The sequence below is a fragment of the Cygnus olor genome, chromosome 2, assembly GCF_009769625.2.
Source record: "Cygnus olor isolate bCygOlo1 chromosome 2, bCygOlo1.pri.v2, whole genome shotgun sequence".
In the NCBI taxonomy this organism is placed as follows: domain Eukaryota; kingdom Metazoa; phylum Chordata; class Aves; order Anseriformes; family Anatidae; genus Cygnus; species Cygnus olor.
The window spans coordinates 17578488-17645825 of record NC_049170.1 but is presented as its reverse complement, the minus strand read 5'-3'; the positions used below and the strand labels follow the sequence as shown (position 1 = coordinate 17645825).

Below are 67338 nucleotides of genomic sequence, written 5' to 3'. Positions count from 1 at the left end.
CTGCAGGACAGACGGGTATTTCTTTATCCAGGCTGCTTTTGGAAGTTTTTTGCCAATTGTGTGAGTTGCACTGGACCCTGGTATAAAAAAGGGACACCAGTAATTTATTTGTTTATTTATTTATTTATTTATTTTTTATCTCATTCCTTCTGCCATAAAGCAGTACCAGGTCTGCCTATGCCATCTTTGAAGGAAATTTGACTAGCATGCTTTTTACAGTGCCCACCATAGTACCCCACAAGGACAGGGAAGTTGCCTACAGCCTAGCCTAGCCTTTCCATCCGTCTGGATGAGGCAGGAGTGCTCTGTTGGCTGCATCTGTCTCTTCATGCATGACTGGCTGCAAAAACAGGTCCTTGCTTCCTTTGCTAGGCAGTGACAGCCCATGTCCCTAAACTTACATGACTACAGATGATGTGGAAAATCCAGTGCTTCACACCCATATATCCAAAGCAAGCAGTCTGGTTGTCAAGCTGTGGGTGTCTGCTGGGAGATGCCCTCACTAGCCAGTGTGCAAGAAAGAATTGCTGTACATAGACCTTCAGAAAAGTGCACACAAAGGAATGATGGGGAGGTGGCCTGGTGTTTAGGGCAGCCAGATGAGAGATGAATTCCTGGTTTCTTCCAGGGCAGCTTACCTGCTTAGATTATACAGTTCTGAAGAAAACCTTGAAGATATTTTGGCACCAGGACCTGGAAGTAACATGTTTATTCAGGTTGAAGAAACTGCTATTCAATTTTGGAGCAAGTGGTGTCAGGATGAGTGACTGTTGCTCTTCTGCTTGATGATGAGACTGGTATTTGCTGTGAATAAGGACAGCAAATGTGATTGAGCTGGATGCAAGAGGAGATGGTGTCAACACAGAGACAGTCGTGTTGTAAGAAAAGATGTGACTGCCTTATATGATATGTCAGAGTTGTCAACACGTGTTAGGTATGGTGTGGGGCTTTTTAGGAATTTCTATGTTTAGGTGAGTTTTCTTTTTCATTTTTAGGAAGAATGAAGTTGCATGAAGCATTTTAAACTGACTAGTCAACAAGCCATTAATATTGTACATCAGAATGATGGATGGAATTTCAGTTTGTTAATATAGGTTACCAGCAAGACAAGGTGAGCTGCCAGATTTTATTAATTAAGCTCCAGAAATATCTCTTTTTAATCTGACATACACAAAATTTCCCATCTCTACTGTGATTTCAGAATCATGAGGTTTTCCAGGAGGGCTGCTCTAAATTACACTTTTAAAACCCTGGAGTGTTATGAGTACTATGTGACATGAAGATAATGAAGAGCAATAATCAACTTTTGTACATGTACTGCCTTATTAAAGGGCTGTGGAATTTCACTTTTCTCAATATATATAAATTATTTAATTAATTCTCTGAGAACTGTGAAAAGTCTGCCTCCTTAATCAGTATATTGCCAATAACTTGGATGTTATCTTTACAGGCTGCTCTTTTTTTATGTTACAAGCTTCCTTGTAAAATTCCAGTAAGGTCAACAGCAATCTAACTAGAGCATTTGTTATGTTATCTATATAACCACTAACCTTACATATCTCTCCCCGTTTCATTTTCGAGAAAAGAATTTCATACTTCCCGTAGATGGAAACTTTCTGCTTAACCGTACAATCAATGTCATCATTGCTATTCTGTGCCATTTTTCCTGTCCCAACGGGACCTTAGCAAAGTTACCTCCTTCTTATAAGGTCAATCCAGGTTCTTCTGACATTTATCTTTTTTTTATGATGGGTGTGACAGTCAATATAATCTCCTGTTGCTTATACACACATGGAGTGCATGAAGTCTGCTTGCATGGATCTATCTGTGTCTGTGTATTTTCATTTACATGTGGATTTAAAATTTGGGGGGGGGGGGGGGGAACCAGAAGGTATGCTGAAATGTCAGTACCTCGATAACCTGCTTTCTATGCAGTATACTAGAAATCCATCAAAAATTTCAGCTTCTTGAGTTCCCATAAACTTGGAGCCTGCTTGAAAGTGCTTCTGAGCTGAACCTTTTTTTGAACTCGTCCTCTGGAGAATTTATTTTCAAACTTAGGTGACTGAAGATCCCTAGAGGGCATCTGATTTCAAACCTGAGGTCTTCCTGGGTCTCTTGTGCCCACTGCTCCTTTTTAGCCTCAATGAATATGCATAGTTTTAGTCTCTTGAAAATATTGTGGGGCAGCTCTCCCTCCTGTCACAATTTCTCATAGTAACTGGCTTATGTCTGTTGGCTGCAACGTGTAGGTGATGTGTTTGGTACAAGCATAGGATTTTCAGCACAGCTTGGTACGTCAGCAGGTAGAATGAGCACATCAAATACAAAGCCACTTTACAAATGTCATTTCTCGATCTTCCGTTTGCTTTCTCTGCCTTTTTCTCCATATTGTCTGCTTCCCACTTCTCCTAAACCCTTCTGCTAATTAAGTAGCAACAGATAATCATGTGCTTTAGATCTAGGATTTCAATATGATGTTCTGCGTGTTTTCTTTTCTTAGGTGTATTTCAGTATCAGCTTTGTTTTGTGTTTAGGAAGGATGTCGTACACCAAGGGGAGGTTTCCTAAGGTTTCTGTTAGTAGAATAACTGTCTCACAGGAACACTCTAAGTGTGAAACAGTTCATACTTTCAAATTAGCTAAAGTTCTTGTGAGGCAACATTCTTGTTCTACTCTTTACCTGACATGCACTGATAGTGAGAAAGAAGCGCTAAAGATCCAGAAGTAACCAAAATGTACTACGGAAACCTACTCTACCATCACCTGCTATGGGAAGTCATTTGAACAACTAAATAAAAGCTGACCAGGTGATTTGTACTCTGCCTGAAGCCTAAGTCCCACAGACAGCAAGACCGAGATCTTCCCGAAGCCTGTCCAGTCTGAAACCTTAGCCCTAGCACAGATTTGGGTGAGAGACAGGACGATGAGGAAGAGGCTGTGCAGGCCCTGAGTGCATTCCCCCGAGGGGTTTGGCTGGCAGGGCCCTGGGCACATGAAGCAATGACACAGCAGACAACAGCCCCATTCCCTGGGGAAGGTGGGCAGATGCTCCCAGCAGGACTGTGGGGAAGCCATGGCCAGGGCCCTCAGCTGACTGTGGAAACTGTGCCTGTGCCTGGCCATGGCCTTGATCTGGGTCCGGACTCCACCTGCGGGCCAACATCCCAGCCTGGCCTTAGCCCATCCCAGTCCCCATAGCGGTGCCCGAAGCCTGGGCCTGGGGCTGTCCCCCCTGTCCCCACAGCTCCTGCCCTGCCCTGCTCCCTCCCTGGCTTGGGCCATGGAGCTGCCAGGCCCTGCCCTGATGCCCCCAGGGAGTCCTTGCCCTCACTGGGCCCTGACAGAGGGGAGCATCAGAGCCAAGAGTTGCTGGGTTTAGAGATGACTGACGATCAGAAAGGTTCTGTTTTCTAGTGTGCTTTACTCATTGGATCTGAACTATCAGCTGGAAAACAGGCATAGAAATGCACTCCTGAGGGTGCTAAATTTGTAAATGAGGAACGGTTGCATGAAACCTAGTAAAAGAGCCTGAGATGACAAGCAGCATGGGAGAAATAAGAATTTACTGGAAAATGACCAGTTTTCACACATGCAAAATGCGTTAGAGCAAAATCTGGCATATTTTCTTCAGTTGCCACCTCCTTTGTAATGTGGCTCTAACTACTGAATTCCTAGCTGCCTGCCCTGAAGGCCACTGCCCTGTCATCTTGCTAGTGAAAAGGAACTTAACAAAGCACCTAGCAATCAAAATATCCCAGTTTCTGTTCTAAAATTTATTTTTTGTTGTCTTCCTGCTTTATAAAGGCCTTTAATGCTCAGCTTATGGCTGGATAAAGAGTCTCAAAAACCACTTGTTATGCAACAGGAATTCAATTTTTCAGTCAACTCAATCCCTGAACAGTTATTCCAGGTCTCACCCTGAAGTTTTCTGGACTTGGCCATGTCTCTTTGGTTTACTCCTCCAGAGAGAACAGAGAAGGTCTCACCTCAGGAAAAGCATTAGCAGTGTTTGTGATGTACCAAAGGTCAGAAAAGTGAAAAGCTGGAGGCAAATGATATGCGGTGCTTTTATCCTGATATGCAGCTAAATTCCTCCACAACCACTCCCTCACTCCCCTTCCTCAAGGAAAAAAGGAGAGAATATATGATGGAAAGTGCTCAAGGGTTGAGATAAGAACAGGGAGGTCACTCACCAATTATTGTCACGGGCAAAACAGACTCAGCATAGGGAGATTCACATAATTTATTACCTATTACTAGCTGGCTAAAGCAGTGAGAAACGAAAAGCAAACTGAAGACACCTTCCTGCCATCCACCCTCTTCTACCTCCTTCCCCCAGCTGTCACAGGGGAACAGGGCATGGGGGCTGCGGTCAGTCCCTGATGCTTCACCTCCGCTGCTCCCTCACAGTCCCTCTCTGCCACAGCTCCACGCGGGGTCCCTCCCACGGGATGCCGTCCTTCCCGAACTGAGCCTGCAGGAGCTGCCCACAGGCAGCAGCTCTTCAAGAACTGCTCCCACACAGCTCTGTACCACGGGGTCCATCCCCCAGGAGCAAACTTCTCCAGCACGGGTCCCCCACGGGTGGCAGCTCCCCCCAGGCTCCCTGCTCCTGCGGGGCTCTCCATGGGCCACAGCCTCCTCCAGGCCACATCCACCTGCTCCACCGGGGGCTCCTCCACGGGCTGCAGCGTGGAGATCTGCTCCATGTGGGACACATGGGCTGCAGGGGGACAGCCTGCTCCACCAGGGGCCTCTCCACAGGCTGTAGGGGAACTTCGGCTCTGGTGCCTGGAGCACCTCCTGCCCTCCTTCTGCAGCAACCTTGGTGTCTGTGGGGTTGGTTCTCACTCTGTGGCGCAGCAGGTTTTTTTTCCTTTCTTAAATCTACTCTCACAGAGGTGCCAACAACATCGCTTATTAGCTGAGTTCTGGCCAGCAGCAGGTCCCTTTTGGAGCCAGCTGAAAGTGCCCCTTATTTAACATGGGGCAGCTTCTGGATTATTCCCACAGAGTCCACCCATTGGAGCCCCCTGCTACCAAAACCTTGCCATGTAAACCCAATACACCATAGCATCTTGGCTGGCACAGTTAACACAGCTAATCCTCTCCTGAAACCTGAACAAGCACTTATGGCACAGCCAAGGAAGGTGTTGTGTCCTCCTCCAACCAACAGCACTCAGCACAGTCCGATGCAGGGCAAGCCCTCATCCTTATTCATGTCTTAGAAGAACAGCATTTTGCCTTCTTGCTTTAGTTTCAAACCAACATAATTACTTATAGAGAGATTAATACAGAATCTCTCATCTGAATTTCTCAATTTCCAAACACATACCTTACTGTTTTGAAAATACAGCAGCCCTCCCTGGGAGCTACAGCATTGGAAGTGTTCCTGGGAGACTTTTTGTGAATAGAGTTGCTCATTTTCTAACAGTGCTCTGCATCTTTGGAGTATGTCGGACCAGGCAATTCCAAAATATCAGAAGTCAAGCAGGCAGGGCAGAAGGCCGGCCTGGCTGACCGGGGATCTTCTGCTGGAGCTTAGGCAGAAAGTGTACAACTGCTGGAAGCAGAGTCAGGCAACGTGGAAGGAATACAGGGACGCTGTTCACGTTTGTAGGGAGAAAATCCGTGCGGCCAAAGCCCAATTAGATTTGAAGCTGGCTAGGTCTGTGGGAGACAATAAAAAGTTTTTTTTTTTTTTTTTTAAATATGTGAACAGAAGAAGGAAGACCAAAGAAACATCGGTCTGCTACTTGATTGGGAAGGTCACCTCACAGACAAGGACATAGGCAAAGCAGAGACATTTAATGCCTTCTTTGCCTCCATCTTCAATGCTTGATGATGGGCTTCGGGACCCTGGGTGCCCTGAGCTGGGGGACTGTGATGTGGAATGATAAACTCCCAACCAACCCTGAACGTGTGTGGGATTTGCTGCTCCACCTGGATCCATACAAGTCCATGGGTCCAGATGGGATTCATCCTAGGGTGCTTAGAGAGCTGGCTGACATCATCGCGGGACCTCTCTCAATTATTTTTCAATGGTCTGGGTAATCTGAAGAGGTCCCAGTAGACTGGAAGTTGGCAAATGTTGCAGCAATTTTCAAGGGCAAGAAAGAACACCCTGGCAATTACAGGCCTGTCAGTCTCACATCAGGGATCTGGGGGTTGTGGTTGACAGCAAGCTGAACATGAGCCAGCAGTGTGCCCTGGCAGCCAGGAGGGCCAACCGTATCCTGGGCTGCATCAGGCATGGCATTGCTAGACAGTCAAGGGGAGTGCTTGTCCCACTCCGCTCTGCGCTGGTGCAGCCTCACCTCAAGTACTGTGTGCAGTTCTGGGCACCACAGTACAAAAAGGACGTGAAACTGTTGGAGAGTGTCCAGAGGAAGGCTATGAAGATGGTGAAGGGCCTAGAGCGGAAGACGTATGAGGAGCAGCTGAGGTCACTTGGCCTGTTCAGCCTGGAAAGTGGAGGCTGAGGGGAGACCTCTTCGCGGCCTACTGCATCCTCACGAGGGGGAGTGGAGGGGCAGGCGCCGATCTATTCTCTTTAGTCACCAGTGATAGGACCCACGGTAACGGTGTCAAGCTGCAACAGGGGAGGTTCAGGCTGGCATCAGGAAGAGGTTCTTCACTGAGAGGGTGGTCACGCACTGGAACAGGCTTCCCAGGGACATAGTCACAGCACCAAGCCTGTCAGAGTTGAAGAAGCGTTTGGACTGTGCACTTAGTCACATGGTCTGAATTTTTGGTAGACCTGTGTGGTGCTAGGAGTTGGACTAAATGATCCTTATGGGTCCTTTCCAACTTGGGATATTCTATGATTCTATGTGAAATGGGTATTTCAACAGAAAAAAATAGTTTTGTTTTGCATCTGGCTGTTTATCATCACCACATTATCTTGATTGTTATGGGAAGCAATAGGGTTTTGTGTGTGTGTGTGTGTGTGAACCATAATGATCTACACATGCAGCTCTATTTGACTTAATCTCACATACGGACCATGAATCCTCATATAGATTATCACCACAAATTCTGCCTAAGCAATCATGTAAGCAATAAATTTTCGGAAATGAAACCATACTTTATCACAAACAGTTTCTCTTACTCTTACAAAGATAACCCTTGGATAATGTATGTTCCTGTAATTCCGACTATTTCTGACACTTATATATTGCCTTCAGTTTAAGTAACAAGGTTTTCTGGGGAGGGTGAAGGTTGGGGAGGAGTGGGGGGTGTGGGGAGAGGGGCTACAGGGGTGTCCTCTGTGAGCAGAGCCCAGAAGCTGCCCCATGTCAGAGCAGAGCTGACTCCAGCAGGCCCCAAAAGGGACCTGCTGCTGGCCAGAGCTGAGCCAGTGAGCAACATTGTTTGTGCCTCTGTGAGGGCAGATTCAAGAAAGGGGGGAAAAAAAACAACAACAACAACAAAAAGCCTGCTGCGCCACAGCAGGTGGGAGGGAGCAGTGAGAACCAACCCCACAGACACCAAGGTTGCTGCAGAAGGAGGGCAGGAGGTGCTCCAGGCACCAGAGCCGAAGTTCCCCTGCGGCCTGTGGAGAGGCCCGTGCTAGAGCAGGCTGTCCCCCTGCAGCCCATGTGTCCCACATGGAGCAGATCTCCACGCTGCAGCCTGTGGAGGAGCCCCCGGTGGAGCAGGTGGATGTGGCCTGGAGGAGGCTGCGGCCCATGGAGAGCCCCCGCAGGAGCAGGCCCCCGGCCAGAGCTGCAGCCCGTGGAGAGGAGCCCACGCAGGAGCAGGGGGCCTGGGGGAGCTGCCGCCCGTTGGGGACCCGTGCTGGAGAAGTTTGCTCCTGGGGGATGGACCCCGTGGTACGGAGCCATGTGGGAGCAGTTCTTGAAGAGCTGCTGCCTGTGGGCAGCTCCTGCAGGCTCAGTTCGGGAAGGACGGCATCCCGTGGGAGGGACCCCATGTGGAGCTGTGGCAGAGAGGGACTGTGAGGGAGCAGCGGAGGCAAAGCATCAGGGACTGACCGCAGCCCCATGCCCTGTTCCCCTGTGACAGCTGGGGGAAGGAGGTAGAAGAGGGTGGATGGCAGGAAGGTGTCTTCAGTTTGCTTTTCGTTTCTCACTGCTTTAGCCAGCTAGTAATAGGTAATAAATTATGTGAATCTCCCTATGCTGAGTCTGTTTTGCCCATGACAATAATTGGTGAGTGACCTCCCTGTTCTTATCTCAACCCTTGAGCACTTTCCATCATATATTCTCTCCTTTTTCCTTGAGGAAGGGGAGTGAGGGAGTGGTTGTGGAGGAATTTAGCTGCATATCAGGGTAAAAGCACCGCATATCATTTGCCTCCAGCTTTTCACTTTTTCTGACCCTTGGTACATCACAAACACTGCTAATGCTTTTCCTGAGGTGAGACCTTCTCTGTTCTCTCTGGAGGAGGTAACCAAAGAGACATGGCCAAGTCCAGAAAACTTCAGGTGGTGGAGTTCAGCTGCGTATCAGGGTTAAAATCACCACATACATCTACCTCAGATTCAAGTGTGTATCTCTGCTCAGTTGTGTACCTGGCCTCCCCAAAGTCTCGATAACTGCAAATATTCTTCAAAAGAATGGACTCTGTGTATCTACTGACAGACTTTTAAAACGTAGGCAGAAGAAGGAGGAAGTAATTTTCTACGTTGATCTAGAGGCTAATGCACGTATCTCACAAGTCTGTGATTACCATTACAGTCCTTTCACAAAAGGCCTGATTTCATGCAGATACCATATATATACCAGGTACAAATCTATTACAAATATATATATATAACATATATATACACACGTGTATATATACATATATACCAGATAAAAATCTATTGTGAGTGGGCACCCTCCCTGCCCTGTGTCAAATACAGGCATTGCTGCAAAAGGAATAAAACATCCATGGGGTCAGAACAAAGCAGGAGGACAAGACAGCACAGAATCACTAGGAAGGTTTTGTACCTTCTTCCCTGAACTACTTTGATTTTTAGGCAGTAACTTTTCCAAATGGAACCTAGAGCCTTGACTGGGAACCAGAATCAATCATTTCCAACTCCTAAACAAATGCCCTAACCTCTAGGCTGCATAGTCAAGCTCTTTCGCACTTTCCCTCTTGTTGTCCCTTTATTTCTTCTTATGCAGCCCATGCTAACATGACTCAAAGCCATGCTCTACCACTCCAGGATAAGGCTTTAACCAGTCAGATGCTTTGAAGAAGCTGGCACCTCTCCACATGATTGCTCTTCACTTCTTTTAATTCCAGATGCACGGAAGCATCCATCTGCAATCTAAAGATAGGTATGCAAAAGAGGAGATTATCAGTGCCACCCAAATGGTCATTACCTCTCATTTACTGGTAGGTAGGAGTTTCCCACTCCTTAACCTCTGCATTTGTTATTCAGATTTCTGAGTATCCTTTCCTCAGCCTACTGGGGAACTGTACCACCCAGCTTTAGATTCTGGATTCTGTGTTAAAGTCTGTAAAAAAACCCGAGAGTTAGATGAGTGTTCACCACTAAAATTTCAGGTGCATCTACCCACCAAATGGCAGTTTATACCTCTTTCTGGCTATAGTTTTGCCATAAATCAACAGTGCTCTTCAGCAAGCAATGCCAAAATGTGATGTGCCTTTTGCAAAAATGATGCAGCTCCCAAATGTTTTCATTTGCTTTTACCTTCTCCCAGCAGTGTTAGTGGGGGTCTGCCAACAGAATTCAGACAGTGCTCTGAATATCAGGAAACTTCTACTGAGCTGGAAACAAACAAACAAACAGACAAAAAAACAAACAAACCACAAAACACTAGAAAGGAGGATTGCAATATATCATGCTTCTAGAAAAGTGAATCATTCCCTTACTGACCATACACAAGCTAAGATGGCTAGTGGTCACCTGTTTCTTCTTGCAAGGTCTCTCACACCTGAAGCAGAAGGCATGTTTTCCTGCCCCATACACAAAGATGCTGAAGGCAAATAGATGGAGGATGCTGATCAGGTACACTTAGAGAACAATTCCTCCAAAAATTCCCAGTTCACCCAGGAGAGAAACCAAGTGGCTATGGGGATAAGATGTGGTAGTTTTACTCAGGTGGGCAGCCGAGCTCCACAACCGCTCTCTCCCCCTCCACAAAGGGGAAGGGCTCAATGCAAAGGGCTCAAGGGTTGAGATGAGGACGGGGATATCACTCAACAATTATCGTGACGGGCAAAACAGACAGAGTAGGGAGATGTAAGATTTATTGCCTATTACTAACAAGCTAGAGGAGTAAGAAACAAAGGAAAAAAAAAAAAAAAACAACAACATCTTTTCCCATCCACCCTCTTCTACCTCCTCCCCCCTGAGCAGCTCAGGGGAACGGGGGAATGGGGGTGTGTGTCTATAGCGCTTCTCCACCACTCCTTCTTGATCACTCTTCCCCAGCTCCAACGTAGGGTCCCTCCCATGGGATGCAGTCCTTCTCGAACTCATCCTGAGTGGGTTTCCCACAGGCAGCAGCAATTCAAGAACTGCTCCAGATACGGGTCTGTACCACGGGGTCCATCCATCAGAAGCACACTGCTCCTACCTGGACCCCCACAAGCGGCAGCTCCTGCCAGGTCACCTGCTCCTGCTTGGGCTCCTCTCCACGGGCTGCAGCTCTGGCCGGGGGCCTGCTCCTGCGGGGGTCCTCCACAGGCCACAGCCTTCTCTAGTGCAGATCCACCTTCTCCACCGTGGTCTCGTCCATGGGCTGCAGCATGGAGCCCTGCTCCACCATGGTACACCATGGGCTGCAGGGGGACAGCCTGCTCCACCAGAGGCCTCACCACAGGCCGCAGGGGAACTTCGGCTCCGGTGCCTGGAGCACCTTCTGCCCTCCTGCTGCAGCGAGCTTGGTGTCTGCAAGGCTGTTTTCTCACTCCTTTCTCTCAGCTGCTGTTCCCAAGCAGATTTTTTTTCCCTTTCTTAAATATGCTCTCACAGAGGTGCAAACAACATCACATATTGGCTCAGCTCTTGCCAACAGCAGTGCCCTTATCTAACATGGGGCAGCTTCTGGATTCTTCTCGCAGAAGCTACCCCTATGCCCCCCCACTACCAAAACCTTGCCATGTAAACCCACTACATAAGCATATCTGAAGCTTATTTGCATATACAGCACTATTTTCATCTGGAGTTAATCTCCATGTCGGAGAGGTTCATTTTGCCAGTAATTTATCAAGTGCCTGCATGACTTTTCTTTGGAAGTACTGGTAGGAGAGGAGACAGTTGCTTCCTTGAAGGAAGGGCAAGAAGAAGTGCCTGTTTGTGACATACAAGTTAATTGGCTGTACGCTTGTGCAGCAGTGTCACATCTGTGCTTAATTTTCTCCTCGGCCAGGGGGCACTCAAATCACCATCACTTAAGAGAGTGAAGAATAGCAGGCTGCAGGGTATTTCTTGGGCTTGGAAAGATGCTTTTTATCATTGTTACTGCACAAAGCTCCCGAGTACCGTAACACTGGGATTTTTGTGGCTTGCCCACTGCAATCACTAAACCTTGTTTCCAAGTCCTTTATTTCTTTGGTTCTCATTCCTGTTTTGTAAACTTGATTACCACAAGAGGAAGCGCAGTAAGAAGCACATCACCAGGTTATATGTTGTGCTCCCAGGCAGAATACTACTGCTGAAGGAACAAAGGCAGCAAACTGGGGGGAAAAAACGGCCAAGAGGAGGAAGTCTAAAGGATGAAGTCTAGATCGCACAATCGCTGATAGCGAGCGGGGGCTGCCTGCAGGCTCCTCTGTTGCCATGAGCTGAGCGGGCTTATCCTGCAGCCCAAGGGGTTGTGCAGCACAACGCAGCCTGAAGCTCAGGCTGAGCATGCAGTGTAGCACAGCCCAGCACAGCACGGCACAGCATGGCATGGCACAGCACAGCACAGCGCAGCATGGCACAACATGGCATTGCATGGCACGAAACAGCACAGCACAGGGCCATGCCTGCTCAGGTCACAGCTATGTGGATCACTGACTGCTTGATGTCCAGTGGTCTCCTGGTTAGAATCCCTACACCTCCTGCCCCACTCTTTAATTTTGCAGCTTCCTTCTCACAATCCAGAAGCTAGGTCTGGATTTAATCCAGTAACGTCAGCATGTTATATTACAATCACTTCTTATACACTGTGGAAGTCTCTTCCCTGGCTGGTTTGTTGTCCACACACCCAGGGCTCACATTAACCTGGCTTGCTACAGGGAATTCGAGGCACAAGATCCCAAACACCCCCCCACAGTGACCTGTAGCCTCAGCTCTGCACTAGTCGTAAGCTTTCCTGTGACAACTGTGCCAGCCCAACAGCTGCTTGTTGCTGGCTGGCATGGTCTTCTTCTGTTCCTCGTGTGACCTTTCCTCCTAACTCATCCCCTTGGGCATGCCGACACTCATCTACTCCCTCAGTGAGTTTGTTCGGCTTGTTAAACACAGGGGAAGCCACTCCCATCTGTGGGCCAGATGACAGTGGTCTGGTGAAGGAGCTCCTTGAGGTCTGGACATGTGGCTGAGCAAGAGGGAAGTGAGCTGTGCAAACACCTGCGTGCTGGCCTCCTCACCAGCACCAGCGGGTGGCTCCAACCATGGAGCTTCTCCTAGCAGAGTCAGTGGGGGTCTGCCAACAGAATTCAGACAGTGCTTGGAATATCTGGAAATTTCTGCTGTGCTGGGAAAAAGAATCAAAAAATCATAGAACCATAGAGTATCCCGAATTGGAAGGGACTCACAAGGATCATCGAGTCCAACTCCTAGGTTCCCAAAGGACCACCCAAAAAATCAGTCCATGTATCTGAGAGGATTATCCAAATGCTTCTTGAACTCTGGCAGGCTCAATGCTGTGACCACTTCCCTGGGGTGCCTGCTCCAGTGCCTGACCACCCTCTCAATGAAGAACCTTTTCCTGATATCCAGCCTGAACCACCCCCTGTCACAGCTTCAAGCCATTTGCTTGGGTCTTATTGTTGTCCCCAGAGAGCAGCGCTCAGTGCCTGCCCCTCCGCTCCCCTCGTGAGGGAGCTGCAGGCCACCATGAGGCCTCCCCTCAGCCTGCTCTGCTCTGGGCTGAACAAACCCAGGGTCCTCAGCCACTTCTCATATGTCTTGCCCTCCAGACCCTTCACCATCTTGGTAGCCCTCCTTTGGACACTCTCCAACAGTTTTATATCTTTCTTATAGTGTGGCACCCAAAGCTGCACACAGTACTTGAGGTGAGTCCACACCAACACAGGATAAAATGGGACAATCACTTCCCTTGACTGGCTAGCAATGCTGTGCTCGATGCACAAGAAAAAAAAACATTAAAAAAGGACTGTGATATATCATGATATCATTTTTCTAGAAAAGTGTATCATTCCCTTACTGACTCTACACACCAGCCTAAGGTGCCTGATGGTGCCCCTGATTCACCTGTTTCTTTCTGTGGGGTTTCCAAGTACCCGTCTCCCTCACTGAAGTTCAAGAAAATGCCAGTAATAGTAAATTCTGATTCCTTTAGAAATGGGATAGCACCATTCATTATACCTTGTGGGAGAAGAATGGACTACTGATCTCTCGAAGTCCCCCTGATGCTATGAAAATGGGGCAGATATCTGTACATCATAGAAGAAACTCAGCAATTCTTAGAAATGAACTACAAATTTATATAATCACAAATATATAATATTTTTATATGTGAAGTAGATTTTCAGGGTGGGCAGCAGACCAGAAGTGGCCTAACTGATCCTCTGTGGTGGTTTTACTTGGGTGGGCAGCCAAGCTCCACCACAGCCACTCTCTCACTCCCCCTCCTCAAAGGGAAGGGGGAGAAAATATGATGCAAAGGGCTCAAGGTTTGAGATAAGGATGATATAATTAAAGGGAAAGGAAGAGGAAAAAAAAAAAAAAGCAAAGGCGGCGCAGAAGCACAGAGAGAGAAAAGCAGTTACTCTGCTTCCCATCAATGAATGATGTTCAGCCACATCCTGGGAAGCGGGGCCTCAATACACGTAGCAGTTGTTTGGGAGGTTTGGGAGGACAGACGTCGAGAGCCCCCCCCCCCCCCCCCCCCCCTTCACACTTTTTATTGCTGAGTGTGATATGGCATGTCATATGGCATGGAATGAGGATTGGTGAGGCATGGGTGAGGATGAGGTGAAAAGTCTACCCAGGAGGATGCCTAGGGTGAGGAAGTCTTACGCACCTTAGGAAGGAAGTCTTACGCGCCTTAGGACTGCCTCCACTAAGAAAGAAAGAAGGGTGATCGTTGTAGGCAACTCCCTTCTCAGGGGAACAGAGGGCCCTATTTGTTGACCTGACCCTACCCGTAAGGAAATCTGCTGCCTCCCTGGGGCCAGGGTCAGGGACATTGCCTGAAAGCTTCCTAACCTGGTTCATCCCTCTGACTACTATCCTCTTTTGATAGTCCAGGCTGGCAGAGATGATATTGAAGACAGAAGCCTGAAGGCTATCAAACGGGACTTTAGGGGACTGGGACGATTAGTAGATGGAGTGGGAGTACAGGTCGATTAGTAGATGGAGTGGGAGTACAGGTCGTGCTTTCCTCCATCCCTACAATGGCAGGGAGGGGTACAGAGAGGACTCGGAAAGCCCACCTGATAAACAGATGGCTCAGAGGCTGGTGCCAACACAGAAATTTTTTTTTTTGACCACGGGGTGCTTTACTCGGCACCTGGCCTGCTAATTGCAGATGGGTCCCACCTGTCTCTAAGGGGAAAACGGACACTAGCACAGGAGCTGGCAGGGCTCATTGAGAGGGCTTTAAACTAGGTAGGAAGGGGGATGGGGATGAAATAAGACTCGTTAGAGGTGTGCCAGGGGGAACAACGTCAGGGTCTGGGGAGCAGGCAATGGCCCAGCTGAAGTGCATCTACACTAATGCAAGCAGCATGGGCAACAAACAGGAGGAGCTGGAAGCCATCGTGCAGCAGGCTAGCTATGATTTGGTTGCCATCACTGAAATGTGGTGGGACCACTCCTATGACTGGAGTGCTGCAATGTCTGGCTATAGGCTCTTCAGAAGGGACAGGCAGCACAGAAGGGGTGGTGGTGTGGCTGTCTATATTAGAGAGTGTTTTGATGGTGTAGAACTGGAGACTGAGACTGGGAATGATAAAGTTGAGTCTCTATGGGTTAGGATCGGTGGGAAGGCCAACAAGGCAAGCATACTGGTGGGGGTCTGTTACAGACTGCCAACCAGGATGAGGAGACGGATGAGGAATTCTTAGCAAAGTCATCAGGGGGACCAGTAAACTGTTGTCTTGGACTTCTGGAGGGCAGACTTGAGCTGTTCAGGACACTGGTTGGCAGAGTCCCTTGGGAGGCAGTTCTGAAGGGCAGAGGAGTCCAGGAAGGCTGGGAACTCCTCAGGAAGGAAATCTTAATGGCTCAGGAGCAGTCTGTCCCCACGTGCCCAAAGATGAGCCGGTGTGGAAGAAGACCGGCCTGGCTCAACAGAGAATTGTGGCTTGAGCTTAGGAAAAAAAAGAGGGTTTATGATCTTTGGAAAAGAGGGCAGGCCACTCAGAAGGATTATAAAGATGTTGTAAGGATATGTAGGGACAAAATTAGAAAGGCCAAAGCTCATCTGGAACTCAATCTGGCTACTGCTGTTAAAGACAACAGAAAATATTTTTATAAATACATTAACATGAAAAGGAGGACTAAGGAGAATCTCCATCCTTTACTGGATGCGGGGGGAAACTTAGTTACAAGGGATGAGGAAAAGGCTGAGGTGCTTAATGCCTTCTTTGCCTCAGTCTTTAGCAGCAAGACCAGTTGTTCTCTAGATACCCAGTACCCTGAGCTGGTGGAAGGGGATGGGGAGCAGATTGTGGCCCTCACAATCCACGAGGAAATGGTTGGCGACCTGCTACAGCACTTAGATGTATGCAAGTCAATGGGGCCGGATGGGATCCACCCGAGGGTACTGCGAGAACTGGCGGAAGAACTGGCCAAGCCGCTTTCCATCATTTATCGGCAGTCCTGGCTATCGGGGGAGGTCCCAGCCGACTGGCGGCTAGCAAACATGACACCCATCTACAAGAAGGGCCAGAAGGTAGACCGGGAAACTATAGGCCTGTTAGTTTGACGTCAGTGCCAGGGAAGCTCATGGAGCAGATTATCTTGAGTGTCATCACACGGTACTTGCAGGGCAACCAGGCGATCAGGCCCAGTCAGCATGGGTTTATGAAAGGCAGATCCTGCTTGACAAACCTGATCTCCTTCTATGACAAAGTGACACGCTTAGTGGATGAGGGAAAGGCTGTGGAATTAGTCTACCTTGACTTCAGTAGGCTTTTGACACCATTTCCCACAACATTCTCCTCAAGAAAATGGCTGCTCTTGGCTTGGACTGCTGTACGCTTTGTTGGGTTAGAAACTGGCTGGGTAGCCGGGCCCAAAGAGTCGTGGTGAATGGAGTTAAATCCAGTTGGAGGCTGGTCACTAGTGGAGTCCCCCAGGGCTCAGTGCTGGGGCCAGTCCTCTTTAATATCTTTATCGATGATCTGGATGAGGGGATCGAGTGCACCCTCAGTAAGTTTGCAGACAACACCAAGTTAGGTGTGTGTGTCGATCTGCTTGAGGGTAAGAAGGCTCTGCAGGACGATCTGGATAGGCTGGACCGATGGGCTGAGGCCAACTGTATGAAGTTCAACAAGGCCAAGTGCTGGGTCCTGCACCTGGGGCACAACAATCCTAAGCAGCGCTACAGGCTGGGAGATGAATGGTTAGAAAGCTGCCTGGCAGAGAAGGACCTGGGAGTATTGGTTGATAGGCAGCTGAATATGAGCCAGCAGTGTGCTCAGGTGGCCAAGAAGGCCAACAGCATCCTGGCTTGTATAAGAAACAGTGTGGCCAGCAGGTCTAGGGAAGTGATTGTCCCCCTGTACTTGGCTCTGGTGAGGCCGCACCTCGAGGACTGTGTTCAGTTTTGGGCCCCTCACTACAAGAAGGACGTCGAGGTGCTCAAGCGAGTCCAGAGAAGGGCAATGAAGCTGGTGAGGGGTCTGGAGAACAAGTCTTATGAGGAGCGGCTGAGGGAGCTGGGATTGTTCAGCCTGGAGAAGAGGAGGCTCAGGGGTGACCTTATCGCACTCTACAGGTACCTTAAGGAGGCTGTAGCGAGGTGGGGGTTGGTCTATTCTCCCATGTGCCTGGTGACAGGGCGAGGGGGAACGGGCTCAAGTTGCGCCAGGGGAGGTTTAGGTTGGATATTAGGAAGAACTTCTTTACTGAAAGGGTTGTTAGGCATTGGAATAGGCTGCCCAGGGAAGTGGTTGAGTCACCATCCCTGGAGGTCTTTAAAAGACGTTTAGATGTAGAGCTTAGTGATATGGTTTAGTGGAGGACTTGTTAGTGTTAGGTGAGAGGTTGGACTCGGTGATCTTGGAGGTCTCTTCCAACCTAGATGATTCTGTGATTGATTCTGTGATTGATTCTGAATATCCCTTTGGTTGGTTTAGGTCAGCTGCTCTAGTGATGTCCCCTCCCCATCTTTTGCCCACCCCCAGCCTGCTGTCTCTTGAGGGGTTGGAGGGAGTCCTTATGCAGTGCCAGAATTGCGCAACAGTAGAAAAAACACTGGTGTGATACCAGTACTGTTCTAGCTACAAGTGCAGAGTACATGTATGGGCTGCTACATAGAAGCATAGAGTCATAGAATATCCTGAGTTGGAAGGGACCCATAAGGATCATTTAGTCCAGCTTCTGGCACCACACAGGTCTACCAAAAATTCAGACCATGTGACTAAGTGCACAGTCCAAACGCTACTTCAACTCTGACAGGCTTGGTGCTGTGACTATGTCCCTGGGAAGCCTGTTCCAGTGCGTGACCACCCTCTCAGTGAAGAACCTCTTCCTGATGCCAGCCTGAACCTCCCCTGTTGCAGCTTGACACCGTTACCGTGGGTCCTATCACTGGTGACTAAAGAGAATAGATCGGCGCCTGCCCCTCCACTCCCCCTCGTGAGGATGCAGTAGGCCGCGAAGAGGTCTCCCCTCAGCCTCCACTTTTCCAGGCTGAACAGGCCAAGTGACCTCAGCTGCTCCTCATACGTCTTCCGCTCTAGGCCCTTCACCATCTTCATAGCCTTCCTCTGGACACTCTCCAACAGTTTCACGTCCTTTTTGTACTGTGGTGCCCAGAACTGCACACAGTACTTGAGGTGAGGCTGCACCAGTGCAGAGCAGAGTGGGACAAGCACTCCCCTTGACCGTCTAGCAATGCCATGCCTGATGCAGCCCAGGATACGGTTGGCCCTCCTGGCTGCCAGGGCACACTGCTGGCTCATGTTCAGCTTGCTGTCAACCACAACCCTCAGATCCCTCTCTGCATGGCTGCTCTCCAGCGTCTCGTCGCCCAGTCTGTACGTATAGCCAGGGTTGTCCCGTCCCAGGTGCAGGACCCAGCACTTGCTCTTGTTAAACTTCATGCGGTTGGTGATTGCCTATCTCTCCCATCTGTCCAGATCTCTCTGCAAGGTTTTTCCACCCTCAGCAGAGTCAACAACCCCTCCCAGTTTAGTATCATAAGCAAATTTGCTTAAAACATCTTTTAGTCCTACATCCAAATTGTTTATAAAAACGTTGAAGAGAACTGGCCCTAAAATGGAGCCTTGGGGGACCTCACTGGTGACTGGCCGCCAGCCTGATGTGACCCCATTTACCATAACTCTTTGAGCTCTATCTGTCAGCCAGTTATTCACCGATCATGTGATGTTTTTGTCCAGCTGTATGCTGGACATTTTGTCCAGTAGGATCCTATGGGAAACTGTGTCAAAAGCTTTACTGAGATCCAAAAGATTACATCATCTGGTTTCCCTTGATCGACTAGATGGGTGATCTTATCATAAAAGGAAATCAAATTTGTTAAACAGGACCTACGCCTCGTGAACCATGTTATCAGGGAAAGTTAACTCCATCCCGGCCAGACCCAGCACACCCTCATAATCTGACACAGTGGACTTCAATTCCTGCTCCGGGGGCAAAGCTAGAGGGACATTTTTCTTTGTATTTGGGTAAGACCCTTGGTAAAGTGTGATGTCTACATGTAGTGAGCACAACACAGAGGTTTGCTACCAAGTGTAAATCTTTAGGACAGAAAAAGATGGGCAAGCAATTGCTCCATGCAGCCTTGGATGTATAGTACAGGTGAAGATCTAGCTGCCTCACTGTATGGGCTCAGCTCAGCTGTCACCCTGAAGTGGGTGGTCAAGGGGGTCTCGGGCAAAAGATGCAGCAGTTCTACAAGTTCTACTTTTGCTGTTGTTTGTTGCCTTGAATCTTCTTAATGTTCAGACCTCAGCTAATACCACAGTTTTCGGTATAGTATACTGTATACATGAAAAAAGCCTAGGGTTTCCTGCATTGTCCAAAATTCACTGGAAGTTTTTTCTCCAGTCTGTGGTGGGGTTTTTACTCAACTAAGGTATGGCTGGACTGAGGACAAAAACTCTTTCTGCTGCATTTGGAAAACAGTCAGAAATCACATTATGCTGCTTTGAAAGCCTGTGTCTGCCCTAAGTAAAAAGTTTCTATTTGAAGGTAAAATAAAGTTATACCATACTTTGGTTTGCAAATTCTATGGGGGATTCCCTTCTAAACCATTTATAACATCCACTATCAATAAAACTAGTTTGAAAGTGCAAAACCATAATCATAAAATTCATAATCAATAAACATAAACATCATAAACATAAAATCAGCTGTGACCGTAACTGCAGAGTTGGTACTGAAGTCACATGAAATCAAACAGCTTCCTGAAAAGACCAATGAATACCTTATTGTACAGAAATACCAACCAAAGTACAAAAATTTATGGCTTCTTCTGAAAGCTGTACAGAAGGTTCAAAGTGTCATGTGATAGTGCATTTCTTGACACCTTATAATCTTATAGTTAATAGAAAATTAACCTAGATTGAAACATTTACGAATATTCAGCACCCACTCTCTACTAGGGTTATGCTATTTTGCGTGACAAGAACTCTGTGAGAAGGACAATCAGAAAGCTGCAAATGGAAGACAGATAATTACAGATCATAGAATCATAGAATGGTTTGGGTTGGAAGGGACTTTAAAGATCATCCAGTTCCAACCCCCTGCCATGGGCATGGATACCACACACTAGATCAGGTTGCCCAGGGCCTTGTTTAACCTGGCCTTGAAAACCTCCAGGGATGGGGCATCCACAGCTTCTCTGAGCAACCTGTTCCAGTGCCTCACCACCTTCACAGTGAAGAATTTCCTCCTGCCATCTAATCTAATTCTCCCCTCTTTTAGTTTTCAACCATTCCCCTTTGTCCTGTCATTGACTGCCTGGGCAAAAAGTTGCCCTCCATCTTTTTTATAAGCCCCCTTTAAGTATTGAAAGGTTGCAATAAGGTCTCTCCAGAGCCTTTTCTTCTTTAGGCTGAACACCCTCAGCTTTCTCAGCCTTTCTTCATAGGAGAGGTGCTCCAGCCCTCTGATCATCCTCGTGGCCTTCCTCAGGACCCACTCTAACAACTCCACATCCTTTTTGTGCTGGGGGCCCCACACCTCGACGCAGGACACCCAGTGGGGCCTCACTAGGGCAGAGCAGAGTGGGACAACCACTCCCTCGCCCTGCTGGCCACCTCTCTGTTGATGCAGTCAAGGACACAGTTGGCCTTCTGGGCTGCAAGCCTGTTGAACTTCTGTTCCACATCAATATACAGTCCTACCTACCAAAGAACAATGCATTGCTTTGTTGGTCTTTTTTTTATTGATTTCTTATCTTAGCCTACTAACAATAATTCATGAGACCTCAAAGGAATTCAAAATAGTTCCTAGCAATTTGGTTCTTCCTGAAAGTTTTTCTCTGTAATCTTAAAAAAAGCCACAAGAATCTGGAAAGTCTCAAGACTGAGAAAAGTCTCAAGACTGAGAAAGTCTCAAGACTGAGAAAACAGAAAGGTGGTTTTGTGTTTGTGTGTAATGAGAATAAATCCTTGCAGAATTTGATAGTGGAGATTGTCAACTCAGACATCCCAATGCTTAATTTTGGAGAAACTTAACAAGGTGGTATCCAGTTGATGTTTGTATTATATAAAGGCTGGAGAGCACTTGACTCCATGAAACAGTTAATGCGCTCTGGTTCTCCCTAAGGTTTCCCTAAGGAAAAACAAAATCAAGCAAACCTAACATTGATGTCAAGCTCATCCTCACAAGTAAGCCATAGAAGCTTGCCTTACCACTGCCTTAGCACTGCCAAATGTTACCTATTCATCAAAACAAAACTTTCTCCTACCTTTGTAGGAAATACAGGGAACCACAGCGATAAGAAAGGGACAATGCTTCACTCATCACAGGCTATGAAATGCAAGAAGGTAGTCCAGAGAAGTAGGAAGAGAAATATATGAGCTAATAAACTGTCATGAAACAAAACAAATCAATTAAAGAAAAAAAAGAAAATATATACATACATTTGCCAGAATTAAGTTTCTGCATTGCAAATCAGAGGTAGTCACCAGCCATCACAATTCTCATGAAATGTGTTAATTACTTGTGCCTAAAACTACAGGCAAACTAGGAGACGAGAGAGCTCTCTTTTTACTAAGAAAGCTCCTTTAATCTTGCATTTCTGAGCATGCCCACCAGCATCCAGGTTCGATCATCTGATATCCAACTCCCATCTAAATTCCCTTCAAGCAGAGCAATGAGGCAAAGAGTGTAGTCAAAGCTACCAATGGCCAACGGACATGGTGCTGGGCAACTGACTTCAGGTGTCCCTTCCTGGGCAGGGGATTTGGACCAGATGGACCCAGAGGTCCCTTCCAACTTCAGCCATCATGCTACTTTGTGATCACCCTTCCCAGTGTTCTGAAATTTCTGTAGTTCTTCAAATTTTATAAAAAACAGGGAACTAGTGCTGATCCTTTATTTGTGCACATGAGAATTATCAGAGGCTTCCTGATACAAAAACTTCACAACTAGTAGATATTGTTAACAACATCCATTAGCTTTACTAATGGAGTTGACGGTCCTTCATTTCTTTTAGATTATACAAACACATCTTCAGAAGTGCAAAATGACAAATGTTTTAAGATTTTCCTTAACTTTTCTCATTATGTACATATATATTCTGTTCACTTAGTAGCAGGCTAATGCCATTAATAGGTCAATTAATGAATTTTAAAAGCCTCCTACAATTCAAAATGAGCTAGCTATGCATTTTCTTCACTATGTTGATTTTCTTTGCACTTCATAATTGGTTTGTAGTGCAGCCTATTTATATCCACTTTTACATTTATTATTTAACAATTTTGTTCAGTTGTCTGATGTGAAGCAGGAAGGGTCTGGCCTCTTTGGCTTCTATATTTTTTTTAATGCTTCACTCTACTGTTTTCTTTCAGCGATAGATTTGGGAAAGCTCATACATAATAACAACTACTAAATTAAAGGGGAATTTGGCAGTAATGTGTCTTCTGGTTCAAATAACCTCAATGACAGAGTTATTAATGACATTTCTCTTGAATATATGCTGTATCAGCTTTCTGCATCAAGGGCTATAGGCTTGTTGCCAGACAGTCACACAATATGACTCTTATTTGGCCTTTCTCATTCCAGTATCCCTCCTTGCTTTCCTTGTTTCATAGATTGTGGGGCTACTTGAAATTCTGTTTGTGCCTTTGCAAACTTATTTTGTTTGTGAATCAAGAAACTGATGCATGATAGTAGCATAGCCTTGACACAAACAGGCTATCTACATTCTTCTCATGTGATTAAAAAAAAATGCTACCCAGGAACATCTTTTTCATGTGGCTGTGTTTATTCCTCTCTCTTTTCCTCTTCCTTATTTGGTTACCATATTAAAGTAAGGGCCAGTATCCAGGTGTAGTATTATGAGCTGAGATTTTCAGAAAATTGTGTTTCCCACATCTTTTTGTTGATATGCCACTTCATCATGCTTGCAGGTAAGTCAGAAATCAGGGAAGCAAGCCCACAGCTAAGCAGAAGAGTCATCAATAGTCTTTCTCCTATCTGTTGTACACCTGCTTGTTCTTTGTATTGGAGACAGTACTATTCAGAATTAGAAAGGCTGGAAGTATACCTTCAGCTGCAAAAGTCTGAGGTAGATCTTATTTAGCTTATATTGCTAGGAATACATAATCCATTTTAGGAATTCCTTTATTAGCCAAAAACTCTGTCTCTCTTAGTCTGCCTGCACCTTAGTCTCACAGGTATGTCTACAGTGGAGTGTTAATCTACATACTTAGTTACATCTTCAGTGTCTGATTTTTAATCTCTGTCAATAATTGACTCAATCCTTTGTTGCTACATGTGCTTCCATAGTTAACGCATATTTCTGTTACTTGCATTGTTCAGAAGGATTGAGCAATTATTGCTTTACTTTGGGTTTATAAATATACTCCAACTGTGATGAGACTCATGCAGGTTATCAACACTCATGCAACAGACTGATAACTTCATCAGTCTTATGTTTTGAATCAGTGACATTAACAGCACTTTCTTAGTATTGCAGTGCTGTTCAGACTTGTTTAACTTGCATTGAAATTCACAGCTGTGCAGGATTAGTTTCAATACTTCTTCCAATACCAGACCAATACTTTGAAATATGGCTTAGCATTTCTTACTTTCAGAGGTAATTATGAAAATGTAATGGAGATTCCAGAGTGCATTACTAGTTCACCTGACGACACAGAATCAGAATGGTTGAGGTTGGAAGGGACCTCCAGAGATTATGTAGTCCACCCCTCCTACTCAAGCAGGGTTACCTAGAGCATGTTACACAGGATGGCATCCAGGTGGGTTTTAAACATCTCCAAAGAAGAAGACTCCACAACCTCTCTGGGCAGCCTGTACCAGTGCTCTGTCACCTGAACTGTAAAGAAATTCTTTCTCATATGACCCACATTCTGTTCTGTCAGGGAATGTTAATGGTACCACCACTGACAAGATTGCTTTTTAGGCATGTGTAAAATACAAGGATACTAAAGTTAGCTTCAGAGTAACCACCTTGTGAATCAGCCTAGTCATGACACTGGACACAGCATGTGGGTTATTTTATTTGAAGTCCATAAATAACTTCCAATAAGAATTCAGAAAAGTGATGGACTGAGATTTACAGCTATGAAAGTGAGATTTGAGATTTCAGAGCAGATTTTAATAGCTATTCAGTGACAGTTTTTTTTTTTTTTCCTCCCTCACAGGACAGTGGTTGTCTTCTTTCTTTTTGGAAACAATTGAGTCCCACAGCCTGGGAAGACACTAACAAACAACATATGAACTCTCTTGACTCATCCAAGGTTATATTTCCATTAGCAAATAAGAAAAGGAGAAAGATGAGTTTGGGTAGTTGGGGCATTGAGCAGAGACTGATGGACTTATTGCTTTCAGAGTTTGCTTCTGGGTATTCCAATGTACGTTTTGCTTTTAAGAAAAGAGGAGTATTTAGGAGAGCTCAATATTGCTTTAGATTTCTTAGTGGGCTTAAATATTTTGTAACTATTTGTCTTTTGACAAGGCTTTTTATACTTGCATATTTAAACACTACTGCTCTGCAACCGTAGCATCAAACATGACACACAAGTTTTAATAGTTTGTGCTTAGTTTTCACAAATGGTGCCTCCAGGAAACACAAAGGGCTTCAAATACTGGTTCAGATTAGTTGAGATAAATAACAAACCAATTTGATATGTTACTTCAAAACTAGAGCTTTTTAAAACATGTTCTTACAACTCTTTTGGGCAATCTCATGGCAAGGATGGTATCTGCAATTATGACTCTGGTAAGTTAAGATAAGACAGATCTTACTTTTGTCCTAGTATAAAACTTGATTTCAACAAGAATGCATTACCTCAAGGAAGGAGGTTTGAACTTTAATCAGAGCTACTGATAAATGACAATGACTCATTTGCTTTTTTTTCCTTTAAAAGGCGTTCACATTTTAGCATGTACTTTAATATGAAACCACCCAGAACCCTATATAAAGGACTTTCAAAGACTCTTCCTGTTAGTACACCCTACTGGGACGATATAAGGTAAGAGTTATGTATCTCCCTGGATAATTCTATAGATGCCGAAGACATATGTTATGTTACAATCGGAATGCCCTTATTTTTCCATTATATGCTATTTAGATGCTAACTTAAAAAAATGCTTCAAAGTACCTTTGTGGTAAGAGTATCTATGTTGGGTTTTGCAGCTTTAGGTTGGCAGTGGAATTAAAATATGAAATAGAAATAACATAGAAATCAATAGAACACAAGTAGAAATTAAATGGATTTTAATGGCAAATTAAATAAACATTAAAGTATGAAATAGAAATAGAATGGAAACTGAAATTCAAAATAGAAATTAAAGAATAAATTAATAGAAATAGAAAGTAAAAGCAGTGGCTAGTGTGGAAAAAAAGATCCCAAGTCACAAATATGTTTACATGTTTTTATGATCATATTTCTTTCTGACTTCTTGGAAGGGATTTCCATTCTTCAAGATGGAGATGATTTTGAAAGAGCCAGAATAAAAAAAAATTCATGGCATTTTAGAATTATTTTTGTTAAAATAGAATTTGCACCTCGAAAGCCGTATCCTGGTCTCTTTATTTTTACTAGGTGATCCTCTAACTTTGTCTTGGCACTGTGAAGTAACTTTTTCAAAGGATGATTCTGAACAGTAGTTTTTAATTTCATATTTCAAAACTAACCCCCTAGAAATCATAGCTATGAATGATCTCTGAGGCTGTAAATCAGCCTCATCTCTGCTTCACTACAGTCAGTAATGCTGAAGGGCCCTTTGGGACCTACGGTGGTATCACTGAGATGAGAATTTTATCGTTGCCAAACATTGCTAAAAATCCCTTTCAACATTTCCCTTCTCCCTTTTGTAGGATGAATTAAGTCCAGCAGGGGCTCTGATGCAGGCATCTTAGTGAATTCTAATTAATTGTATCACTCCCAGCTTCAATTCCCAGAATTAAACAAATCAGCTTTAAAGTCTATGCTGAGATATTTCTTTTGATGTGCAATGTCTTTTTTTTTTTTTTGCCATTGTATTTGTTGAAAAATATCATGTTTTCACTTTGAATTTCTTCCCAACAAAAAGCTTTCTCTTTGAAGCCAGAAATGAGATGAAAGGGAAGTTATTGTGTGGCTGTAGTGGTGCTACTTGGAGACTGCTCATTATTGGCAAACCAGAGATCTCATAGCTGTTGGTGGCTTTGAGCATGGCCTGTGGGGGTTAACCTCTGAACACAGAGGATGGTGATTTAGACACCTGTTGCCTGTTTAGCTAGTCTGATTTTAACCAATAAATTGCAGAGTCTGCTTGGGGACTCTGTTTTCTGAATAGGACGGAGATGATAGAGCTGAAAGTGCACCTTGGTCAATGCATATTTCCCTACTGTTCCCAAAGTATGAAGCAGGGCTGATCAAAGAAAAGGCTCAAGAGCAGATTGTCTGGTGATGGGAGTAGCAGAGGTTAAACAGTAAAAAGGGAGTGCCTGTGAATAAGGGAATCTGGGGAATTAGTTGGGGATTTTCCTCTAAATGTGAAAGAAACATACCCTGCAGGTCTGGTCACCTTTGGAGTGTGTCCTTTCTCATCACAGCCAAAGGTAGATCACTCAAGATTAATCTACCTTTGAACAAGTGTATGTGCCTGTGGGAAATTCACCCTTTAAACTAATATTTATCTAATGAGAAATGTATAATTGATTGATCTGATTGACATTTATACCTGTATTGTGCAGCCCAGAGAATGGAGATGGAGACTGGAGGTGAAATTGCTATTGTGGGAATAGCATGCAACTTTCCTGGAGGTAAGTTTTGGGTAAATACAAAGCAGGATGCTGAATGAATATTGAAAAGCACATTCAATTATTAAAGTTGAGGTGGCATAAAAGAACGTATTTCTCTCTTACTTTTGTAGAATTCATTGCTTTGCTGCTTGTAGGATCTTTTTAAAAGATCATACTGTGGTGAGAATCATTTGGTTCAGATTTGTCCACTGAGAGTGAGATGTGCAGTTCTGGCTGTGGGCAGGACATGGAGTTATATATGTGAAACTCATGCGGACAAACAATATGTCAGGGGTGATTTGAGGTTTCTGCATTCTGAGATTAGATGGTTGGAGATGTTTAGATAGCTGTGAGAGCTTTCTAGGTTCTTCTGCTTCTCTGAAGCTGTCAGTACTCCAGTAAAGCACTATAAAATGTGTAGCAGCAGTCTCTTACTGCAGCATTAAACACTAATTTGATTCAAGCCATTTATTGGTCCAGACATCCCAGTAAAGAGCCTCTCTTCAGATACATTTTTCTTAGTTACATCTCCATGCAATAAATGCAACTTGTGTCCTGATCCTGCACTGCGCATCTTCAGAGCTTTTTTAATGAACCTGCCTCAAACGAAGTTGAATGATGGGAACCCTTAAACTACTCCATGTGTAGCTAGTGTCCTTGGCTATGTCTATGATGATGGACTAACCAGGGATGGTTAACTTTAGGTGGGACTGCTGTCCTACAGTCATTGTTACTGTTATCACAGTCTCCATCCCAGTGTTGGCCCATGCCAGAGCTCCCCTGGTCAGTGCTTGGGCATGATACAGATTAGCACCAGCATGCCACAGGGAAGTGGAAGCTGGGAGGAGGATAAATGTGGGACACAGTGTGGATGCCATGTTAGCTGGTTTCAGGGCTAAGAGGATAGCATAGACATAGCCTCAGTGCCCATAGTTGGAGTTCTGGATCTCAACCACAGAATCATAGAATCATTTACATTGGAAAAGACCTTCATGATCATCAAATCCAACTATCAACATGACCTACCAAGTCCCATCACTAAACAGTGTCCCTTAGTGGCATGTCTACATGTCTCTTAAATGCCTCCAGGGATGGGGACTCCACCACTTCTCTTGGCAGCCCATTCCAATGTTTGACCGCCCTCTCTGCGAAGAAAGTCTCCCAGTCTAAACTTCCCCTGGAACAACTTGAGACTGTTTCGTTGTGTTCTATCACTTGTCACCTGAGGAAAGCAACCAACACCTTCCTCGATGAAACCTCCTTTCATGATGCCATTGGCCTTCTTGGCCACCTGTAGGCACTGCTGGCTCATATTCAGACAGATATCGACCAGCATCCCCAGGTCCTTTTCTGCTGGGCAGCTTTCCAGCCACTCTTTCCAAGCCTGTATCACTTTGAGGGTCTGTTATGACCCAAGAGCAGGATCTGGCACTTAGCCTTGTTGACTATCATGTGATTAGCTCATTGATCGATCTAGCCTATCCAAATCCCTCTGCAAAGCCTTCCTACCCTCAAGAAGATAATCAGCCCCACATAACTTACTATTGTCTACAAACTTACTGGGGGTGCACTTGATCCCCTCATCCAGATGACTGATAAAAATATTAATCAAAACCAGCCCCATTACTGAACCCGGACGAATACCAGATGGTGACCATCTACCAACTAGATTAAACTGCATTCACTTTGATTCTTTGAAGGCCAACTTGCTAGAGATATTTTACTTGCTTGGAAAAACATCTTAAATCTTCTTGAGAGATTATTAAGAGTTTTGTGGGGTAACTTTACATTTAAGCATGCAGTGAAAGGATCAGTCATTCCTTTCCATCCTCCTGTCACCAAAGAATAGTAATTTCTTTATCTGTGGTGATTCTGCTTCAGCAAACTAGATATATACATGAGAGTTCCATGTAACAGAGTGTACATTTCTACATATACATGGTGAAGGGGAGAACATAACTTAATCTTCTTTGAAATATTTGTACAACAGGTGAAGGAATTGACAATTTTTGGAAAGTCCTGGAGGAAGGCATAAACTGCACAGCAGAAATACCCCCAGAGAGGTTTGACACCAAAGAGTGGTATGATCCAGACAGTAACAAGCCAGGAAAAGCATGTACAACACGTGCTGCTCTTCTCAATGAGTAAGTCTGTTACTGTGCTGTGGCACAGATTTTTTCTGTAATTAGACTAATGTGTCCAGCCTTTCAGAGAGTACAAGCCGCAGGGAGACATTACAAATTGGACCTAGGAACAGGTTTTCTTTTATGACAGGTTTTCTCACATGACAAACTTGCAGTTATCAAATTGCAGGAGTTCCTGTTATATGACATTTATGAGCACATTTATTCACAGGCCACGTAGGATCTTTGGTTACATAATCCAACTTGTATGTTCATACCCAGCATGTCTTGATGTCACCTGTCACACAACAGGTGTGTATGCATTTTGGGTATGCACAAGTACATGTGCATTATGCATGAAGTGGTATATACCATATCTGAGGTGGGCTACAGCCTGCCAGAGAATTCGTATGTCTACTTACGGACTGTGGAGGAAGGTGGTAGAGTATGGGCTCTGAGCTATATGAACTGCCTGGTGAATCTTGTCCAGCTTCAGCTTGAAGTTTGGCCAGCTCTGCCAAGCCTTAGGACCTAATACTGTTCTGGCTCTAATTTAAATGAAGCTGTGACAATTTAGAGACAAAGCAAGAAAGTCTGTTTGCTAGATGGTCAAGAAAGGGATCTTTGTTACACTTGCTTGTAAACCTGGCTATTCATAATTTAATAAAAATCCTGCTTTTACCTGGACTGATACTGTTATGTATTCAAAAATAAACATTTTCATTATTCACCCTCTTTATCTGAGTCAGTCCTTCATCATACTGGTGGATTATGTATGTATAAATATCCTAGTGTACAGAGAAGACACGGAGAAGCAACCTGTGGTATGTATCCCTTTACATCCCTGATGTCTCGTGAAATCATATCAGAGATGTGAGCACAGCTGTATGACGGCTATTACTAGTGCTAAGAATAGTAAATTACAGTCAGATCAACATAAGTGTCTTTAGTTTTAAATGCACATTTCCCAAAAATCCTCATGCCTTTTTTTCCAATGAGAAGTTGACATGCGCAGAAGTAATCTTATTGGCTCCTGGGATTAACACTTAACAGGTTTGGATTGTGAGACCCAGAATTACTTAAGTAATTAGTCTCCTATTAGATATTTAATTTTCCTCTGAAGTCAAGAAAAGACAGAAGGCCATACAAATGTGATCTTGGGATACAAGATTAAGTCTGAGCTTGGTTGTTTGAAAGTGTGGGCTTATTTTTAAAGACTTTTTAAAGATAAACACAGACATAAACACATAAAATATTTTACATTTATTATTAGAGGGGTACGGGCATCTCTTGGAAGCATCTGAGCTGGTCCTATATCTATTGGTTTTAAACTGTAAAGCGCATTGCCGTTAAATAACTTAGAAGACAAGATCTATTTAAAAGTTGTTGTCTGGGATGACATTGCAGCAGAGGGAGTCTCATTCTGCAAATTTTCTTAGTAAGGAGTCCTATTGGTACCAGTGGGATAATTCAACAGTGTGAATAAAAATCTTGATGCGTGGTCTTATAACTCTGAAATGTGGAATAGTTGATAAAAATACATATTTTGTGGCAGGAAATAAAATATCTTTGGCCTATAATCTTTTCCTTCTGAATTTCACAAATAGGAACTGTGGTTTCAACATCACTTATGGCTTTGCTTTTCATGACATTGCAAAAAATGTATACTTTGGGTCTAGAAATAAATGCATATTGTATACATATTATACCATTTTCTGGTCTATGTATTTTTAACAGATTTAATGTATTTGACAACCACCTATTTGGAATTAATAATATGGAAGCTGAATCCATGGATCCACAACAGAAGTTACTGGTAGAATGCACATACAAAGCACTGGAGGATGCAGGAGTCCCTGTAGAAGCCATCAGTGGCACCAAAACAGGTGTTTTTGTTGGTAAGAAAATTTCATGGTGAATAATGTCCATTTTAACCTCATAAAGAATGGAACACCCTCTTGTAAACTTTATTTGTATCTCTGGCATTGGAGAACTTAAGGCTACAGTACTATGACACTACTGGTTATTTTTTGGTGGAGAAAGAGTATTAGGTTACTCTAGAAGTTCATCGTATAATTAACGTATCTACTGTTAGGTGTCTGTATTAGTGTCTTGAGGCACTGAAGTGCCTATGGACTTGAGATCGCCTGTATTCCATGTATGTCAAGTTCAGAGCTGTACATCCCTTTTGTTTTCTCAGGTTAATGTGACATGTTTGATATTTTCATAGGTCTTATGAATCGAGACTATGAAATCATAAAAAGCAAATCATCGAGTGAAATAAATCATTATGCTGGTACCGGAACAGCAATGAGCATAGCTGCTAACAGGGTGTCCTACACGTTTAATCTGACTGGACCATCGCTGACAATTGACACTGCTTGTTCATCATTTCTTTTTGCTCTGCACTATGCCTTGCGAGCGATTAAATCAGGTAATGGGACTGAAGAGATGGTAAGCAAAGAAGTTAGGATTCATACTTAATATTTTAGAATTGCTTCAGTGAATTAATAAAACTTTCTGTAGACTCATCTTCAGTGTTAGAGTACTAAAAGATTCTAGTGCCTCAGAAATATTCACCATACGTGTAGGAGAAGGAAACCTTTTGCTGTAAGGAATTGTGTTACTTTCTTAACCATATCCTGATGTAGTTTTAGAGAACTGTATTGGTTACTCTTTCAATGATGTACCTCAGTGACAGATTCCAGTCCTGAAAATTAAAATATCTCAAATAATGAATAGTATTATTAATATAGCCTGTCTATAATAACTGCCTTTTCAATCCATTAAGTTAAAGACAATTAAAATGTTTCTGTCTATTATCTTGGACCTCTCAACATGACTATGTTTCTGTTTTATTCCAGGAGATTGTGAAGCAGCTATTTGTGGTGGTGTAAACTGCATAATAGAACCCTGCACCTTTGTATCTCTCAGTAAAGCAAAAATGATCTCTCCAGAGGGAATAAGTAAACCCTTCTCTAAAAAGGCAGATGGCTATGGAAGGGGAGAAGGCTGTGGTGTTGTTTTCCTCAAACCACTGAAAAAGGTAAGATTGTTTGTGAAGTAGTCTAAAAGAAGACTGGTTGCTTACTTGAATTTTGTATTTCCGATTCCAATAATTACTCTAGAAAAAAGGCTTTTCTAATTCAAGCTTAATATTAACAAACATTTATGCACTTCCCCTAGCATGGGAAAGACATCCCAAATTTAAAAGCTAGTATTACTGTCTGTCTGTTCTTGGTTCTTTTTCTCCTATATAGGGAAAGCATGAGATTATTAAAGATAATTTTCTCTCTCTGTGAAACAGGCAATGGAAGACTTCAGCAAAATCTGGGGTGTTATAAACATCAGTGCAGTAAATCAGAATGGTAGGTCTATAACTCCAATCACAAGACCATCTCAAATAGAGCAAGAGAACTTACTGCGCAGCATTTATGAAACTCACGTCAATCCCTCCATCGTGCAGTACATTGAAGCACATGGTACGGGAACTGCTGCTGGAGACCCTACTGAAGCTGCAAGCCTAGGTAGTATCATTTGTAAAAACAGATCTTCGCAAGTTCCCATTCTGAAAATTGGTTCAGTGAAAGGAAATATTGGCCACACTGAATCAGCTGCTGGAGCAGCAGGGTTAATCAAAGTGCTTCTGATGATGCATCATGGAAAGATTGTTCCATCTTTGCATTACTCAAAGGAGATGAGCAGCATTGATACAGAGAAGTTAAACCTTGCAATTCCCACAACTGTTGAGCCCTGGGAAGACTCTGGTGAGTATGGAAGGGTAGCTGGCATCAACTGCTTCGGATTTGGAGGAACCAATGCCCATGTTGTAGTCAGGCAGGTTAAGCAGCCGGAGCCTCTTCCTGCCTTTAAGAGGCCACTGGAATTAGTTCTGCTGTCTGCAGCATCTAGTAAGTCCCTTCAGATGACAATTGCAGATACAGCTGACCAGCTGAGCACAAGAAACTCCATAACTCTCCCAAGCCTGGCCTATACCTCTGCCTGCAGAAGAAGCCATGCCAACTACAGGTACCGAAAAGCATTTGTCACCAACTCTCTCCAACACTTGCAGCAAGAGGTTATGTCAGCAAGAAGCACTGAATTTGCCATGTCAAAGGTGGAGCCACAGCTGGTGTTCGTGTTCTGTGGCAATGGTGTAACGCTGAAGGAGTTCAGTGAGGCAATGCTGAGCTCAGAGCCCCTGTTCAGAGACAAGTGTAAGGAAATAGAAGCGCTCTTTCAGAAACACGCTCCCATCAGCCTCCTGCCAGCAAAAGGTCGCAGCGCGAAGGAGTTACTGAATCCAGAACTCTCCCAGCCCATGCTTTTCACCCTGCAGGTTGCCTTAGCTTTCCTTCTGAAGTACTGGGGCATTAAGCCAGTCGCTGCTGTTGGCCACTCAGTGGGGGAAATTGCAGCAGCACATTTTGCTGGGTACCTTTCCCTGGCAGATGCTGTCAAAGTGATTTATCACCGGAGCAGGCTGCAGGCAAAGACTCCCAGTGGCAGGATGTTGGTGGTTGGAAATATCCCTGTTCAAGAGATAGCTGAATGTCTGCATCCCTATTCAGGAAAGGTGTGCATTGCAGCTTTCAACAGCCCAGTTTCATGCACCTTGTCTGGAAATCCGGATGCTGTGGACGCGGTCCAGAAAGATTTAGCTCAAGCTTTCAGCCAAAGAAACATCTTTCTTCATGTTTTAAATGTCCCAGCTGCCTACCACAGCCCCAGCATGGATATGATACTTGGGGAGTTGGAAGAGGCCATACAGCCTTTAGAAAAACAGAAGGGGGAAATTGAAGTAATTTCAACACTGACTGGGATGGCTGCTTCTGCAAATGACTTCATTCAGGGCAAATTCTGGGCCCGGCATACTCGTGAGCCTGTTGCTTTCACTCAAGCCATAGAAACTGCAGCTAAAGACAGGGAAAATGTGGTGTTTGTGGAAATAAGTCCTCACCGAGCATTGCAGCGAAGCATAAAAGAAACTCTAGGGAAAGTCACTCATGTGTTCTCTTCTTTGCAGTCTGATGTGGAGTATCAGACACTCTTTAGCCTGGTAGGAAATCTGTTTGAACTGGGATATAATCCCAACTGGCAGCACTTTTATAATGGCTATCAAAGTGTTCCAGTGGCCATTCCACGGTACCAATTTGATCGTAAAAAAGTCACCACCTCTCCAGCTATCCATCAACAAGCAAACCAAAGAGGTGTCAGCTCCAGTCATCCTTTGATTTATGACATGAACAGTGACAGCACAGAATTTGGCTGCCTGCTCTCTGAGGACACGACATCCTACTTATATGAGCATAAGAACAATGGTGTGCCTTTAGTCCCTGGTGCTTTTTATGTAGAGCTTGGTCTGGCCTGTGTGATGAGCAGCTCAGCACCTAAAGTGCCTCTGAGTACTTGCCAGCTGAGTATCAGCTTTTCAGCACCGTGTGTTCTCACACAGAATTCCCAAGTCTTGAATATCAAGCTGAGACCACAAAAAGTAGTGACAGCCTTTGAGATACTCTCTTCCTCCAGTGCAGTTTATGCTTCAGGCCAAGTTACAAAAATGTCTGATGCTGTTGTGGAAGAAAGCAGCATCTCCTTCCAAGATGTCTATCACAGATGCAGGTCAGTGATTAGCACAGAGGATGTTTATGAAGCACTGTCTCAGGTTGGCTTTCAGTACGGCTCCATATTCAGGCAGCTCAGTGATGTGCATTATTGCCAAGAACTAAAGGAAGCTATAACAAGCATAAAGGTGAACAAGGAGACTGTCAGAGAGATGTACAGCTACTGTATTCATCCAGTGCTGCTAGACTGTTTTCTGCAGATGACTGCGGTCATGACCTCAAAGACATTCCAGTCCAGAGCAGGCTTTCCCTCAGGGATAGGCAGCCTGGTGGTGCTCCGACCACTGGAGGAAGAAATGATGATATATATGAGAACAAGTAAATCCATTGGGAACTGCTTAGAGGTCTGTGGATGCTTCATGGACAAACATGGCTCTGTTTTGGCTGAACTCAAGCGTGTTGCCATCACTTTCATGAAGCAAGCATCTTCCAGAGACAACGAGTTCATGTTTGAAAACAAGTGGGCAGAAGTCCCTCCTTCACAGATGATTGGACATCTGGGTGCAATGCCCAGAGTCCTAGTGTTTGCTGACAAATTTGGGATAGCTGAACAGCTCAAAAAATATTTGCATCCTGATTCCGGATATGTTACGTATGAAGACTGGGAAGCCCTCTTGGAAGTCCACAGAGAGAATAAAATGAAAGCAGAGGTTAAGGATTATGATGAAATTCTGTTCTTGTGGGGAATTCAAAAGTTAAACGAAGATTCCCCAGTCAAAGTGGTAGACCAACTGGCAAAGTGTTGTGAAGCCTATCGCCAAGTTATTGTGGCATTAAGAGAGAAAAAGTCCCACTGTTCAATCAGAGTTATCAGCTACAGAACAACAGAAAGAAATGTAGACCACATTAACTGTGCGTTTGCACTTTATGGCATGACCAGAACTTGTGTTGTTGAAGTTCCAGAAATTACATTTCAGATAATTGACCTCAGCTCTTCCAGCTCCCTGGACATCTCAGCGTTATCAGACGTTCTTAGCAAATACAGAGGTGAGGAATACCCAGAAGTTTACATCAGCCAAGGAAGAATTTATGTGGCTGAAGTCAGGCGCACACCTTTTGTAGATGCAGATTACAGCCAACCCATAAGACCTCTCCATAATTCAGAAACATTCACTTTGTACACTGCTGATCCATACACAGCAAAAGACTTGTCTGCAGAGTTATACACCAGCACTACTACTCGGCTTGAAAAACAGAGCATTGAAATTCAAGTGGATAAAATATGTCTCCACTCAGAAGATTATTTTCCTATTAGTGTTTCTAGTCGGAACTTTGGTAATACACTGTACTGGAATTCCCAAGCAATAGATAAACACAGACTTTTAGCTCTTGATTTCAGTGGCACTGTAACGGCAATAGGTGTTGATGTGAAGAAAGTTAAAGTGGGAGATCACGTGGTTTCATGTTATCCAGCTGCTGCATCATCCAGAATTCAGATTCCAGGAACAGTTTGCTTCAATGTAAAGAAATTTCCTTGCTTTCAGAATGTCCCTTGTGTGTCATACTTTATAATTGCATGGGAAATCTTAAGTCAGAGGTTACCCAAGGGGAAACATGGCAGAATTTTGGGTATTATTTCTAAGGAGCCATCATCAGTTTTGTGCCAAGTTCTTTCTGCAGCAGCAGAAGAAATGGGCTGGAAAGTTGTACTTGCAAGGCCGTCTCCCGATGAGTTCCAGCGTATAAATGTATGTAATGCCCTTGTTGTTCTTCCTCCAGTACACAGACTGTCTCAGCAGGATTTGGCCCACATGAAGTTTCTTAAAGATGTGGTGATAGTATGTGGCAATCAACAGTCTGAATGTATTCATAATGTCAGTGGATTTGATCATGAAAATATCAGCTTTCATGTCCTCACACTTAGTAGCATTTTACAGAAAGCATCTCTAAAGGAATTGCAAAAGACTATGCATGCGTGGCTCAGTTCAATAGACATGAAACGGTTTAAATCTCTGCCAGCTTCTGTTTTTCAGCAAAATGAGAGCTTTGAAAGTAAGCACTCTGTGATGTCATATTTTACTTGCAAATCTGTCCCACTTGCTGTACTGAGAAGGCAGAGGAACATCGCCATGGTTTCAGATGTACCGGTGTATGAACCCCAGAAGAAGATATTTAAGCAGAAAGCTGTTTACGTAGTAGCAGGGGGTCTCACTGGACTTGGCTTTGAAACTGTGAAATTTATTGCCAAGAATGGAGGAGGGTGTATTGCAATACTTTCTAGGAAAACTCCAAGTAATGAGAAGCAAGAAGAGATAAAGGCTTTGCAGCAGCAGTATGAAGGGAGCAAGATAGTGTTTGTGCAGTGTGATGTTACTTCAACCAACGATGTTGAGAAAGCTTTCCAGTCCATTGCAAAAATATTTGTAGGCAGTCCAATCAAAGGTGTCTTTCAAAGTGCTGTGGTTTTACATGATGGCCGTCTTGAAGTTCTGAAGTTGGCTGACTTTCAGAAAGTTCTGAGCCCAAAAGTGGCAGGGACCATAAATCTTCACTGGGCTACCAAAGGCCATGAGCTTGACTACTTTGTGTGCTACTCCTCTATTACTTCTTTTCTGGGAAATTCCACACAGGCAAACTATGCAGCTGCAAACTCTTTCCTGGATGTTTTCTGCCTCTACAGGAGGAACTGTGGGCTTTCAGGCCAATCCATTAACTGGGGTGCTTTGAACCTTGGCATATTGTTCAATCAAGACCAGATTCAGAACATTCTGGCATCCAAGGGCATAGATGTCCTTCAAGTGCATGAAATTCATGAGTATCTCAGGAAGAGCTTGCTTACAAATAACCCACAGCAAGCTGTTGTCAAATTCAATTTTCAGACTTTGTTTAATCATGTTTTTACTCGGATTTTATCACTCAAAAATCGCTTCAGGTCACTTATGTCAGAAGAATTCAGGAGCAAGCTTGAAGTCTCTGAGAAAACTCAAGACCAAGGTACTGCTTTAGTCAAGTCTGAAGACTATATTACCTCACTGGTGAGTGAGCTCACTGGATTGACCCCAGATGAACTAACCATGAATACACTTCTTTCATCATTAGGCATAGACTCTATGTTAGCTTTGACAATTCAGAACCGCGTCTTTCAAGAAAGAAAGGTGGACATACCTCTCCTGAAACTGCTTGATCCTCACACCACTCTATCAAGTTTAGTAGTAGTTTTAGGAGATGCAACCAATGGAAATGAAGTTGTTGAGAAAAAAAACTCTGCAGATGATAGAGCAGAACAGGGGAGCTGGCTATAGGAATCTTCTCATCCAGGAAAGCTCATTCAAGAATTGTGTAGTTTTCAACATAACTGGACCCTTTGTAGTATCTCAGAATATGTTATTGCAAAGGCAAGGTAGAACATCTGGTTATGCTGAATGTATTCTTCTGTGTTGACCCAGAAAACCCCACACCGGTTTCTTCTGCTGTTGCACTATAGCTTTATTACTTTCAGTCAACAGTCTGACTTGATCCTTTCAATATCTTTTACCTTTGTTTTCAGTATTTTTAACTGGAAGTAGGTAAACTAATACATACACAGTTATTTAGTAAATTTGTGTATTAAAGCACATTGCGTATTTTTAACCATATTAAAATCCCGATGAAAATGATGAATTCACCATTCTAAATGATGAATGTCTATGTATAGTAACATTGTATTATCACAATTCTTTGCCATTATTATATTCTTAATGTATGATACTTTTTTTGATTATTATTGAATGTGTATAAGCTGGACATCTTTTGAAACACTCTTCTAGATGTGAATTTAAAAGGCTTCTTTCAAAAAAAAAAAAAAACCTTTATATTTTCCTTATATTGTGTCTGCAAAAATGTTAACAAAAATGTCAGTAAAATAACCATTTTTGTTAGTCTTCTTTCATGAAAGACCAAAAAATAAACAAGTATAGTCCAAAAGTTTAGAAAGCAAAAGCTAAAGTGTACCTCTGTCCTATTTTAATATTTGTCCTTCCCCACTCTCCGAGTTTAAATCTTCCTAATCATAGCAGCTGCCCTTACTTTACACCAAAAAGAAAATATCAACTTTTCCCCCAAAGACGCTGGAGGAAACTTTTTTTATAATCTATTAAAATGAGAACAGGGTCCTTGTGTTGTTTCTCCATTTTATACCTAATTACCATTTCCCTCTCAGATATCCCTTGCAGTTCCAGCAGTGTTCCCCAGTGCATGGAGCATCCAACCATACCCTAACACAGGGACAGCACAGCGCCTGGCTGGGAAGGCAGGGGACCTCTGAAATAATGGAACCAAGGCATGGTTTGCTTGCTTTGTTAAGGAGCACTGACTTCACCTAGAGGGACAACACATCAGGATCAAATGGTTGGGGAGGAATAGCCTTTATTCATAGTGTCATTAAAGAATTGTGGCTGGAAGAGACCTCAGAAGGTCGCTATGTCCAATCTCTTGCTCAGGAAGGATCAATACCAAATTCAGACAAGTTTGCTGATGGCTTTGTCTAGTCAAGTCAGGAAAATGTTCAAGGATGGAGATGCGACTGCTTCTTTGAGCAACACGTTCTAGTCCTTAATTATCCTCATAGTGACTTTTTTCCCCTTATAATCAGATGAATGTTCATTCACCATGTACCTCCATAAAGCGCCTGCCTTTCTCTTTTTGGTAACATCTTATATATTAGGAGGCTGGTATTAGGTGCTCCTGAAGCTCTCTCTTCTCCGGGCTGAACAAGCCCCGTTCCCTCAGCCTCTCCTTGGAGCTCTGGTGCTCCAGCCCCCTATCATCTTCAAGGCCCTCTGCTGAGCTCACTCAAGATTATCAATATGTTTCTCCTCAAGAAACTGGCTGCTCGCGGCTTGGACTGGCATACGCTTTGTTGGGTTAAAAACTGGCTGGATGGCCGGGCCCAAAGAGTTGTGGTGAATGGAGTCAAATCCAGTTGGAGGCCGGTTACTAGTGGAGTCCCCCAGGGCTCAGTGCTGGGGCCGGTCCTCTTTAATATCTTTATCGATGATCTGGATGAGGGGATCGAGTGCACCCTCAGTAAGTTTGCAGATGACACCAAGTTAGGTGCGTGTGTCGATCTGCCCGAGGGAAGGAAGGCTCTGCAGGAGGATCTGGATAGGCTGGACCGATGGGCTGAGGCCAACTGTATGAAGTTCAACAAGGCCAAGTGCTGGGTCCTGCACCTGGGGCACAACAACCCCGAGCAGCACTACAGGCTGGGAGATGAGTGGTTGGAAAGCTGCCTGGCAGAGAAGGACCTGGGAGTACTGGTTGATAGGCAGCTGAATATGAGCCAGCAGTGTGCTCAGGTGGCCAAGAAGGCCAACAGCATCCTGGCTTGTATAAGAAGCAGTGTGGCCAGCAGGTCTAGGGAGGTGATTGTCCCCCTGTACTCGGCTCTGGTGAGGCCGCACCTCGAGGACTGTGTTCAGTTTTGGGCCCCTCGCTACAAGAAGGACATGGAGGTGCTCGAGAGAGTCCAGAGAAGGGCGACAAAGCTGGTGTGGGGTCTGGAGAACAAGTCTTATGAGGAGCGGCTGAGGGAGCTGGGGTTGTTTAGCCTGGAGAAGAGGAGGCTCAGGGGAGACCTCATCGCTCTCTATAGGTACCTTAAAGGAGGCTGTAGAGAGGTGGGGGTTGGTCTATTCTACCACGGTCCTGGTGACAGGGTGAGGGGGAACGGGCTCAAGTTGCGCCAGGGGAGGTTTAGGTTGGATATTAGGAAGAACTTCTTTACTGAAAGGGTTGTTAGGCATTGGAATAGGCTGCCCAGGGAAGTGGTTGAGTCGCCATCCCTGGAGGTCTTTAAAAGACGTTTAGATGTAGTCCTTAGTGATATGGTTTAGTGGAGGTTTTGTTAGTGTTAGGACAGAGGTTGGACTAGATGATCTTGGAGGTCTCTTCCAACCTAGATGATTCTGTGATTCTGTGATTCATACTGGGCTGGTGGAGGTGGGGTGTCCAAAACTGGATCATTGTTCCAGATGTGTAAAGAGTGCTGAGTAAATCAAGAGAATAATTTCCCTTGATCTACAGGCTGTGCTCTTGCTGATGCAGTCCAGGATGCTGTTAGCCTTCATCAGTGCCAGCATGCACTGTGGACTCTAGTTTAGTTCACTGTCTACCAGGACTCACAGGTCCTTTTCATCCCAACTGCTCTCAACAGCCTGTACTGCTGCAGGGCTTAGTCTGTTTCATGTGCAGGGCTTGGCATTCCTCCACTGAATTTCATGAAGCTCCTGTCAGCTCATTCTTGTAGCCTGTCCAGGTCGCTTGTGTTAGGTTATGTGATAGAAGCTCATCTGCACACCTACAAAGAAGGTAAATAGCATTCTCTGTGCTCCCCTCATCTTGTTGTACAAGGTACTTGTCGTGTTAAGGTATACGGCTGAGAGGGGCCCTCCCGTTGAGTGATCGGTTCAGAAAGGACCCCCTCACTTTCTAAACTCTTTCTCAAAGAGGAGTTGAGGCATAGCTGGATTCAATCCTAGTCCCAGATTTGGTCAGCGGTTTATGTCTAAAGAATTATGTGTGTAGACACTCATCAGAGTCAATGTTTGCCTGTTTCAGAGCCCTGCCAAGGACTTTCACTGAGACAGCTTCACAAAGTTGAAAAGATAGGTAATTTATTAAGGCGACAGATATAACAGATTCAGAATTGCTGTTGATAAATTCACTTATGGCAATAATTGAGCTTGAGTTAATAATTCAGTGCTTTAGTTATCAATATTTTCCTGGGTAACATCCAACATTGTCGGAGGCGGAAGGCTTACCAAAAAAGCGTCCTTAACCTGGGGAGGAGAAAGGTCCAGGCCCATAGACCCATCTGATAACTGGAGCTCTCATCCTCAAAGTGGAGTTTTCCAAATGCCAGATTTATACTTTTGGTGATGGGGACTAAGTCATTAATCATGTACCAATTGGCTCTCAACAAGGCTTGTTGTGTTGTCGGTTACAAAGAAAAGAGGGGTAGGGGTTGGTTGAGGCCAACGTTCAGAACAGAGATAGGTTGTTTTCCCAACTCACTTGAAACAACAAGTGAGGCTTCCACCTCACTCCAGGCATTGCTTAATTGCTATAATTGCTGGGCCTCATACACACTGAGTGTTCAGCTGCAAACCTCTGGCAGTAGCCAGGCAACTCACAGAGTGGAGAAACACAGAGATCCCTTCCAACCTCACCCATTCTGTGATTTCTTTAAAAAATAAAGTCTCCAAATGTGTAATCAGTTGTGTATTCCAGCACCGTCACATTACAAAAATCTCTTTTGGAAAGGGAGAAAGAGAAAGATAGAGAGAGACAGAGAACTGACTACCAACATGCCCCTGCTCCTGCCCTGGGTGGGTGTATTATTCGTCCCCTGTGCAAGGGTCACACTGATTAAGCTTCTCTGTTTGCTGTCTCTACACATGGATGGCTCTATGACATATATATTTATACCTTTACATGAGACACCTTTCAATCTCGTAATACAACTGTTAAAGAAAGCATTCAAGGGTAAAGAGTCAATGAGAAATCACAGGTTATGTCTCTGCCTGTAAGTCTTAACAGGTATTTTTCCAGCTTCCAACAAGTCCACAATCATGGCACGTGAATCAATTCCAAAGAACCAACCTGTGCCAGAGAGGAGGAAAAACTTAGCAAGAAGTCCACAAAAATATGGCAGATGCTCTGGATGGGCGGGGAGCAAAGCCCATGAACTTCTGTGGTCATCTTGGTCCACAGAGGATCAAAGGCTTCATATGGACTTTAGGAAGCACATCATCTCCTGTTTGCTGCCAAGGAGATTTACATGGTCACTGAGGTGCTGAGAACTCAGTCTGACACCTGGACCAAGGGAGCACATCCCTTTGAGAAGAGTAGTAGAGCTTCATTGCTGCTGAAAGACATTTTGAATTCAAGGGTGGCACCTTTGTCCTTGCAGGCACTAGAGCTAACTTTCAGAGAGCTTCTGCACAGGTGTTAACTGAAGCACAGCACTTATCCAGGCTTATATTGATGCTAAAGCCATCCATGTCAACACTTGTCAGAGCAGCGGATGAGGAATATGTGAGTATGCTCAACATCAGAGAACAAACTATCAGTGTGAAAGTTCAAAGTGGGAGCAGTTACATTTCTTATTTAAGACAGTGACAGGAAGAGGGAATGCAGAAAATCCCACTTGATCTACCACAATGAAGGCCATTGAGGAGCAGCTTCTTCCCAAGCTGGCCTATAGCTGGAAAAAGAAGTGGTTCAGCCTGCATTCCCAATAGCCCCCACTCCACCCTTAAACTCTTCAGCCAAAGCCTCACCTCAAGAAAGCACACATATTCTGCAATACAATAACCCTGTCAGTGAGCTGTGGGGTCTACTGATGGCAGGAAGTTTTTATATTTGAAGGCTATTAATTGTGTTTCGATAGGTATGCTTTTATTTGCCAGGTCAGCTTCTAGTATTCATTGTTGTATTTAGCCCAGGTGTTTTCTTTGTCAGTCTAAGTATTAAGCTACACAAAACATAACCACACAAAACACTACAAAACAAAATATAATCACATAAAACACTACAAAAATTAGATGTTTTCTTATAATTTTTATATAAATAATCTTACTATTGCTTTAAGATGTTAAACACATTGTCTTTTGGTCATGCACTACATTTGAAAGAATAAAAATATCCATGAGCAATCTGTTGTCACTTCAAAACAAAGATGTCCACCCTGTATTTTGTAAACCAGTATTGCATTATGCTGATGGAAGCAGAAATTGAGATGATTTTGTGAAACTGGAGGAGAAATAGAGAAGAGAGAAGAAATGGAGGCAGAGCTTGACAGGGTCATGCAAAGCAGGCTGACTCCAGGGCTTGTATCCCCAGCTCCCGAGGCAACTTGTTGAGCAATGTAGGCATTCAAGTTACTTTAACTATATGTAGGAATCTCCCATACATCTCCCCATTGTGTGGTTGTAACTGAATCTATCGATTGAAGTCCTGAGAAAGCCAGCTCTGATTCTGTGAGACAGAAGCACCAACTCCGGCTGGCTGCAGCCATTGCTGCTCTCTGGCTTTCTATTGCCCAAACTCTCACTGTTGGTCAGCACTGCGCAGCCATGCACTTTGAAAATTGGGTTTCCATCACCTACTGATGGGCACTTGCATTGAGGTGGTGCTAAAGCAGCTCCTATCTTCTATGTGCTTTGCTTTTGACTGCTTTTCTGGATCTGCCATGAAGTTCCAAGGGGCCAGAATATTTGAATAAAAAGAAGACCATTGCCAGTCCCCAGAAGTACAGTAAGAAACCTGATCTTGAAGAATGCTCTGGAGATGCGAGTTTTAGCTGCAGCTGGGGCAATGAGCATTTGACCATCCTGGCAGCAGCAGGTTGCAGTGCAGGGTAGCCCAGCAATGGCAGAGCACTGACTACCCTATAGCTTACGTCTGACAGTACATAGGACATAGGAGCAGAAATATAGCATGGAAAATGCATGCAGATGACACACTAGATCAGATCTTTGACATCCTGAAACCTGGAAGGAGCTGGAAGTGAAAGAAAGGCTAACCAAGAAAAAGAATAGACTGAGAAAACCACAAAAACAACCTGCACTGTTCTAGGAGCAGTGACAATGTCCTGCGTGCTGTTCTGTAGTACCAAGTATCATAGCTGGATATCATAATCAGGACTTTGCAGATCTTGCTCAGGCCTCTGAATTAGATTAAATGTTTTTTTTCTTTTTTTTTTTTTTCATCAGCTACTGTCAAACATATGATAGTTTGAAGAAAGCTGCAGCTGTCCCTTCCGCCTGAAAAACAGTGTTCTCAAAATCTGGATTGTAATTAGATAAATTATTTGTTAAAGAAGTCTATGTTTAACAGAAGGCTTTTAGTGACAACATTGTTTGGTCTTTGCAATTAATCTCAGATAATGTTAAGCACATGGGGTATATTTCTAAACATTCTGTGCTCTCAGCCTCCAAACTCTCAATCCCATTATCAGAGGAAGGATCCCATTAGCTGGATGCATATCAATAATAAGATAATCATGACTCTAGCACAGTACATGGAAAAATATTAGTTTTTCCAATCAGATCCTGATGATGTATTTAGCCAAACTGCTAATATGCCTACCTCCTCTTCTCTGTGTACACCCAGAAATGCAATTAGTCAGATATGTTCTCAACAGCAGTGACATAAAAACACGATTAATGAGAAAGAGACCCAACATTTCCTTAGAAAATGTGCTCACAGATGTACAGTTTGCTTTCTGCCTCTGGCAATTCATCAAAACATCTACCTGTTGTATGAAAGGACTTTTCTGGCTGAACTAACAGCCTCACTTTCATGCAAGTACACCAATGTCTTGTTTTGCCTGGATCATATAATGCCTGATAACATGCAGGTCAGCCTGCAGATGTAGTCTAGAAGCACATCAGGGGCTGTGGCCAGGCCAAGGGAGGTCCATGACACAGTGATGGTTGTAGCTCTGCTGGGTCCCAGGTGATGAAGCCTTAGTTTAAAAGCATCACCGCCAGGACTAGGACTGGCTGTGGCCATGATTCCCCATGGCACCTCTGGGAACCTCTTCCCCCTGTCCCAGCTGAGCTGCCTTGGCCCTGAGCCCAGGCAGCCAAACCTGAGGATCCTATGAAGACAACCTGCATTTTCTTCTTCTAAACTGATCCAGGTAAATGGTTCAGTAAATGCAGTTAATGGATTAAAATGTCTCACCAACCTGTTTCTAAGATGACGGTGGAATGCAGTCCTAACTCTGCTACTTAGTGTTTGTACTGTGACCTCAGAGGAAGTTATCAGAAATGGTGGCCTTAATAACAAAACAAGACATGTTTTGTACCTTCTTGGATCCTTGGAGAGCTGCACTGAAGCCCTTCACATATCTGAGGCTGCTGGGATTCCTCTAATCCATTGGGAGATGGATTTGATCACTTCCATTAGCTTAAATTTTGAGAAACCTTTGACATCTCCACCTTAAATAGAGTCCTGTTAAAAAAAATGAACACAACCATTCAGAAGTCCGTGTCTCATCTCCCTCCTTCTCCTTACTTCCCTCCTGACCACCCTTCATGCTCTAAGGGAAATCTTACCCCACATTTTTGAAAGCAGAGCTCAGAGAGGCAAATTTAAGGGAAGCATGTGTACCACTCTTTGGGACACGTCTGGAATTTTGTTTGTTTGTTTTTATTTATTTCTCCATTGATGCTTATGTAGCAGTGAGTCAATTCTGGAAATCCTAGCATACTTTTAGGAGTATTTTAGTTAAAAATCATAGCATTGTATTCAGTTTCAAATTTCACTATAATAAAACATTTTCATATTTGTAAGGAAGCATTGTCTACTGCAAACTTAAAAGCAAACACTATACATCAAACACAGGGTACAATTTTTATGCAGGTAGTCATTATCTGTGACTCCGTAAAATGCCTGAAATCCATTAAGAGACATTAGTCTTATCTACTGCTTCAGATGCAGATCCTCTTCAGTTCGTTTCCTCAGCTCAGAGCAAATCATTCCTGATTAGTTCAGGGTGAGAACAGCACTTCGTATTACACAGGAGACATTTTAAATTAATTTTATCAAGCAGGAATCAATATTTTAGATGCATCTTTTCCTCTAAAAGGTCTTTAATCCTATGCTGTAAAAGAAACTGAGTGTTAAATGTTCTCAGAAAATTATATATAAAAGATATTTTCCAAAACTTCTCACCAAATTATGTACAAATAACTTCATTTCAGAAAATCACCATTAACATCATAGGGATATACATCCAAGAGGAATGAAACAGACTATGAGTTGTAGGTGAACTGCAAAATGTTTGCTCTTTATTGGAGAAGCTCTTCCTCTTCCTTTGAAAGTGTTTACTAATCACACTGTTAATTTAATAATAATAATAATAGAAGGTATCTTTCACATCTCCTTTCTCCAAAGTGGGGGAAAATTTTTAAGGACTTTAAGGGAAAATAAGTAGACATAAACCCCATGACTGCAGTCCTGAAATCTATATTCTGTTCTCAGTGTCTGTGGACAGTATCTATCTGGACAGTCTTTACCAATTCTGCGCTCAGACGACTGTCCTAAAAGAGCTGGAGACAGCATATAAATGCACCTTACTCGCCAGGAACTGTAGTCCCACTGGGATCAATGTGTCTGGCACCCCCTGTAGGCCACGGGTATGAATTTTATAGCCAGGATTTAAACTGGAAGCAAAGCTTAAGCCAGGACACCTTCAAGACTCGTGAGGCAGAAGGAGTCAATTTTCTGGCAAAGAAGGGTCTGGAGGTGTGAAACCCAGATAGGGGGCGATGTGAAAGAAAAAGAGGAACGGATTTTGTAGGGCCACTAAAGAACAAACGGCAGCACCTGGAGCAACAACGAAAGGGCTTTTCAGACATGAAGAAAAATATGTACAACTCCAGAAAGACTACCAAGATGTGTGAATTCTTCTTGTGCAGGGAAATATGCTCCACGTTTGCATTATAAAAGACAGTTTAAGGAGAGCTTGCACAGACTGACTCTTGGAGCCATTTTGACAGAGCAAATGAAGGAGTGATCTGAGCATATGCTCACGCTCCGAAATTGGTGTCTCCATCCCAGCTGATAAGCGTGGGCTCCCCTTATAGTCACTTGTGACTGACACTATAAGGCATGATTATCTGATCCAGAAGGGGAGATCTACAATAGGTATGATGACACCCCTCTCTCAGTAACCTGCTTTCCCCACTGTAAGAGGAATCCAGTGTAGTTAGCTCACGTTTGTTGTTCCTGTGGAGACAGCCAAACTGAATTTGTTGAACATTCAGGGAAATGCAGCCTATGTAGACATGGATAAAATATTTTTAGGCTTATGGCCTGCATTTGGCAGAAATCTAGGCAACTGGACAGGGGATTGTGCATGGGCAATGTCAGACAAAATGCATTACGGTGTTACTAATGTCAAGTCTACATGTGTCAGCCGTCAGCAGAAAAGTCGCTTTATTTACTCGTGACATGTCTGACAACTGAGGAAGCCACTTGGGCCCTTGTGCTGGTTTAGAAAAACATCCTTACATTTCTCAGAGTAGAAATAAAGGAAGACTTCATCCAGGTGTTGGATTTCTTTCCAATAATAAAGATACGAAGAACAGGATCCTGTGCAGAACTGTAATTTCTCACCATCAGTTCAATTTATTGCTAAGCCATTAGGAAATCCAAATAACGCAGTGTTTCATATCGACACACTAGACCTTTACTTCACTATGTGAACTGAGGAGAAAATCTCTAGTTATTCTCCTTTTTCAGTAATTAATCCAATAGGTAGTGGAACTGACAATTTCCAGAAGCAGACACAATTCATATTATGGAAATGCTATTTGAAAGATTTAACGTCAAAATATTATGATCCAGGTAAGAACTACACAGGGAAAAATGTGCACAATATGAGCTGTCTTCCTCATGACGAAATCTGTTACTGTGATCTCAAACTCTACATTAGATTTTCAGCATGGAGTGAAGCCTCCTGTTTTAAGCATCTCCACACAAATGAGAAGAAGCTAGAGAGTTTGGGACTGTAAAATAGGATGTGAGGAAACAGTCTCAAGTTGCACCAGGGGAGGTTTAGATTGGATATCAGGAAGAATTTCTTCATGGAAAGAGTGGTTGGGCATTGGAACAGGCTGCTCGGGGAAATGGTGGAGTTGCCATCCCGGGAGGTATTTAAGAAATGTGTGTTTGTGGTGTTTAGGGACACGGTTTACTGGTGGACTAGGTAGTTAGGTAGGCAGTTGAAATTTATGATCTTAAGGGTCTTTTCGAGCCTAAATGATTCTATGATTCTATGAGTACAGGCATGAGCTGTGCTCGGTTTAGTATAAACAATGTCTGAGAATGAAAATACAGGCTGCCCATCCCTCTAGAAAACCAATGGAATTATTTCTCCTTTCTGCACTTCCAGTTAATACCTCAAATTGAGAATAGAAAACACAGCTGAGCAGCTGAACACAAGAAATCAATCACTCACTCTTGACTTGCCAAGTTGCTTGCCCATGGAAATGCCAAGTTTGCTAGCGCTTTTCAGAAATAATTTGCTTTAGCACTCAGAAAAAGAAATGTCTTTCTTCATTTTTACATGTCCCAGTTGTGTTTCACAACTTGAATCAAGTACTGGAAACTATGGAAAAAGAAAACTGAATTTAACACAACAGAATTGGATTCGATGCTGCCTGGGATGGCTGCAACTGCCAAGGAGGTCAGCAAGCAATGCACAAAAAAATCGAGGTTCTCTTGTTTTCAGACCAGAAATAGCACACAAATATAGGAGGAAAACAGAGAAAACACGTCCTCAAAGAGTGGGTAAGTGATATGTAATAGAAACTTGATGAAAAAAGATTACTCCTCCATGAACACTAACTCTGAATGAAAGAAGTCTGAGTTGGGAGGTAATCCTGATCGGCAGCATGTCCGTGCTCTTTACCTGAATCATTTCTGAGAGTGTGTCAGTGGCCATTCCAATGTACTGCTGTGATCACAAAAAAACTCATGGCCTGTCTGGACTTTTCTGCTGCTGAGGAGGACTGACTGCTGAACTGTCAAAGGCTCTTAGATCACCGGTTCTGGACTTCAAAGGTAGAGGCTGCAGCTGCAAAAATACAAAAGCTAAATAAAAATTGGCATTTTGCTTAACATAAATTCCATTACTGCATTCATCAAATAAAGAGAAATAACAGGTGCAGAACATCTGAATGTCAAAATACAATTTGTTGTATGGTTAGGGTGCTTTTATGGAACAGAAATGAAACCTGAAAATTTTCACTACTGCCAGTAGTGAATCTGTAGTAGTACTGCAGTAGTACTGCATCACCTAGATCTGTCTCCTGAAAACCTGATTTCCTCCACAATTTTTTCAGCATTCACAAAATCCTGCAGCTGCACCTGATGGACATAACAATGTGAACTAGTGCTGCCAAGAAGCAAAGTAGCATATGCGAGGCCAAGGTTTAGCTTGGTGTGCCAGGGTCTGAACCGTGAAATTCCATGGACAGCACTTTGCTGGGCAATGCACAGGGAAAGCACGGAGATGTGGGAGGGTCAGGGAATGGGGGCTCAAGGGTAAACTGAGACTGCGTTAACATCACATCGTATATCAAACCTGCTGAAATGGTGGACTCAAATCTGGTTCTCACCCGTGAGTGAGATTTGCCTGGGCTGATGGGTTCATTTGACTAAGAACACAGGTATCCACTTCTGAACCAGGTTTCAAAGCTGCCTTCATGTTGATGGAGAGGAACTTCTATGGCAATGAACCACAAAGAAAGTTAATGTACAGAAACAGGCAGAGGGCTTGAAACTAAAACTCTCATTTCTTTCCACTCCACCGAGGAGCATAACGTGACCTGTTCGACCATGCACATCTTCCTTCCCCTTGTGATGCTTTCCTCATTCCTCTGGGAGATGCCATGCATTTTTGCTGTTCTCCTGGACACCAGCTTCCCTGTGTTAGTGAAATAACCAGCAGCGAAGGTGGCATGGCAGTGCTGGGTCTGGTGAACTACTTTCTGCTGAGTTGTCCTCAGCAAAACTGCCCAGAAACCTCGAGGAAAATTACTTTGGTAGTCCTGGAATTCACATACTCCCCATGGCACCATGAGATTTTAATTCCTGCATGATTCTGGACTGTCTTGCAAGGAAAGGCAAATTCTTAAAACCTGCTTTGCATCTGAAGCCTTAATATGTTGACTGTTTATCCATTTAAAATATATTTGGCTAACTCGACTTTGAAAAAGAACAAACACCACAGAATGAAATGTTCAAAATGCAATAAAAGGGTAGGTCTGAGAAAAGGGGGGAGAGAGCGAGACAGATGAATAGACTAGCTTGTTTTGTGTGCCATGTTAAACAAAGTTAAAACCATCCCCGACTCCCAGTCCACTTGCCTGGGAAGGTCTGCGGGCGGACGTCTCAGCTGTGTGGCCATGAGTCTGTCTTCCTCCAGCTCTCCATCTTATCTTTACCCTTGCTTTTTGTTCCCAAACTACCTTTCTGCCTCCTTTTTTTTTTTTTAAATTTTGTTTTGTTTTGTTTGTATTTTTCCTTTCTTTCGTTTGATTCATTGCTGGAGAAAATGTTGCCATCCATGACGAAACAATTGAAAGCTACGAAAGAAAATGATTTTAGTCCTCCTCACAATTAGGGGAGCATGGTGAGAGACTTTGAAGGCTGAGTTTGGGGAGCAGCTGGGACATCCAGCTGCTGACAGTGTGATGGAAGTGCTGAGAGGACACTTGAGCTGCATCATTTCCCCAGGGAAGACTTACAGTTTTGGACGGAAAATGCTGCTTTACCTGTTTGGAGGAGTCTGTTTAGGTCAGGGAGCCAGTTTGCTCGAGGAAAGGTCCCCGAGATACCATGGTCCTGCAGCCCAGCTATCAGGGGGCTGGTGCTTGCAGGTGGCACACAGAGCCTGGGGCTGGGTGCAGGCTGACGCCACTCTGTGAAGCTGCTGACGGAGCCTTACCCAGCGCTGAACTGTGGCAATGGGCCAGGCAAACCATTCCCACCTCATTTTCCCCCTTAACTTTCCACTACAGTCCAACTCTTTTGCACTTCTTCCTCACACTAGCACTGGGCAGGCAGCCCATTATCTGGGCGTAAGAATGATGAGATGCTGGCTCGAGGAAACAAAGTTCCTGAAAACATTTTAGCTGTCTGTAGCTTGATTTTCTTTTTTCTTTATTATTATTATTATTTTTTCCATAACCTCTTTTTTCTGTTTTTAATTCACAATCTGATGTTTATTTGCCACTGAGGCCTTGGCAGTGCTTTATCTGATGGCTGAAGCTTGGGGTAGCTGTCATGAGCAGACAAGCCAGATGAAAAGTAAATACTGAAAATGTTGGCTAGAATCAGAAATGTCAAAATGGGGGAAACAAAAACAAGAAGGGAGGCTAGCAGGGCCTAGCAGGAGAAGCAACTATAAAACCTCTAACTAAAATCAAACTCAGCTCTTGACGGTGTGTGGAAATGTAGGAGAGTTTTGTTCCAGGATTTTTTCTTCTCTTTAGCATATAGAAGAAAATCAAAGAAAAGATCCTAAGAGAGAATCCAAAGCAGGATGCATTCTCCTGAAACCTTTCTTGACAGATACTTGTGTAGTTGATCCTTGAAAAATTCCAGCAATGGCAACTCCACAGCACCCTTAAGTAACCTGTTTCAGCATTTACACTTAGTGTAAAAACCTTTTCCTAGTACTTTGCACTCCTTCTTGATACCTTTTTGCTGTAATCCTGGCTGTTTTCATGGAATAGTTTAGTTCTTTATTTATGTGAAGCTTTGAAGCTCTGTATTTGATTTCTTAAAACATTGAGCAACTTGTTTTGTTTCATATTTACCACTTGCTGATGACTCAGTTCCGAAGGTCTTTTTTATTCACCAAAAATATTTTGCTAATGTATATTCATTACGAAACTATATGAGTTGCATGTTTCCAAAGCTGCTCATTGATATGAATATCTTATTATGGATCAGAGGCAGCTGTCTGTGAGCCACATTGATAAAATTAATATGGTAAAAGTTATCCTCGAAGAATTTACATTGGCTGTTACACAGTCCACAGTTGCTTGCATTTTTCCCCAGTGACTTTCCTGATATCAGTTATAAATTCAGGGCTGGGTGAATGGCTTGGCAAAATATTCAAAGCTTTCTGACTTGGCAGACTGGTGAGCACCAAACCCAGATGTCCATCCTGATGTTCAAAGAAGTAGCAAATACACTTATTGCACAATGAGCAAAGGCAGCAGAAATCAAATTCTCCTCATGTACTGTGGATACAAAAACTAAAGTTAGAGGTGGGAGAGGACATGTCTTCTTTTCCTCAATGACAAAGTAAAATGTTTAGAATTTTTTATTTTTATTTTTTTTCTAAAAAAGGAGCGCAATGTCACTCCCTTTGGCATTACATGAGAAAAAAAAGAGGGCACACTGGTTCTGTTCACTCCAGTCAGCTCAGCAAAGCAAAAGGTATATGCATGGAAAGGTTATAAATATCCTGCTTTATGAAGGACATGGAAATACCTGGAAACTGCTTATGGTGGGGATGGAAGTCCCAGTCTGAGATAGGAAGAATCATGACTTTAGATGTACAGTAACTCGCTTTGATGCTTTTGCTTCAAAGGCAGGAACATAAACCACTGCCAACTTAGAAATCAGAGGACTTTCCACTTCAGTTCAAATAGGGAATGAATATGCCACTGTTTTGTACAGGCTCCCTCTGATTGCATTTCAGGCGCAGAGGGGAAACATCTATTTTGTCTCATCCTCCAGGCTTTGCAATGACTTTGTCACTAACACCTGTAACCACTTGCTACTTAATTTTCTATGCAGCCACAAGCCCCTGGGATTCGTATTCTCTCTGCCTCTTGTTATTGCCGGCACTAATTCTGCCATATTGTTAAGAGACTGCATCATAGTGAATGGCTCTGCTGTATTAAGCACTATAAAGCTTTGCAACCTTCACCTTTCCAAATGGAGTGGTAACTCTTTGGGCTATGCTTTCAAACCTGCCAAAATGACTTGGGCCCTTAGGCCAGAAGTGACTTAGAGATGTATGTTTGTGGTGACAAAAGCACTTTTGCCTTCATTCAGCCTCACTCAGTGTCTCTCTGCATCTTTCCGTGCCAAAGGGCAAGAGACAGGGTGACATCCAAACTTTCAGTTCACCCTTCTTTTAGTGCTGTTCAATTACCTTGCATGCACGGTGCGGGGCAAGCGGAGAGGGTCACATTAGAAATACACACACATTCATCTCTCCCACACAGAAACATTTAATTCTTTGCAAGATTTACAGTGAGAAGAGCAAACATTTTGGTACAATGACTTCTGGTCTTCTGCTTTCTTAATTCCTAGTGCCAAAGTCATTTATTTACAGTGCTGCTGAAACACACACACTTTCCTGCCAACAAAGGAGATGTTTCTCAGAGATGATTCAGCCGACTGGCAGGATGGTGTCAGTAGATGTTTCAGTAGATGTTTCCCAAAGGCAGCCCAGCTAGTTTGGCTCCCTGGCTGCCACACTACAAGTTGATGTCCCACAAGAAAGGTCTGAGCTCCTCTGTCTTCAGATACCTCCTCCCAGGCCAGGCCATGGTGCATGGCAGGTCCCCCAGTGCTCCTCCACCAGGGCAGCAAGATGCACAGGGATTTTCAGCAAAGATGCAAGCAGACTTTTGACACTGAGTTGATCTATTTTATAAGGGTAACTGAGTCTGTTTTCCTTCACAGCTGCACATACTTCATTGTAAGTTTATGTGCAAACACACACTTAGGAGTGAGAATTTCCTATCTTGACTTAATTAAAGCTACTTAAAAAAACCAACAACAAACAACTCCTTAAATTAAGTCAAGCCTCTTAATTTTGTCCTCACATAGATTTGTACCAGAATTGCTGGAAGTGTGAATTAATCCAGATGTAGTCAATTCAGTTCCAATGTGTGCGCTGAGGAAACGCTCCTGTGAACTGATCATCTGAGGATTTTGCAATATATTTCTTGTCAGCAGTCGCAACAAAGCACTTCAAGGCCTAAGCTGCAGCAGCATGGTTGGACGACAGAATCCATAAACAGCTCGCCATGGCCTGCAATTAAATTAGAAAATGGCTGATTTAACATAAGGCACAAATCCCATCACAGAAGTTGGCCCAAATCCACACAAGTGTTTCCTGAGATCGGAGAGAATTTGCAGTGTGAGCAGAGGTCACAGCAATGCCTGGCCTCTTGCCATAATATTTCATCATAAAATAATTAAGAGTCAAATTGGTGCTGCTTACAAAGTGCCTTTAAGGACACATCAATTAGGTAGTGTGCTTTTAATGGTAGCTACTTCTGTACACAGAGAGCTGCCGTTTCTCAACCCACTGACAACACATTCTTCTAGACAGAAGCAACTCTTAGTCAAAGGATGTAATATTCCTTACATATTTCACTCTGTACGTAGCAAAAATCCTGCAGAAATGCAGTAATTAATATTTACTAAACTACCAGCAGGAGTTTCTCTCTTTTGGGCTCTAAAGGAAAGAGAAGGCTGAGAGGCCAGCTTCCTCAGGGCAGAATTTAAAAATGGTCATATATGTCATATATGTCTATGCATGCATTCACATGAAGAGATAATCCCATGTTTGCTCCTGAAACATCACATGAATAGCTATGGTATTTGTATCAACAAATTCAGTCCTTATAAACAGCCTTTATGAGTTTACACAAGCATTTTGAGATGTCTGCTCAGCAGGGCAGCTGGTGGCTGGGTTTCCTTGAGCAGTTGATTTTGGGATTGCCACAAATTTATTTGTAAAGCAGCTGTCTTCAGAAACAACCAACAGCTTCTGCAACAAGACTAAAACCATTTGCCATGTCCCTATGGGATGAATTTAACCTCTCCATCCGTCATACCTAGTTGATGACGTTCATTTATTATTTGTTTTTCTCATTTATTAAAATATGCCAATCTTGGCCTCTGGACTCCTGTACAGAACCTACAACAAAACTCACATATTAAGTATCTTTTGAAATAATGACTCTGGAGTATTTTAAAGTAACTAAATATGTAAATAAAGAAGTTATTCGTGGCAAATTATCTGGGCTTCCTTTTGACTGTTTGAGGAAAAGTTATCCCAGTCCTCCTACAGAAAAAAAATGGTGGCCTGTTGTTTGGCAGCACTTATCTAGATAGAAGTCCTCTCTCAGTAGGAATACATGAAAATCATATTTCTTTTCATTATTAGACTTTGTGGAAGATGACATTAGATGATAGTTTTTCCTCAGATTACCCATATGTCCTTCCTATCATAAACAAGCTTCCTCAGCTTTCCTCATCATTTCTTGCCTCTCCCTTATGATCTGTGCCTCTTCTCAAACTCAAAAGGATTTTTCTTTCTTACTTTCTCCTACCATCCTAAAATTCTCCAGTTAGCTAAATTGTATAGTGACCTACTGGGACTAAACTAGTCAGCAAAATTTACCAAGCTAAAAGACCTAATGTGCATATGTGTTTTTTTTTTTTCTTTTTACTGTGATTTTCAAGGAGATGAACATGAATTTATCTACTGCCACCCAAAGGTCTAAAACTCTGAAAATAGGAACCTCACTCCTTTTCAGACATCTCCAATCTTCCGCCATACTAATTCACCCCTTAGAGGTGCCACAGCCTCACTCTTGCACAGACCATTGACAGTGGCACCTCAAGGCTTTCCACTATCATGTCTCTGAGCTGAAAATCAGAAGGTAGAGCTGAGGGACAGAGAAGAAGGAAGAGATGTATGTGAAAGCAAAATTATTTACCCCACTTTCAAACATACAGATGAAGTGTATTTCCCTTAATTTCAGGCGTTTCACTTCATTTCAGAGGTTATGATTTTAGGAGGAAGCCCTGCTCCCACATTTCCATCACAGGGGAAAAAATAAAAAAAAATAGAAGTGCTGCTGAGAGTATGGTCAGTTCAATTTCCTGCTGGAACATCCCTTGCAGATGATTTCTAAATGCTTGCAAGACTACTGCACTGGAGACGGGAGATAGCTCAGCTATTACGTTCACATTTAATTCCAAAAAGTGGAGGTCAGTTGGAGGACATGGAAAGAGTATGAAGGGATATTTTAAGTCTTTGTATTTTACTCTGTGTATGTGTGTATGGGGGGTAGTACCATTAAACACTTAAAATACATTTTCATTAAAGGTATGGTAGAACTTTCCAAATCTGATGCTGATTTTTGAGCTTGCTAATTATGTTCCTCAATATTTATATGACTTGTAATAATTGGTATTATCTTTGAACTTCTGGTGGCCATTTTGTCATCTTTTATCACAAATATCATGGCAGTTTTGTTTCATTATTTATTTTATTTTTATTTTGGACAGCCTGAGTTTCTCGAATTGTAATGAATATGTGAGAATTGTAGTTTCTATTATTACAATAACAAACAAACAAACAACAACAACAACAACAAAAAAAAAAAAAACAAAAAAAAAACTAGTGCTTATTACTAAAGCCTCGAAAGCTGAAACGTGAGGACGTGAGGGTCTGACATTAACTCTCCCTCAGGAGGCCTTTCCACCACGCTGCCGGTGACACCGGGTCGGCAGGAGAGAGCCAGGCCTCGGCTCCGGCCTCAGGGCCCTCCCGTTCCCCACCGCGCCCCCCGGACCCTCGCCCCGGCTGTGGGGCCGCAAGATGGCGCCAAGAGCCCGGCGGCGGGCAGGGCCCGGTTCGGGCTGCTCGCGGGGGTTGGGGGGGAGGATGGCGTCGACGACAATTCCTCGGCCTCTGAATTTACACCTCCGAGTGTGATAAATATCGCGAGGGGAAGGGTGCCGGGGGGGGAATGGAGGGTAAAGAGGAGGCTGGTCGCTGGGCTGAGGTCGGAGGAAGAGGAGGAAGATGAAGGCTGGCGGTGTTATGAGGTTTCGCAGCGCCTGAGGAGATGTGCGGTGCTGCAAAGCTCCCGGGTCTGCTCCGAGGGCGCCTACGATACCGAGGGTGGTTTTTTTAGGGAAAGGTGGGCTCTGGGGAATTCCCTGCTGTGACTGGTTAGGTCGGCAGGTTTTGGCTTGCCAAGGGTGGTGTAAAACCTTGTGCAGACCCTGCAGCAAAGCTCTTCCTCGGGCGATGTGTGAAGTGCTTGGTTAATGTAAAGCACATATTTATAGTGGCTTCTTAAAGCATACTAGAATGAAGTAGTTGTAGTCTGGCTAGTGATGACAAGAGTGAATGGAGGAGAGCACACAAATATTAATGAGAATATTGTAATAGTCGTGGAGGAATTACGAAAATCCTTAGCTCCTACAGCACAAAGGGAGGGGATTTTTCCTTTATTTTTTTACTTTTTTTTTTTTTTTTTTCCCCCCACTTTCTGTACAGAAAGTGCAGAATTCAAAGTGGAAAATCTAAGATTAAATCTAAAGCCGCTCACTTACAAGTGCAAGGTGAAAAAGTGACACTCTTCGTAGTAATACTATTCTACGTGGCAACCAACAGTATTTTCCATTCCTGTTTTTCTTTTCAAATGTGTCTTTCTGGTGCTGCTGCACTTCTTGCCCTCTTGAATGCTTTGCTTTCTGATACAAGTAGCACTGCAACTCATCGTTGTTGAAAGGGGCCCTTTATTCAGTGAAGTTTTTGTCAGACCACTTACATAATTTCAAAACCAATCCTCAGTGCTTCACTTTTGCTGCCTCTTTGTGAGAAGCATCTGGATTCTTGGTTTGAATAGATATTATGTAAATGCTATATACTGGACTGCTATATCAACATCAGTTTGCTGCTGTTGGATCAGCAATGACATACAGCTGCAGAAAGGAAAAGGTCCTGACAAATAGGATACGTAGGATTTTTTCAGTACAGTATTTAGAAAGAGCTGCCACGTGAAATCCCTGCTAGGCAACAGCACTTCAAAGATAAATGGGAGCTGCATAAAGTGCCACAGCAGCAAACGTGAACCTCTCAATTTCTTACTGTATTTTTGCTGCATTCATCACCATGCCTAAGCAAAGAACACCAGAATGTACTGGATTATCACGCATAGGAAAGCTGATAGAGAACAGCAACTCCACTCCAAGGCATGGATGGGAAGCACATAGTGTCCTGAATTTGTCTGCTCTTCCTTTAGAGAATGACAAGTATTTAGCATTATAAGCCCCCTGGGTATGTATCAGCGTTGAACGTTGAACCACGAACGTTTGCTGCATATAACATTTCAAAGCAGTTGTACTCGTAGCACAATTACAAGTACACTTGATTAAACCATCCTGTACTATGAAAAGAAGTTACAAAAGCAATAGATTTGGGGCCAGTTTTTCTTCTTGGCATAGACCTGTTCAGAAGGCTTCAAGTAGGTCAATTTACTGGCATAACCCAGCAGAGAGCTAAATTGGTGCACAAACTGTGTTGTTGAGTGAGTAAATTATACTTCATTGCTGAATTATTTTTTCTTTTTCCATTTGTTTTCATAGGTACTAGGCAGTGGGCTTCGTGCTATTTGTACAAACTAGCAGGGAGCCTTTGCAATATAAAAGTCCTGACGCTACACAAATATGCGGTCACAGGCTCAGCCCACTCCATGCTCTTTCCACTAAGGATGATGGTACCCAGTTCAGTCAAATAAGCCATGCATGGCCTATTGCTAGTAAAAATACTCTTTCTCCATTAATGTATTCTGACAGGAGGGAAGAGAAGAGTCGGCTCCCAATCTACTGTCTTGAGCTTGCCATTGACAAAACATTTTACCTAAATATGTTCAGGCATTTGATGAGGATCCAGTATCAGATGGATTGTAAAAGGAATAGAAACGACAGGAAGATTGTGAAGACTTTTGGGAGAGACTTGAGAAATGAAAATGTCTTTTCCAGATCTTTCCAACATTCCTCAAGTTGGCCAAAAAAGGGAAGGTGTTTTGCATCTAAAGACTATTTTGGTAGAGAAACCAGAAAGTGCTACTAGGGAAAAAAAGTTACCTTTGAAAACATCTTGGCTATCAAAGGAAAGAATTAGACTGTCACTTGGACCGGTAAGTTATTTGAAATATGAAGGATACTATTGAAAGGGGTATTGGAAATGATGGATTATACCTATTTGCTACACAGTGGCAAAAGAGATGCTTAGTAGTGTGTCTTTTTTTTTTTTTTAAATTTCTAATGATTTACTGGCAGAAGGCCTGTAAAAATGATGGAAAATCAAACAGCAACCAGTTAGTTCAAAAATGATATCATCAATGCGCTTAATTTGTTTGAAAGCCTCATTTGTATTTTAAATAATATTAGTCACTTTTTAAACAGGGTATTGTGTGCTTTGTCTGAGGTCTGAGCAGGTACATGGTGTTTGCATAACTCTAAGACTACAGAGGTCTCTCTGCTATTTCTGGATGCTCAGAACACCATTAGACCAAGCCCGCATATTTTAAATGCCCGCTTTTTTCTTGTGTATCTGATTAGTATTCATACAAATTACTCGAATACCTCTGTGCTGTTTAAAGTCATGGATCAAAAGTCAGGTCTTTAATTTAAAGAAGTGATTTACAGAAAATTAAAACACACTAAGCCTTTTTATCTTGACAAATCTCGCTCTTTCAGCAGAAGGGAAGGATCTAAGTAGAAGAATACGTACCTTATGAAAACCAGTGGAAAATGTATAAGAGGGAAAAAACACATCGACTGCTAATATTGGCAATCTAAATCTTTTGGAAGCTCTAATACTGAGATTTATGAGAATCTATGTTCTGCTGATGAGATATCCCTGCTGATGGAGAAGGAATGTATGAAAATATATGAAAATTTAGGGGGTACAGTTTAAAAACAGTTTACCAGAAAAGAAACAAGTTTTGAAAAGCCTCATTTGAGAAGTCTGTTTTTACAATGAAGGATGCAAAATTACTCATCAAGTGCTTAATCATAATCTTCTAGAGTTTCTTGGCTGCTTGCTAATACGAGTATTACCATCCAGACTGATTTAGTTGGCTCAGGTCTTCCCTTGATGGCTTAAATGATTTACTATCTGTCCCTTTGAGAACACAGGCTGCAGGAACACTTGTTCCAGTCCCTAGGACATGCCTGCTCCTTGCCTGTTCTGAAGTAGGCTGATTTTTTTTATTTTTTTTTTTCTCACTTTTGCTTTCTTATCCTTTGGATCACACTGCTGACAAAAACACAGACATAGGTGAGATAGCTGTCCCACGTGCCATTTGGGCCAGTTAAAATACTACAAGCATAGTAAAGCTTGCCGAGGACTGTTCCAAACTGCTCCACTCTTCTGGCCCTGCCTGGCTGCCTTGCTTTTAACAGCCTCTCGCCTGCATCTAGTGATGTCCTTTGCATCTGCTGTGTCCACAAGAAAATCTATTCCAGTGAGCTCAGCAGTGGGTTAAGGGTAAAACATCTACACGAACACCCTTTTTATCAGTGGTGCTGGTAGATTTGCAGTCTTCAGCCGGTCATATTTCCTGCTTATTTTACCAGCGTGCTATTAAACTAAATCAGCAGATTTATACAGAAATACAGCAGTAGCAAGTACACGGTCATACCCTTTGCAGAAAATAACGGAGAGCAGCTGTGATATCGGAAGAGTTGGTGGCGCTAACCTTGAAATTGCTGGATACTTTGTCATTCTTTAACTTGAGAAATGAAATGATGATAAAACAGCTCATTTGGGCTGAATTTGGTGTTTTTCATAGTTAAGATTTTTCTGTTACATGGGAGTTTTGACTTAGGAGTCCAATCCCAGCCTTTTTTGCTTTATTAGAAATTGGATGTTGAGATAGAAGTAAACAGGTAAAACTATTTGAAGCTCTCCTGGATCTGCAAGTGTTGTATCTTCTGTGCCAGGCTCTACTTTCCTAACAAGTTTGTTTCTACAGAAACCCCTTATTCTGTATGATTTGAGTACATCCAATGTTATGCCTACTTTTTTTTTTTTTTGTCCACATATTATGGGATTTCAAAACCACACTTCTAGGGAACCTGACCTGTTTCACATTTCATGTGTGTAAGACAGGAGCTCTAAAGTTTATAGTTATTGTTCCATGTACACACACTAATATTTTCAAAACATGGCCATAACATTTTCTTTGATCCCTGTAATGCGTTTTGCATGCACTTTGTTTGATATACTTCCTTTGTAACCAAGAGACGTTTCCTGAGGTCTCCAAGCAGATATTTCAATAGGCAGAATTAATCCAAGTTACCCCTTGGCTGGAAATTCTCTGGGGAACATGCCTAGGAAACGGCATGGGTGATTTGATATGTTGCATGCTACCATTAGAGCAGACCAAATTGGGTATTTGGTCTGAGGACTATTCTGGGAAGTGCTGCTCTGAAGAAGGCACTCGCTATGTTTTAGATAAGGCATGAAACGGAAACCCTCCCTGCTCGTGGTCATCAGAGAGCTCAAACTGCTTTTGTAGTGTCAACACCAATGCTGAGGCGAAGAGCCCCTCATGTCTTTACCTTCCACCTACCCAAATCCCCTGGCTGTTTCAGAGGGATTTGATACTTCTCTTTACTTCCGACTCTAAGCTCGTGCTCGTAATAGCTCATTGTTAAGCAGCTACAGCCTTCTCTCTTGGGGTGGCAGCCTCTAACTCTTGGAGCTACTGTATAACATTTAATATTTCATCCTTCAACAGCCCCTGAAGGAAGGAGATACAGAAGGCAGTGTACATGAATGTACGTGCGTTTTAAAGCTTGTTCTGTCACTCCAGAGCTGAGCACCACTTGTGGCTGGCAGCAGTTTAAATCCGGAGCAGAGCTTTGCAGGACACTCATACTAGTGATACAAACCAAAGTTCTGAAACCTTGCTGTTTTCCCTCCCCTTCCCTCAGAAGATAAAATAGGTCAGCTCTAGGCATGAGTGTAAATTTTGTGGTTTGGTCTCTTTGCACAGGAATAATAACAGGAGGTGCTTCCTAGGCCACGGAATCCAGTCCCATGGTGTCACCATCAACCACATCACACAGTCTTGGCTATAAATTGATCTTCAAAATCATCTTGATTTCTTCGTTGTAACGCTACTCACAGCCCCTCCTAATTTTAGACTGGTTTTCCATCGTCTTGGGAGTTCATTCTTCCAAGGTCACCATAACCTCTGTGGGGGCTGGTAGCTGGATTTCTCTTACTGGATGTGAGAGCACTGAAAGTAACATGCTAGTTCAGTGGCCTTTGGCAGATTGCTGCCAACTTTCTTTGCCTTTTTAAAAATTATTGTAACTTTTTGGATTTTTCAAGAAGAGAAGGGTGGATTGTTGTGGGTATTTTCCTGATTTATGTCATTGAGTTCACTGAGTGTGTATTTCAACTGTATCTTACAGAACTTTTGGACATTGTGTCCTCCAGGAGAACATGATCACGTAGGAAGCTCTTCCAAGCACCCAGTGATTACTGAAGTTTTAACTAGCAGGTAACTGGTATTCAGGGGAAAGCATATTTGCTCTGCAAGTAGATAGGGTTGTTACTTATTTCTAATTCCCCCTTTATTCCCCAATTCTTCTGCCCTTTCCAGTTATTTCTCTATTTCTGATGGAAATAAGCATGGAGTGGCTTTCTTTGCAAGACATCATAGCTACAGTTACGTGGCTGGAAACTTAGATGGATAGTTAGGAACCTTGCTTAAGTGGAATCCACGGTGGAAGACATCCAGGAAAATCTATTGGCTGCTCAGTGTGCACTGAGTAGTGTTAGAAGATTTAAGTCTCTCCAGAGATGCTTAAATCTCAACTAGATTCAGCAACTGCAGCATCTGCTGCAGCTCTTGTTAAAAAAAAATAAAATTAAAATAAAATAAAATAAAGTATCAAATAAACTTGAGATACTAACAAACCATACTAAACTGAAATATCAGTACTCATGTGAAAGGTAGAACTGGTAGCACAGAATCTAGAAAGGAAATGAGATGTAACTGAAACCATATCAGAAACAAATTTCACCAATGTCTGTCACCAGGCAAAGATTTCCAAACAGCAGATCCTTGTACAGGTACATGAAGTACTGGCAAAAGAACCAGAAATGTTCAGCTGTGACTCAATTTCACTGGGAGAGAGAGAACATTATTGATATCATGGACACGATGAAAACGGTTATGTTTCAGGACTGTCATCCACGTTTTTGTGCATCTGGAACATATTTTTCTTGGAGCACAAGGAGAGATAAATCCTGATTTGAAGCCCAAAGAAGTCAACATAAGTCTTTAAATTGACTTCAGTGGGTTTTTCACCAAGGCTTTGACTGGCACATCATATAAGCAGAAGCCTTACATGAGAATCAAATTGATTCCTTGGGCTTGCACTGTTTTGGACACCTTTCTTAGCATTTTGGATAGGGAAGCAGCAAAATTTTCATGAAAAGTTTTTGCTTTGTTGCAATGCATGAGAGACTAATCCATTGTCTGTGATGAAGACAACAATGCCAGCGCCTTATGAAAAGCAAGAGGCAGCAGAGCCCAGGAGGGATGCAACTACGAAAGCTAACCCATGCGTTTAATTTAAACCCGGGTCACTTTCTAATCTGGAGCCAGAGTGCCCAGTGCCAGGCATTAGAAAACCCTCAATGCCCAGTCATCAGGCGGGTGCCAAAGGGACTTAAAATACCAGTTTCAGGAGTTCAGAGGCTCCGTGGTATTATCCACTATAGTTTTACCTCATTCAGCAGTGCTTGAGTTTCTTTTGGGCTTTCCATGAGTAGGCACTGACCCAGTATTTGGCCTTTAATGAAGAACAGAAGCATTAAATGCTCTAAAGTTTTCCAATAAAGAAGCAAGCCATTACTGAAATTCACTCATTTTATCCTAATAACATTGCATTTCCTGCCAATAGCTTAAAATATGCCGTTATTCTCCCTGAAAAGAAAAAGGTCTTAACTCTAAAATAAGACTCTGGAAATGATATAATATAAACATGTGCTGACATTAATTACTGTAATATTTATCTATAAAACAGATGGTAGTGCTTTCAAAAATGTGTGAGCAATGATCAGAATGAATTCATTAGGCATTTATACTGCTGTCATGTACTTGCATAGGTGTTGCCTTGGACTCTGCTGTATGCTAAGGGGCTCTTTCTTTTAAAGTGAGGTTTTACCAAACAGATGGAAAGCATTATTAACTACTGTTTTCCTTTCTTGTCAAAGATGTTTTGTCTAATCATCGCTATAATTACACATCCACATTGTAGTAAATCATGCTGTATAAACATTTAGAACAGAGTGGATTATTAGGGTGAAATGCAAAGTATTCCAGACATTAAAACAAAACAAATATGGACTGGACTGTGCTGAATAATAACAATTTTCAACATCAAGGACAGACAAAACATAATTTAATACCTTTGGCTTTTCTTTTTTCCATTTATGTCCCATTATTCTATGTACAGTGTATCCTGGGTGCTTTCAAATGCCTCCCTCCCCTTTCTTTGTGCAAATGTTTTACTGAGGAGACGTTTTCCTTTATACAGCAGCTCCCTTCAACATCTTGCTGCCAGTGTTTTCTTCTTTTCTTTTAACAAAGGACCACAGAAGCATCCCAGGACACAGTGGACAACAATGAAATCTGACGTGGGTCCTTTGTTTGCTAAGATAGCCACAAAATTTTCATTCTAGTTGAAGCAAGTGTGTTTGATCAGGGCAACCAACTCTTTTGGGGCTGGATCTGCAGTACTCAACCTTTCCACCTGCAGGTCCACATCTGTCAAGTTCACGATCACAAAATACTGGCATGAACAACTAACTGCATTTCTGTCAGGCTTGTAACAGGCTGCCGCAGACCCACTTTGGGTCACAACCTCAGTTTGGGAATTGCTGGCACTGCTGGCTGTTTGGTGCAGTGAGTGCAGCCAGAGTGGATCTGATTTAATATCTAAATCACATAGCCATCAGGAAAGATATCTGTTCAATTGCTACAGACAAAATTCAGATTTTATCAGGGATTGGAAGAATGTTTATTTCATCTACCATATGGTTCAAACTTGGGAAACAGCAAATACCTTGAAGCTGTACAATTTCAGGACCATTTTCAGGTCTTCTCTTTTAAGAGTTAGGCTGCATCCACATTTTCTCCTTCTAAGTTAAAGGCTATTGCACCAACTGGTTTTTGGACGATCAACAATTTATGATAGCTACAGGAGCTATGGCCAAAGCACTGAAACACAAAAAGTTTTAGTTGGGTTTAGACATCTTGTTGCATACTTTTGCATTCACAATAGAATTGTTCAGTGTCCTGCTGTTTCTGAAGGACACCATGGAACAGAAGAACCAGGAGAGCATTAATGATACTGGGAAATTAAAGTTCCTTTATAGGGGAGCTGAAATATTGAAAAACAAAACAAAAAACAAACAAAAAAACGGAGAGAGATACGTAGCTTCTATGGAAAAGCAAACTAACTATATTCAGTTATTCAATGGGGTGAAAAATCTGTCTGTACAGAATCAATTCACCAGCCACTAAAGGCTTGATCTGTTGGTCTTCTGTGGTTCAATATCACTATCTAATTAATGCTTAAAAATGCTTTGGTCTTCTTAAGAACAAACAAGCAAAAAAGCCAGATTTAACATTCATGATATTTCCAAAGAAACACGTCTTTTTCTTCCCTGCATCCTACTGTTTTCCTGTTTTTAAAAACCATTAAGCAGTACAAAACAGTGTTTTGCTGCTGCAGATTAATATATTTCTATCCACAAACATTTACATATTTGTGTCAGAAGTTGATCATGGCTTAGATCTAATCAGCAATGTTCTCTTTGTTGTAATTCCATACATTCCCTTAGGAAAACCAAGGGTACAGAGCTGTCTGTTTCCAAAAGCTGATTAAAAAGTCTGTGGCAAATTGTGGGAGCTTGGTTAGTGTCTACTACAACGTAAAAACTCACACAAATTGTTAGCACAGCAAAAATGGTTGATCATCTGAAAGCCTGTTATACCTTTTCATAGATGCATTTTTTTACAAGTTTATAGGGTATATTGCAAAGCCTACCTTCCCAGTTCTCCTACATGGATGGCAGAGGGCTCTCCTCAGCTTAGTTTTGCTGTGTTGAGATGACCCCACAGGGCCCCATCCCTGGAGATGTTCAAGGCCAGGCTGGATGGGGCTTTGAGCAACCCGGTCTGGTGGGAGGTGTCCCTGCCCATGGCAGGGGGTTGGAACTGGGTGGGCTTTAAGGTCCCTTCCAACCCAAAACGTTCTCTGATTCTGTGATCCTACTGCAGTGCCATTAGCTGGCAAGGCAGTAGGTATTTAACGTTGCTCTTTCAGAGCACATTAAGGCCACTGAAGCCTTCCAGGCTCAACCATTTCCAACTGCTCCGGCATTTCCAGGCTCCATGCCGACAGTTTTGCACAAGGACTGCCCCACATGGTCACCCTGTGTGCCCAGTACTGCTCTGAGTTCAGGCTGACCAGATGACAGCTCCCTGATTAAGTGCTGGTGCACGGGGAGGATCAGGCTGTTTCGGTGGCATGCTCTTTGGGTCACACTGGAGCACGCTGTAATTTTGCAGTTACCACTTTTAAGGACTGCCATGCTGCTTACCCCTGCTGACAGAGGTTTGACAGAGGTTTTGCCAAGCAGAGGCTTGGCACATTGTGACTTTTTGAAAAAGTGGATATTCAGGATGTCTTTGTGAAGAACCACTGAAGTCATGAAAGGAAAAACTAAGGAACCTGGCACACAGATCCATGCTTCATGAGGAATCTGTTAAGAAGGCTCTCTTGTGCTATGAGAAAACCAAGGACAAAAACAGACCTCTGGCTGCTTTGAAGCCACTTATTTTGTCACAGTCTGTACAATCTGTGCTCACCTTCATGCCACGTTTTATGCTGACATCAGCGAGCCATCAGAGCTATCAAGGGCACCGGGACTGAATGATAGCAGCGGAACCTCACATCTATACCAGAAGGTCTGTGCTTCAAAGCTTATGGCAGGAAAAACAAATCAGCACTGGCCACCTTAATGGGTAAGTCTCATCTGGTGAGCACCGTTCTTGTGTCATAGTGGAGCAGGTGGTCTGTAGACCCTTCCTGACCACACATCTAGTAACAAGTTTCCTGTTACTGCAGCTGAAGGGTTCTGTGGTGCTGGTGGACTTTTCTATTTATAAGCTCCTAAGAGATATGAAGGTAACAGATGATGTATGATGGTAAATATGATGATATATGACTGGTGTTTAGGGCTAGAAGTCTTGTTTGGGTGCTAGCTGGATGTTGCTGTATTTTGCAGATGTGAGCCGCTGAAAAGCCTTTTCAAAGCTGAAAATGGAGAAGGCAGGAATCACTAAAGGCAGCGTTGGGAAAATGCTGCATCTGGCTTTCCTTACCACAATCCTCTCTTCATTTCTTTCTGTCAGTTGTCAGCCAAAACAAGCC

At 43.3% G+C, this 67338-nt stretch overlaps 1 protein-coding gene across 1 annotated transcript; it reads left to right on the top strand.

Moving 5' to 3' along the window:
• The first annotated feature begins 26740 nt into the window (after positions 1–26740).
• LOC121066596 (hybrid PKS-NRPS synthetase pytA-like) lies at positions 26741–37769 on the top strand. The gene is made up of 6 exons (XM_040550274.1): positions 26741–26801; positions 28771–28924; positions 30641–30801; positions 31134–31337; positions 31768–31949; positions 32211–37769. Exons 1-6 carry the CDS (start codon positions 26741–26743, stop codon positions 37767–37769), a joined length of 6321 nt encoding a protein of 2106 aa, XP_040406208.1.
• Positions 37770–67338: the final 29569 nt, after the last annotated feature.

Coding starts and splice junctions, on each gene's coding strand:
- LOC121066596 (XM_040550274.1), top strand. CDS start 26,741: ATGGAGATGGAGACTGGAGGTGAAATTGCTATTGTGGGAATAGCATGC. Junction 26,802..28,770: donor AGCATGCAACTTTCCTGGAG/GTAAGTTTTGGG, acceptor TTTGTACAACAG/GTGAAGGAATTGACAATTTT. Junction 30,802..31,133: donor CAAAACAGGTGTTTTTGTTG/GTAAGAAAATTT, acceptor ATATTTTCATAG/GTCTTATGAATCGAGACTAT.